Source organism: Macaca nemestrina, chromosome 10, assembly GCF_043159975.1.
Source record: "Macaca nemestrina isolate mMacNem1 chromosome 10, mMacNem.hap1, whole genome shotgun sequence".
Lineage (NCBI taxonomy): Eukaryota > Metazoa > Chordata > Mammalia > Primates > Cercopithecidae > Macaca > Macaca nemestrina.
The window spans coordinates 24,981,203-25,052,567 of NC_092134.1; the positions used below are offsets into that span (position 1 = coordinate 24,981,203).

General features: G+C 48.8%; 1 protein-coding gene across 6 annotated transcripts; it reads left to right on the plus strand.

The window, feature by feature from the left end:
* Positions 1-5,221: 5,221 nt before the first annotated feature.
* On the plus strand, positions 5,222-59,159 carry LOC105468311 (chemerin chemokine-like receptor 1). 6 transcript variants are annotated; one of them, XM_011718388.3, is made up of 4 exons: positions 5,789-6,088; positions 7,480-7,613; positions 53,530-53,605; positions 54,246-59,159. In XM_011718388.3, exons 3-4 carry the CDS (start codon positions 53,603-53,605, stop codon positions 55,362-55,364), a joined length of 1,122 nt encoding a protein of 373 aa, XP_011716690.2. In that variant the 5' UTR covers positions 5,789-6,088; positions 7,480-7,613; positions 53,530-53,602; the 3' UTR covers positions 55,365-59,159. The 6 variants fall into 6 exon arrangements, with proteins under 6 accessions (XP_011716693.2, XP_011716690.2, XP_011716689.2 ...); XM_011718391.3 differs by lacking the exons at positions 5,789-6,088; positions 7,480-7,613 and adding an exon at positions 5,222-5,297; XM_011718387.3 differs by lacking the exon at positions 7,480-7,613.
* Positions 59,160-71,365: the final 12,206 nt, after the last annotated feature.

Genomic DNA, 71,365 nt, shown 5'->3' on the forward strand with positions numbered 1-71,365 from the left:
CTTCGCCTCTTCTGGCGTCTGCGGGCTGCCCACACTCCTTGGCTTGTGGCCACATCACTAAATCTCTGCTTCCTTCATCACCCCACTGCCTTCTCCCTGCTCTGATCTCCTGCCTTACTCTTATTAGGACTCGCGTTAGGATACTGGGCTTGCCTGGATGATCCAGGCTAATCTCCCCATCTCAAGATCTGTAATTTAATCACATTGCAAAATCCCTTCCCTTTTACCACCTAAGGTAACATAGGTAACATATTCTCAGGTTCTGGGGATTGGGATGTGGGTATCTTGGCGGATCATTATTCTGCCTGTCACAGACTTCCAGCCTATTTTGCCCTCTGCTCCTTTAAAGGCTGCTTCCATCTTCAGGACATGTTAATTGCCTGAGAATCTTTTATTTTTATTTTTATTTTTATTTTTTAAGGCAGAGTCTTGCGTGGTGGCCCAGGCTGGAGTGCAATGGTGCCATCTTGTCTCCCTGCAACCTCCACCTCCTGGGTTCAAGCAATTCTTGTGCCCCAGCCTCCCAAGAAGCTGGGATTACAGGCATGTGCTGCCATGCCCTGCTAATTATTTTTTTTAGTAGAGATAGGGTTTCACCATGTTGGCCAGGCTGGTCTTGAACTCCTAGTCTCAAGCAATTGTCTTGCCTTGGCCTCCCAAAATGCTGGGATTATAAGCATGAGCACCATGCCTAGCCTGCCTGAGAATCTTTCCTGGTAATTAAGGGGTTCTTAGAAATCACCATATCTCATTTAAAATGGGGAGTTTCACTGGGCATGGTGGCTCACCCCTGTGTCCCAGCACTTTGGGAGGCCAAGGCCAAGGATCGCTTGAGGTCAGGAGTTCGAGACCAGCCTGGCCAACATGGCGAAGCCCCGTCTGTACTAAAAATACAAAACTTACCAGGTATGATGGTGCACACCTATAGTCCCAGTCACTTGGGAGGCTGAGGTGAGAGAATCACTTGAACCCAGGAGGCTGAGCTTGCAGTGATCCCAGATCTTGCTACTGCAAGATCTTGCTACAGCCTGGGCAACAGAGTGAGGGGGATTCTGTCTCAAAAGAATTCTTTAAAAAAGTAAATAAATAAATAAAATGAATTCTCCAGCAGGCCAGCTTTCTGAGCATGGGGTATGGCTGTCTTGTTCACCAGCCTGTGCCTGCCACAGCGATGGGGTCCGGTGACTATCTACTGACCACTGAATGAACCAGAGAAGGTACATGACTTGCCCAAGGCCACATGGCCTATCTTTGGCTGAAATAGAGGAGCTCTCATTCCCATGTGGCCTGTCTATGCCTTAAAGAAAGTCAAAAGTCGGCAGAGTTTGAACTTCAGAGAGGATCCTTCATGTGGCAGGAAGCATCTTTGAAGGCCTCCTTTGGTTGGGAGCCTCTCTGGTGGACCTGGTTTAACCACTGGTGATCAGGGAGGCTGGGGAAACCGTTCAGCTTTAAGTAGAGTATTAGGAATCTGTGAACACTAAAGATCTGTTGGAAGGAGCTACCCAGTGGCTTGGGAATGAGACATAAGCTCCATTACGCCAGGCACAGCCAGTACCGGGAGAGGGAGTGGTAGGGGTGGAACCAGTCCCTGCTGAACCAGTCCACCCTGCGCCAATGGGACGGACTCTAGTTGGAGGACAGCATGGGATGAGAAAGGCAACCCTCCTCCCAACCCCAGGTCCAGGGCAGGCATTGTTCACAGATCACTGTGCTCCCTCCAGCCAGGCCAGGACATGGCCTCAGATTCCCTTTAACACAGAGCTCCAGGAATCAAGAACCAGTCAACCTGAGCTGGACCCCAAAAAGAAGCTTGACCCTCCATCTTGATTCTATGTGGAGCTGCCAGGGGTGTACACAGATTTCTTTGGGGGTTCTGGAGGAGACTGCTTCTCTCTCAAGTCCCAGTATCCCCAGCTCAGCCCTTAGATTTCAAAATCCTATTTCAAACAAAAGCAGAAAACCCCCCACAACCAACAACAACCACTTTTTGCTCCAAGAAAGAAAAGCCAAACTGTCTAGCCCTGTTCAAAAGGGTGACCAAAGGCCTGTGGCTTCAGATTGTCCCACAGCCACCAGGTGGAGAGTCATGAGCCAGGCAGCCCCACGCCTTCTTCACTGGCCCAGTGGGGCTGTGGGTTCCCACCTCCTCTGCCAACTGCCAAGGGGCCCAGCTGGTTGGGGGACCAGTGTCCTTGCTCTGCCAGTTGTGGCTCCTAGCTGATGAGACCCGAGCCTAGGGTTGGCTGGGAGGCCAGAGGCAGAGGGAGGCCTGCCATAGCCACAGCCACCTCCAGGGAGGAAGAGGCATGTCCAGGAGTCCATCCCGGGCTGGATTTACCCAGTTCCTCTTCCATAGCTCCCATGTGCTTGATCTTCCTGGAAGGCTGCCTTCTGGCCTCCTTCTCCTCTCTCCCACTCTCCCTCCTCTCCCCAACTCCTTCTTTTCCCCTCTCCTTTATCTCCCTTTCCTCCCCTTCTTCTCTTTTCCTCCTCCTCCTTCCTCTTCCCTCCTCCTCTCCTCTTCCCTCTTCTTCCTCTTTTCATCTCCCTCCTCCCTTTCTCTTCTTCTCCTTAACCCCTCCCCCTCTTCTCCTCCTCCCTCTCCCCTCTCCTTCTCTTGGCCCCTCCTCTTCCCTCCTCCTCCTTCTCCTCCTCTCTTCCTCCTTCCTCCTCCTCTTTTCATCTCCTTCCTCCCTTTCCTTCCTCCTCCTTACTCCCTCCTCCTCATCTCCTCCTCCCTCTGCCCTCTCCTCCTCCCCTTTCTTTCTCTTCCCTCCTCCTCCTCTCCTCTCCCCTTGTCCTCCTCTTTTCATATCCCTCCTCCTTTTTCCTTCTCCTTCTTACCCCTTCTCTTTTTATCCTCCCCCCTCTCCCTTCTCTTCCACTTGGCCCTTCTTTTTCCTCCTCCTCCTCTCCTTTTTCCCTCCTCCTCTTTTCCTCTCCCTCCTCTCCTTCCCTCTTCCTCCTCCTCCTCTTCCATGGTCCACAGCATATGAGGAAACTGAGACTCCAGAGGTGAAAGGCCTTGCCCAAGTCACACAGCTTACAGTGACAGAGATAGGAATTCAAACCAGGTCCGTCTGCTATCAAAGCCTCTGTTCTTAGCCACTATTCTGTGCATTGGCAAGGTGACTTGTTCCAGGACCCATTTCAATGGATTCCTAATTGAAATGCCTATATCAGTGGATCTCAAACTTTAGCAAGCATCGGAATCCCCTGGAGGGCTTCTTAAAACCCAGATGGCTTCCTGGAGTCTCTGATTGCCTAGGTCTGCAGTGAGGCCCAAGGGTTTGTGTTTCTTTTTTCTTTTTTTTTTTTTTTTTTTTGAGACGGAGTCTCGCTCTGTCCCCCAGGCTGGAGTGCAGTGGCCGGATCTTAGCTCACTGCAAGCTCCGCCTCCTGGGTTTACTCCATTCTCCTGCCTCAGCCTCCCGAGTAGCTGGGACTACAGGCGCCCGCCACCTCACCTGGCTAGTTTTTTGTATTTTTTAGTAGAGACGGGGTTTCACCGTGTTAGCCAGGATGGTCTCCATCTCCTGACCTCGTGATCCGCCTGTCTCGGCCTCCCAAAGTGCTGGGATTACAGGCTTGAGCCACCGCGCCCGGCCAAGGGTTTGTGTTTCTAACAAACTTCCGGGTGAGGCTGCTGGGGCTGGTCTGGAAATTAGGCTTTAGGAATCTCTGGTCTCTATTAGATGGTGATATACAGGATCCCTGCCACGTTATGGAAATATCCTCTCCTTTTACCAGGAGAACTTGGGGAATGACGTGATTTGGCTCTGTGTCCTGACCCAAATCTCATCTTGAATTGGAATTCCATAATCCCCATGAGTCATGGGAGGGACCAGGTGGGAGGGAATTGAACATGGGGGTGGTTTTCTCCCCATCCTGTTCTCATGACAGTGAGTGAATTCTCATGAAATCTGATGGTTTTCTAAGGGGCTTCCCCCTTTGCTTGGCACTCATTGTCTCTCCTGCCACCCTGTGAAGAGGTACCTTCCACCATGATTGTAAGTTTCCTGAGGCCTCCCCCGCCATGTAAAACTGTGAGTCAATTAAACCTTTTTTCTTTATAAATTACCCAGTCTTGGGTATTTCTTCACAGTAGTGTGAGAATGGACTAATACAATTACTAACTTCTGGTGACCTTGGGTGAGTCCCTTGCCTCCTCTGGGTTCAGCGTTCTCATCTGTACAGTAAGTGTTTCGATAAGATGTTTTGTACCCTAGATAAGCCCAAAGAAGAAGAGAGGAAAGAAGAGAGTTGGGTAGACTGGGCTAGACTTCTGACTGTAGAGATCTGTATGACCTTGGGCAAGACACTCAATCTCTCTGGGCTTCAAATTATCTGTACAATGGAAGAATGAAATTAGATGGTTTCTAAGTGTAAAGCTCACTGAATTAAAGGATTGAGGATGGTGGGGAGAGATCAGTGGGGTTCTAAGGCCGATCAGACGATGAGGACATATTCTCCACCTGCCCAAGACTTTGAGGCCCAAAAGACAGGTTTCTCTCCTTCTCTCCCTCCCTACCCATCTCCCTCTCCCTTCACCTTCCCCTCCTCCCCATTACCTTCCTCCCTGCCCTCCCTTTTCTTCCTTTCTTTCTTCTCCTCCCTTCCCCTCTCTTCCCCTCCCCTGCCCTGCCCTTTTCTTTTCCTTTCTAAAAATATTATTTTAGGCAGTCGTAGGCAGTCTTGGCTTTGGAATCAGACAGACTCAGATCCAGCCATGGCTCCGTCAGCATGAGCTGGGTGCCTTGGACAAAACGACTTCTGCTCTGTGGCTCCAGCATCCTCACGTGTAGGATGGGCAAGTGATGCCTCCCTGATGTTGGTGGTGGTTCACACGGCTTACTCCACGGAAGCACTTGGCACAGGGGCCCACAGTGGGCACTTCTGTTATTTCTTCTGTCTGGGGCCAAGGGTGGGCCTTGGAGCCAGACAGCATAGTTGGAATCCCAGCTCTGTCAACTGCTGGTGGTGTGGTCTTGGGCAAGTGACTTAATCTCTCTGTGCCCCAGTTTCCTTACTGGTAAGACTGGGGTAGTAATAATTCCTGCTATCCAGGGTTGCTGTGAAGTGTAAGTACGCATTGCCTAGCAGGCTGCCTGGCTCTCAGTTGTTTTGATTATTCCACTAACGATGGTGACCACACAGTTGATGAACCAGCACTTAGTGCCTGGCTAGGGCAGGGAACAAATACAGTTATTTCCCTACAGAGTTCCTGGTGTAAGCAGTTCTTGGTGCAAGGAGAGAGACACCGTAACAGGCAAGGACAGCACTGCATCAATGAGGTGATGGGGTGACCCTGAGGGGCAGAGCAGCCCCTGAGGGTTGGGGAAGGCTTCCCTGGGAGGTGATCGTCAATCTGAGACCTGAAGAGGCAGTAGGAGACATCGGGCCACGAATTAGGGCAGGAATAGCATCCAGGTGGGAGGAACAGCGTTGCAAAGGCCCAGGGTGAGAGGCAGCCAGTCTGTCGGTCAGCGTGGAGCTTGAGCCCCTCACCGGGAGCAGAGGCGCTTGCATTTCCCCCAGCAGCCGGGGGTCGCATGTGCTCCGGTTTGCGCTCAGTAGGCTCAGCTTCCCAGCTGCAAGAGGCTGCCTGAGGGGCGGGTCGTCTCCAGCGGGCCCCCGCCGCCACCCACGAGCCCAGTCCCCGGCTGGTAAGGGCACCCTCCCCTCGCAGCCCCTTCTCCACGCAGCTAGCCGCCCCCGCCCTCGGTCAGCCCAGTTTCCTGCCCCTCCCTCTTGCTCTCCTCCCTCCAGCTGTTTCTCTGGCTGAGTTCTGTCCCAGTACCATTCAGGGAAGCAGCCCGGCGGCCAGGAGGGAGCTCAGCACAGAGCGGGCTCCCTGGGAAGCCTCCGGGTGATAGGGGTGCTCCAGCCGCAGCGCTCTGGGGGTTCGGAGGGGGATCTTGAGTGAACAAATGAATGAACTGCTTTGCGGGCAAACAGCCACAGCCAAAGGAACCTGTGATTTGGAGAAAGAAGCCAGGGTGTGCAAGTCTCCCCAACAGCCTCCAGTGGCCTGCAGTCACAGGGAACCCTCAGGAAGACCTTCCGGGCAGAGACCAGAGGGAAGGTATCTTCACACACTTGCCTTGGGTGTCTTCTGAGAGGGGCCAGGGAAGGGGAATGAATACTAACAGAGAGAAAAGTTTGTTTCCTTTTATAATTTCATATTTGTCAAAAGGAAGAGTTTTGTTATTATCTTCAGATGTCAAAAGTAATGCATGCTCACTGTTTAAAGAAATAGCAAGGACACACATGTAAATATGTGAATGTGCATTTCCACATCTAGTTTGGTAACCTGCTTAACCACAGATTGTAAACTTTCTTCCATATCACCTATATTCTTCCAATATACATTTTTCATGGCTGCATAGAAAGGATATCTTAAGATTATTTGACTTTTCCATAATCGACTTGCTTCTCCTTTTTTTTTTTTTTTCTATTAGAACAGTGCTGCAATGAACACTTTATTTAGTATGACATCTTTGTGTGTGTGTCTTATGAATACCTTTTAGAAACTGCTAGATTTAAGGTTTGCCTATTTTTGAGACTTTTTTAAGCTTTTGGTCACACTGTATCCTGGAAGGCTGTGACAGCTTGACCGCTGTATGATGTTATACCAGGGCACAGTATTCTCATGTCCTAAACCCACCTTGTTGCTACCCATCCCTTAAAACTTCCCTGATGTGAAGTTGAGAATACTATCCAGATGCTTCAATAGGCATTTCATTTATTTATTAGTGTTGATTCTCTTTTATAAACTTATTTTCCACATTTCTAGTGTGACTCTCCTGCTCAAGTCTGTTCCCATTTTTTTTTCTCCTCTGGGGACATGTTTATCTTTTTCTTATTGATCTCTAAGAGTTCTTTGTATATGAGGGACACAAACCCTTTGCAAGCACTCTCTGTTGAAAATATTCCACTCCCTACTCTGTTTTCAGAATAGCTTATTTTATTTTATTTTATTTATTTATTTTTTTTTTGAGACGGAGTCTCGCTCTGCCGCCCAGGCTGGAGTGCAGTGGCTGGATCTCAGCTCACTGCAAGCTCCGCCTCCCGGGTTTACGCCATTCTCCTGCCTCAGCCTCCCGAGTAGCTGGGACTACAGGCGCCCGCCACCTTGCCCGGCTAGTTTTTTGTATTTTTTTTTTAGTAGAGACGGGGTTTCACCATGTTAGCCAGGATGGTCTCGATCTCCCGACCTCGTGATCCGCCCGTCTCGGCCTCCCAAAGTGCTGGGATTACAGGCTTGAGCCACCGCGCCCGGCCTCAGAATAGCTCATTTTAAATGGGCAAGACAACTTTGGCAAAATTATAAATAAACAACACACTGCAATATCAGGGAACTACTACTTGGTATAAACCCAATCACTCAGACCTGTGCGGTTCAGAGATGCCAGATCACTGGTCTGAGGTCATACACCTGAACATCTAGGTTCTGAGTCTTTCTTTTTCTATTAGGGAAAGCCCTCAACTTCCCTTTTGCATCCCTCCCTCCTTCTCAAGATCAGTCTTCTCTGTGGTTCCTGCCGTCTCTCCTGCCTCTTCCAAACTGGTTTGAAGGAAAGATTCCTCTAAATGCCTTGGCTGCTGAGGTGAGTGTGACTGGGTAATTCAGGTGCAGGAGGAGGCAGCTTGGCCTTTTCTTTAACCTAAACCAGTGACCCTCAAATGATGATTGTCAGACACTTGGGAAGTCCACAAGAGAGTTATCTCTTGATGCACAGGGGCCTTCTTTGGACTCCCCCAAAACTTCAGGGAATATATAACCTTAACTTTGGGCAAGTCATGCCCTTCTCTGGCTTGACTTGTTCTGAGAAGTCCCCTACCCACACTGGGTCAGGGCTTGTCTGCTAGGCTCTCCCAGGGCCTGTCTCTCCCTTATCACGGCTCCTACCACACCGTGTTCTAATGACCAGTCATCTGGTCTGTCTCTCTGGGAGGCTCCTAGAGGCCAGATCTGGGATATTACTTTTTCTTTCTGCATCCTCAGTCCCCTGCACAAGAGCTAGCATATATTAGGGTCATTGAATAGTGTTCATTGAATAAATAAAGTAACCAGGTCTCAGTTTCACCGTCTATAAAATGGGGTGGGCGAAGCTGGGCTGAAGTCCCATCTCTTAGATGTTTACCTAATAACTCCTCTCAGTTTGCAAACCACTTTCTTGAGATGATTTTATCAAATCCTCACCATGGCCATATGATGAAGGTACTATTAACATGCTCATTTTACAGATTAGGAAACTGAAGCCTGAAGAGTTCTGATGCTAGACCTCCTCACAAGAGGGAATAGAACATTGTGCAAGAAGGGGCAGCTTGGTCTTAGGCAAGGTACTCCCACTCTCTGGCCACAATAATATCATCTGTAAATAAGGATGATATTATTTGATATTGTTATCATTCCGGGGGTGGGTTTGAATCGGTCTGCCACTGGCCAACTGAGTGACATGGAATCAGTTATTCCTTATCTTTGTGTCTGAGTTTCCTCATCTATAAAACGGGAATATGATCAGTAACTGCCTCATAAGATTATTCTAAAGAGTAAATGAGATCATACATGTAAAGCAGTAAGCAGAGGATTTGTTGTAAAATAAGGTCTCTATAAACATTAGCTATTGTTCTGATGATCATTTCTATTCCACTCTGCCTGTCTATACCTGTGACACTCATCTGAGCCAAATGGAAATTATTACTAATTTCTTTAGTGGATTATTAATGCTGTTATTCCCACTGATGTACAAGAAAACCAAAAGCCTATTTCATTCTCTTTGATCTACACCACACAGATGCAGTCATTACCACCAGTTGCGAGGCTATGAAGGAGACTCAGAGCTTTTCAAAGTGCAATCTCTAGATCACCTGCATTAGAATAATTGCGAGTGTTTCTTTTTCTTTCTTTCTTTTTTTTCCAAGATGGAGTCTCGCTCCGCCGCCCAGGCTGGAGAACAGTGGTGCAATCTCAGCTCACTGCAAGCTCCACCTCCTGGGTTCTCACCATTCTCCTGCTTCAGCCTCCCAAGTAGCTAGGACTACAGGGCTCCACCACCATACCCGGCTAATTTTTTGTATTTTTAGTAGAGATGGGGTTTCACCGTGTTAGCCAGGATGGTCTCCATCTCCTGACCTCATGATCCGCCCTCCTCGGCCTCCCAGAGTGCTGGGATTACAGGCATGAGCCACCACGCCCGGCCAATTGCAAGTGTCTCTTAAAGCTTCAGTTAGGAAATCAGAATCTCTGTGGATGAGACTTCAGTGTCTGCATGTTGAACCAGCACTCCAAGTCATTCAGATGTACCCCAAAACTTGAGAACCATCAAACTTGAGTGCTTAAAAGTCTTTGCTTTTTGCCCTTTGTTCACACTGAGGTCTTGGGTTCTTTGCTGCACAATGAGGTTTCTTTTTTCCTTTCTAAGCAAATATTCATGTACGTCTGTGAATCCACATGTTCTGTGTCAGCAGCTGAGGCCAGAAGGTTTGGCAGAGAAGAAGCGAAACTTTGTCTTATAGTACCACAGAAAGTCAGATCGTGTTAGCAATCCCCCAGCATGGGGGCTTTGAAATTATTTTCAGTTGCAGAATCCTTTCCACAAATGAAAGTCTTATGGGGAAGTGCAATTTGAAAACAGATAAAAGCGGTGTTATTCTCGTTGAAACAGAAGTGGAAGACTCCAGGCTGCCACTAAATCTCACTCTTGTTGCTGAAGGGCCTCTAAGAATCTTTGTAGCTCCATGGGGCAGGCAGGAAACTGCAACTCCTCTGCTCCAAGGAGTTAAGAGACCAAAGTTCTAGACATCTGTTGAGCTTACTGTGTGACCTTGGCAAGGCACTCTCACTCTCTAGCCACAATAATTTCATTTGTAAATAAGGAGGTTGAATGGAGTATCAGCTAGGGTAGTAGCTGCAGTAACAAATAGGCCCCCAAAGGCATAAGGGCTAAAGCAAAACAGCTTTATTATAAGGCAGGTATTTCTGAATGGAGGGTGGTCCTCTTCTTCATGGTACTTCAGTGACTCATCTGGTGGTCCCACTCTCTCCTCGGATATCCTCATTGTCTGCAGTCAGGTGCAGAAGACAAAAGAAAGTATGGAGGTGGCATATTTGGCCTGGAAGCAGCAGACATCACTTCCACTCACACATGAGAACTATCATGTGGCCAATCTAGTTGCAAAGGAGGCCAGGACATGGAGTTACAAGGATATGAGGTTCTTGGCAAAGAGCAGCTCTTTCCCAGCCACAGTCGTGTATTGTGGACAGAGAGAATGAATTTTTGTGGACAGCTACCTGTCTCTGTCACAAATATGGTGACCTCTTGGGTTGCTTTCATTCTTCCATTCTAAGTCTACATTTTCATTAGTCAATCTTAGTTAACATGGTGATGTTGGACTCACAACATCACCTGTCCTCAAGGTAATTCCCATCAAATATACTAAGTAAATTTCCAGACTCCAGGCCCCTAAACATGGATTTTTCTGAAACATAGGCAACTGCCATTCTCTTTCCCTCCTGGAAAAAGGAAATAAGAAAAATGATTTGATAAGAGCATGCTGCGGGTTATTAAGCCAAAGGTATATATATCCATTATCTACTTGAATCTCCCTACAAGCCTACATGGAAAGGCCTCAGGACTATCATCCCCTTTTTATAGGTGAATACAATGAGGCTCAGAGAGGTAAAGGGACTTGCCTAAGGTCACACAGCTCATAGCAAAAGAATGGTATTTGAACTAAAAACACCTTATTCCTGTCCTAGGGCCCCACTGCACATTTGAATGTTGGTGTGCATGTATGTGTACGTGGTGTGGTTAGAGTCGGGATTTTCCTTGGGCTGGGCATGAGGGAAGTGAAAACTCAGGAATCATGTTCAAACTCCCCAGAATGGGCCAAGGCTGCTGACTGTAAGGCAGCTGGGTGGTTGTCCTAGGTCTTGGGGTGCAGAAGTACAGTGTGACCAAGTATTACAGTCACTGGCTGTGTAAAAGAGAAGGGACAGTGCATGAGGGTATTGTGTGGTCCATGGAAGACACTGAGGCTTCAACTGGGCTGGCCACATAGTGGGTACTTGGGAGCAATTTCCTGTGTGAATAAATTCATGTGGGAGTAACAGCTGCAGCACTGTGAGAAAATGAGATGAATCAGACCTGCTTCCTGTCTTTGAGGCCCTCAGGGGAGGAGAAACAAACTTGTAACATATACTTTTGTTCATTCACTCAACAAACATTTATTAGCATCTACTACGTGTCTGGCTCTCCACAGGGCAAGAACAATGGAAAGACAGGATTCCTATCCTTGTGGAACCCATTTGAGAGATGAGGAAAGTGAGACCCTGATTGGTTACATGACATTCCCAAGATCATTTGGCCAGATTAGGACTTGAAACACCCGGTTTCCAGCCCAGGACTTTTTCCATACCCCCTGCTGAAGAGGTGGCCCCAGGCCAGGACTGACACGCAGTGAAGAGCCCTTGTTATTGGCAGCCACTCTGTGCTGCTGCTGGACTCAGGACATGCTGGTTTCAGACAATAGCAGGAAACCAGTTATTTCTCTTTAGAACCTCTAGATTTTTGCAGCAATGGACACAGGTATGATTGAAAAAAAGTAGAAATCCTTGCACTGTCAGATGGAATCAAGACGCAGTAATTCTACATGGTGCTATCAAAGAAAGAAATGTTGATGTTTGGGTGGTGTTGGCTGGCAGCACACTGTAGTGATGATAGATCCCAGATCCAAGTGCTCCAGGGTTGAGATCCCAGCTCTGAACTTTAACCTCCTGAGCCCCTCAGCTTCCTCACTCATAAGGGGGGCATGCTATGAATGCATGCCTGGCAGGGTTATGGTGAGATTAAATGAGTCCATATCCACCAAGCACTGAGTACAGCACGTGGTCAGTTCAATGAAGGCATTTCTATTTTTATTTTTGGGACAGTGAGCTTTGAAATTGGTCTTTGCACATCTGGGTGTCTGGTGCTTTGTGATCTTGGGTTCCCAGACTGGAAATGTCATTTGGGCCAGTCTCTTCTCTCCATGTCTGTCCCCAAAGAGAAGTCTTGGGCTCTGCTGGTAGAGAGAGCCTTGGGTCTCGCTATCTCCACCATAGACAGTCTCTGCCATTGTTGGAAGTACCAGCAGCTGACTCAGCAGGGAGGTCAGCTGCTATCCAGGCAGAATGTCGGAATCGGTTCTGCTTTCTTGGGGTATAGAACTTGGGTCTTCAGATTCCAGCCCTGGGTTCCTGCTGAGGGTAGCTCTTGTGCAAGCAGGTGGGTGGGTCGGGAGATGGGTACAAAAAACAACAGTGAGCACACTTGGTTTTTCCTCCTGGAAATCAGGGGTCAGAGAAACAGGAAGTCAATGGGGAGAGAGTGTGGTGTAGTGAGAAGAGGGCAGGGCCTGTGGTCAGGCAGATGTGAGTTCTAATCCTGGGTTTGACACCTATTGATTTAATTTTTATTTTTTATTTTTTGAGACAAAATCTCTTTCTGTCACCCAGGCTGGAGTGTAGTGACATGATCACAGCTCACTGCAGCCTTGACCTCCTGGGCTTAAGTAATCCTTCCACTTCCTGAGTAGGTGGGACTATAGGCATGCCTTACCATGCCTGGCTGATTTTTGTATTTTTTGTAGAGATCGGATGTATTAGTTGGGTTCTCTTAGAGGGTTCTCTTAGGGTTCTCTCTCTACATATATAAAGGGGAGTTTATCAAGTATTAATTTACATGATCGCAAGGTCCCACAATAGGCCATCTGCAAGGAGACTCAGTCTGAGTCCCAGAACTGGAGAACTTGGAATCTGATGTTCAAGGGCAAGAAGCATCCAGCATGGGAGAAAGACGCAGGCTGGGAGGCTAGGCCTGTCTCTTCTTTTCAGGTTTTTCTATCTGCTTTATATTCTCTGGAAGCTAATTAGACTGTGCCCACTGGATTAAGGGTGGATCTGCCTTCCCCGGCCCACTGACTCAAATGTTAATCTCTTTTGGCAACACCCACACGGACACACGCAGGATTAATACTTATTATCTTTTAATCCAATCAAGTTGACACTCAGTATTAACCATCACAAAGGGTCTCACCATGTTGCCCAAGCTGGTATCGAACTCCTGGACTCAAGTGATTCACCTGCCTTGGCCTCCCAAAGTGCTAGGATTGCAGGTGTGAGCCACCTCACCTGGCCACCTGTTGTTTTTGTGAGCACGTGCAAGTCACATACATGTAACCTCTTTAGGCCTCAGTTTCCTCCTGTCCAGGGTTGTTGAGAAAGCATCTGCTATGTTCTTTGGCCTGGAGTAAGTGCTCAATAAATGACTTGGGGTGGGGAATAAAGGCAGGGGATGCTCAAATGCCCATCCTTTGTTACCTGAATTGGTTTGAACAGTTATCAGAATCTATGAATTCCTGAGTGTTAGATGAAGTAAGAGTTCAGGTAGCAAGTGTATACGTTTCCTGTTACTGCTGTAACAATAACCATAAACCGAGTGGCTTAAAACAACACAAACCTGTTATCTCATTATTCTGGAGGTCAGAAGTCCCAAAGGGGTTTCACTGGGCTAAAATCAAGGATTGCATCTCTTCTGGAGCCCATAGGGGAGAATCTGTTTGCCCTCCTTTTCCAGCTTCTAGAGGCTGCCACATTCCTTGACTCATGGTCCCCTTCCCCAGCCTTCAAAGCCAGCAACTGCAGGTTGAATCCTTGTCACATCAAATCACTTTGGCCCCCCTGCCTCCCTGTCTCATTTTTAAAGACCCTGGGCTCACCTGGGTAATCCAGCATAATCCCCCCATCTCAAGATTCTTAATGACATCTGCAAAGTGTCAAAGTGTCTTTTGCCATGTAGGATAACATATATACAGTTCTGGGGTTAGGATGTGGACATCTTTAGGGATCTGTTATTCTGTCTACCAGTGACATTGGTCTGCATCTGATTGTTTCTTGAATTTGGAATTTGGATATTGGGAGTTCAGGTGGCCATCTATTGACAATTGGTTCAGCAGAGTATTGACAAATTAGAATGGATGCAAGTGTTAGCGACCAGTGAGGCTTTACCCGGGAGTATTCAGTGATTATCAGGACCAACCCAGGAACCAGGCTTTGGCATCATTTAGACTGCGTTCAAGTCCCTGCACTTATGAACCTACTGACTCTGTGAAATGGGGATGGCAGCATGTAGTACATAGGGTAGTTGTTAGGATGGAAGGAGATAGCAAAAGTTAAGTGCCTGGCAGCTGGTAGGAGGCTCAACATGAATGAATGATCCCCCAGCAGTTTAACTTCCCAGCTAGAGTCTCTCCATCCCAGGTACTGGTGATTTCTAGTTATGAGAACCTTTCTGTCTCTGCCCCATGCTAGAGAGACATGCTTGTCTGGCTCATGGGCTTCAAGGAGCACGAGGGCTCCTTCTCTTCCCCCCATAAGAAGGAAGGTTCGTTTTTGAGGATGTGGATGTTAACTAGGAGGGGAGAAGGTGCCAGCTGCCCAGCCAGGCTTGTGTTTGATCTGGAAGGTTCTTGGGATATGAATTGGCTTGAGGGATGGATTATCTTTGTCCCCTAGACTGCAAGAGCCTGCAGCCCCCAGTCAGCTGTTCTACTATCAGTGGGGCTCAGTGTCTCCCATTTCTACTTCTTTCTGCTTCCAGTCCTGCTACCAACTGCTCTACTTTCTTTCCCCTGTTTATATGCCCCAAGAGGGACTACCTCATGGGTTCATTTAATCCTTCCAGGGTCCCCACTGGATCCCTGCTGGGGTTCTCTCTGATGGTGGATGAATTCCCTCTGAATCTGGAACTTGAATTTCTAGAAGGCCCCAGAAGAATAATGAATTGACACTGAATTGAATTGGCATTGACCTTGACATGACCTAGTCCAGGGATGGAAGTCCACACGCCTCACCATGTGTTGTGGCAGACATCACACATCAGTCATGACTTTTCCTCTAGTTGAGCCCAGATGCCTTTGTTGTTTATCTTTGTGGATCAAACCATCCCCAAATTTAGTGGCTTGAACTGACTTATTCATTTATAATTATGCAACTTAGTAGAGTTCTGCAGGGACAGTGCATCTCTGCTCCATATAGTGTTGGCTGCATTACTCGTGGGCTGCATTCAGCTGGGAGCTTGACCGAGGCTGGGATATATAAGATGATCTCACATCCCAGAACTTGTGCGCACGCTCTCTCTCTCTCTCTCTCTTTCTCTGTAGCCCATCTCTCTAGCAGAACTGCTTGGATTTTTCTACCAGGAGGCTCAGGGCTCTGCAACAGTGATAGCAGAAGCTGCTGGCATCGAGAGATCTAGGCTGGGACTAGCACAGCATGACTTCTACCACTTTCTGTTGGTCACAGCAACTCACCATGCCAGTGCAGATTCAAGGGGAGGAGAAATAAAGTCCACTTCTTGATGGGAGGAGTGACATGTGAGTATTGGGGCAGGGTGGGATGTTACAGTCTATCTTTAAAGACAATCTACCATCTTCATCTTAAAACAACGAATGACAGGGGCCCTCTGGAGATAATCATTTGTCACCCTAAGTTAGTCTACACTCCCATTTTTCAGATGGGGAAACTGAAACTCAGAAAGGATTTGTCTAAAGGAGCCTCCGTTCACTTCACAAGCATTTACTGAGCACCAACTGTGTGCTAGGGGCATGGGATACAGGGAGCTCCCCTTTGAGTGGGAGACAGGTGAGTAAACAGAGTGGAGGCCCATCTAGCCAGAAGGTTGACTTTAATGTCGGTGCTTGGGGCAAATTTCAGGTTGCAGTCACCCATGATGATTCAATTCATCATCCATTCAGAACGATAAGTGACTACTGGGCCATTTTTACTGAGTGCTTATTGTTAAATACCTTCCCATTTATGCCTGCTCGATACATTTAGTGTGCAAAGTACTGCAGGAGTGGAGTGGAGGTAGCTTTCACTGGAGAAGCCAGGAAATAGTGCTTCAAGAAGGAAGCATGTATTCGAGCTGGGTTCAAAGGGTGAGTTGGCCTTGAGTTGCCTATAGGAGCAGTTGGCTAGACATGAGAGAGATTTTAGGCAGGGAGAGCTGCATCAACACAGATCCAGAGACTTGATGACTGCAGGGAGTCTGGCACAGTGGGCAGGAAGCAGGGACGGCAGGAGGAGATCGGAATGCTACTCATGGCCTTGAAGGCCCTACCCAATTTTCCAGGTGGTCCACATTGTGCTTCATTTCATGGGAACAGCATCCTGCTGCCTCCAACCCTTGCCTTCTCCAAACCCAGTTGATTAAATTTGAACATTTGGGCAATGGAAGATTCCAGACAACCCAAAGCTAATTAAGTTTGAAATTCCAGTGGGCATGCTGGTTTGTGGCTTTATCTCATGGGTTGTCTGGCCCATCAACCAGCTTGGAGAAGAGAATCTTTCTCTCCACTGGTGACTTCCTTGATTGAATGGTGGATGCCCCTCCCACCACTCCCAGGACTTGCTGAGGGACCTAGGCATAGAGGCTGGGAGGAAACAAGGTGTTTCCTTCAGGTTTAACGCTAAAGGAGAGTTGATTTAAGATGGCAACTTTGGGTTGCCCAAGGCAATTTGGTGACGTCTTTACTGGAGAAAGGCAGACTTGGCCACCAGCTGCGGCAGCCAGACCAATCCAGGCTGGGCACTAAAGGGTCCCCTGGCCTCCTAGCCGTGGGGAGGTACGGCTGACTGACGTCAAGAACAGGTCTTCAGGGAGTGCAGGCAATTTGCAGTCTCTTTTATGACAGACTCAACTCACAGGGGGCCTCTTCAACTGTCAGGGATTTAGGTCATGAAGAAAAAGGGTTTCCCTTGAGTCAGATGGGATGGCCACCGGGTGGATAGAGGCAGCTGCTCTGCTTTTCTCACAGACCTCTTTTGAAACCCATTTCAGCCGCGTGCTGGCTGGGAGGCCTCAGAAGGGTTGCTTAACTGCTCTGAGCCTCAGTTTCCTCAACTTTACGAAGAGGATCATAAAAGGGCTTTCCTCACTGGGGTGTTGTGGGGCTTACACGAGATCACGTGTGGCCCAGAGTTGGGGTCTCAGTGTCAGGGGGCTGGCCTGGTGGGGAGGGGACGAGGGAGACCAGCACTCTTGAACCATGAAAGGCTAAGAAATGCTCGTTGTAGGCAATGCCAAAGTCCTAGTTTCATTCCAAGCTTTTCCCTTTGGACTGCCTGCCTTGGTTAAAAGACACGGTACGGACTGGGTGGAGACCTTGACTTGCTGGCCTCACTTCTCCTGGGGGCAGCTGGCCCTGTCTGGCCTAAACAGGCCTTTCTTTTACTGTTTTTCCCTCTCCTCCCATGAAAAGTCTCAGATGTGAAGGAAATCAGGAAATTAGAAACATGACTCGGGGGAGAGGAGAGAACTGCTGTGAGCAGCCTGTGAGGCCAGCTGGTGGGGAGACACCCTCCCCTCCCCATCACAGGGTTTCTGACCTCCACGTCCTGGAAGGCTGGCCTCTGATCCACACTTTCTCAGCCCCGTCCCACCCCGTCCGGTGTTTCACATTTTCCTGGGACCCAGGAAGCCCACTGCACCTCCTCATTCTTCCTTCCAAGAGCCTTTTGTGTTGGTTCCACCGCCTGAAGGGACAGGTAGCCTTCATCCGTGGAGTTCAGGCTGGGCTGCTGCCCAGTCCTGCTTCCCTCCTCCGAGATTGTCCTCTGGGACCAGTCCTACCTCTTGGCTGATCACAACAGGCTGTTTATAAGCCAAGCACCCACCCGCTGGCTTCACAGACACTCATCAGATGTGTGGGCGGTGGGAAAAACAGTCCTGTTTTATAGCCAGGAAACGGAGACCTAGAGAGATGATATGTGTTCACTCACTCCTTCGTTCTCTAATTCACAACATCTCTCTCTCTTTTAAGAGACAGGGTCTCACTCTGTTGCTCAGGCTGGAGTGCAGTGGTGCAATCATAGCTTACTGTAGCCTTGAACTCCCGGGCTCAAGCCATCCTCCTGCTTCAGCCTCCCAAGTTAGCTAGGACTACAGGCATGTGCCACCATGCCCAGCTAATTTTAAAAATGTTTTATAGAGATAGGGTCTCACCATGTTGCCCAGGCTGGTCTCAAACTCCTGGCTTCAACGGATCCTCCTGCCTTGGCCTCCAAAAGTGAAGGAGTTAAGGCATGAGCCACCGTGCCCGGCCTCAGGTCATCTTTATTAGCCAATCCCCCTCTCTGTCTTTGAAAGGCACCCACCCTCTAGCAGCTGTAGCTCTTTGCTCTTTGATGAGTTCTATCGTGTTACAGTTCCACGTTAGGAGTTAGACCTGAGTTCAAATCCTGAGTCCCTTGATTACCAGCTGGGTGATCTTGGATCAGTTTCTCTCTGTCTCTCTCTCTCTCTCAGCCTCAGTTTTTTCACTTGTAAATTAGAGTTGATGACAGGATCTGCCATGAGTTGTGTGGTGAGGATTAAATCAGCGAATCCATGAAAAAACACATAGCAGTGGGACCAATGCTTAGTAGAGCCCTTGTAAAAGAAGCATGCTGAAGACTTCCTTGCACTTAAAATAAGGCACGGTGCATGCGAGGTCATTGGGAAATACTTTCTGAAATGCGATTGAATTCTGCAATCACCTCCTCTGCTCTAGCCCCCAGTCCCTTAGCAGCCAGCTTTCCCTGTCCTTGATGAGGCTCAGAGACTGAGGCTCAAAGACAGCAGCTGAGTGCCCAAGGCCACATTGCCCAGGCTGCCCCTGTTCTCCCAGCCCCCTTCTCCAGAGTCCATGAATTCTTCTCCCCTGTGATTTCCAGGCCTTTCCCCCTTTCCTGTGCTGCAGGCCCCTTCTATACTGATTATAGACTTTATGATGGGACTGTCTCTTCGTCTTCCATGGCTTGACTCATCAGTGTCATGGCCCATTGCCTCAGAAGCCTGTTCTCATCCAGATGGCCAGTTGGAAACTAAAGGGATGAACTCACTCACACTGAGGTGTTTGCAACTGATGATAGCTTGCCGGAGTGGAAGGTTTGCAAGTAGGATGCCTTAAGCCAGCAGAGAGTGCTCAGGATGGGGGACATTCAGAAGCTGTGGACATAAGCACAGGGAAGGGGCAGCTTTTGGTTGGGGATCTTCCCAGAGACAAGCAAACCACAGCCTCCTCTGCTGCAAGGACCTGAGGACAGAAAACTACTGAGTCAATTTCATAGGAGAAATTTGTAGTTCCAACTTCCTGGCACCTCTACTGGGGCCTCTTTGTTCCTCCCTTTTCTTGTAGACAGAATGGCCAGAATTGGGTTGCCTTAAAAAAAATGACAGAGCTCCACATTAGCAGAGTTCAGAGAAATCGGGCAGGCCTGGGAGGTCACAAAGGTGAGTGTCCCAATCTTAGCACACTCGTCTACACTGCTCGCCCACCCTCCAGCATTTCTGACAGAGCCTGGGGGTAGGAGTGGTTACCCCAACATGTCCCGTGCCCTGGATGAGGAGCCTGGGGTCCTTGACACTCTGTGGAACTGGTAAAACTGTCTTTCAACTGACTTTCCTTCCCTCCTTGTGCAGGGAGTGGAAGCAGGAACTGGGATAGGATATGGTGTTGGTGGCTGGGTTGGTGTGGGTAGAAGTGCATTTTATCCAGGTGTGTTTAGAGAGGCAGGATGGCAAGATGGTCAAAGCTTCTGGAATTTGGTGGCTTGGCTTCAAATTTCTTGACTTCCTTGCTTGATTGCCTCAGTTTCCTCATCTGTGAAATGGGTGTAAGGATGATGTTGCCTCATAGGGTTGTCTGGGTGGGGCAGGGGGAGATGGATCTGTGGGAGGGTATGTTTTATTTCTTTACTTGTTTTTGGTATTTGCAATAGCCAGCTATTTAAATATTTGTGGTATTTGCCACAGCCAGCTATTTACCCATTGGGGAAATTGGAATTGGGCTGATAACAGTAGGGGGTGCAAGTTGCCTTGCACCTGCCAGGAGCACCCACAATGTGGACAATCCCCAGTCATGATGTGGATTTAGTAAGAAGCTCTGTGGTTCTGATCTTCATCCTCTCAGGTGATTGAGAGCAGACAGGAGTGAAATGAAAGAAGCCACAGTCCAAGGCAGGCCCCCGGGACAAATTTTCAGAACGACCCATAAGGCTTGTCTGGGTGTCTTCCGGCTCCCTGAAGGGTGGTGGTGCCTGGGAGCTCTCTGGAAATGCTGGGGGCATCTCCAGGCTGCCTGATCCCTGTCCTCCCAGTGCACCTCCCACTGCCCCTACTCCACTGCCTTGTCTCCGCTGCCCCGTCTCCCTCTCTCTCCTTCTTTTCCTCTTGCCCTCTTTCTTCTGTAGCAAGTGCTCTGAACCAGCTGTGGTCTTCCAGAGGTTGGGTGCAGCAACTTTGGGCAAAACCAAGCACTCACCTATTCCCAGTGGGAGGGTTCGTGAGGCCCTGGGTGTTGACAGGGTTGTTGTTGGTTTCTTCCCTCTGGGAACTGGCTGTGGTCAGACTGGAGGCTGTGGGAGGAAGCATGCTCAGGCCACCCACCACCCCTGCACCCAGCACATTGGTGGGTGCTCAGTAAACACTTGCAAGGAAATGAACACGCGAGCTCCAACAGCAGAAGGGTACACCCTCAGCCCTTAGGGAAAACCAAACCCTCACTAAAATTATTTCAAGGCCATGTGTTTTATTTTTAAACTGCATACAATTATTTTGAGGGCACTTGCTTTAAGAAAATAGCTTGGGAACTTTGCATTCAGTGCCATAATAGGCCCATGCATTTAAAGATGAAAATGGAGCCCCTTGGAAGTCTTTGGGTCGGCTTCATGGAGAGGCGCCTCGTCTGTGCTCTGGCTTCCTGTCTGGGTGACTTGTTTGGAGAAACTTGGAGTAGAGAACTCATGGATTGTCAGGTCTGAGGGGAGTGCTCACATATGATGGGATCCTCTTCCCCTCACCTCTCCATTGTATATTGGAGGGAATAGGGACACAGAGAGGTTAAGTGACTTGCCCAAGGTCACACAGCTGGTAAGCGGCAGAGCCAGGGCTTGAACCCAGGCAGCCTCAGTACAGCACTTAAAAAGATGCCCCTTTGGTGAGCCCTGTTCCCATCTGCCCCCCTACATCTGTGTCTGGGCAGCCAGGACACGTTTCCTGGACAGCTGAGATGTGCTTCCTTCTACAACAAGTGTGATCACATCCAACTCCCAGAAAAAAGAGACCACCAAGAACCCAGTTGGCACCAGGCACCCCAAGCACCTTTCCACTGGGGACAGGTAAATGCCTGGCTTTGCCCAGAGATGTAAACTCTGGGGGTTCCCAGCTGGAGCCCTAGACCTCTGGCCTGGGCTGGGTCTCTGACAGGGAGGGGACCTGCCAGGCCTGGACTGTAGACCCCTGGTCTCTCTGGAGCTGGAAGAAGTCCTGTGTATCAGAGGCCCTTGGCTGTGGGGCCAGCCTCTTCCTCCAGGTGGCTTAGCTGTTCCCAATTCTCTCCCCTTGGCCCCTATGCCACTGTCTGTGTGGCAATCTGGAGTTGGCAATGGTCAAAGAACTCATTTCCAGAAGAGGAAACTGAGGCGCTAGTTTGGATATCAGAGAAAGAGGACTGGCATCCAGTCCTTTTTCTCCAGCCAAGCTTGTTTGTGAGCTCAGGCAGGGACTGCACCCCAAGTCCTACATGTTGGACCAGATGGCAACTTCCAGCTCAGTGTCATCTGAAAGATTTGCAGCCTTGTGGTTCAGAGAGGGGCAGAAACTTGTGCAGGTTCACAGAAAATCTGAAGCAGAGTCAGGACTGAAACCCAGGTTTCCTGTCTCCACTGCACCTTGTTCATTCCTCAGTTTTCCTCAGGGAAACATTCAAGGACTAGGGTTTGAATGGGGAAGACAAGCTGTCCTTTGGTCTTAGTTTCCCTGAATGTCAAACAGAAGGGTTGAAAACCCCAGCCCGGCCGGGCGCGGTGGCTCAACCCTGTAATCCCAGCACTTTGGGAGGCCGAGACGGGCGGATCACGAGGTCAGGAGATCAAGACCATCCGGGCTAACACGGTGAAACCCCGTCTCTACTAAAAATACAAAAAATTAGCCGGGCGAGGTGGCGGGCGCCTGTAGTCCCAGCTACTCGGGAGGCTGAGGCAGGAGAATGGCGTAAACCCGGGAGGCGGAGCTTGCAGTGAGCTGAGATCCGGCCACTGCACTCCAGCCTGGGTGACAGAGCGAGACTCCGTCTCAAAAAAAAAAAAAAAAAAAAAAAAGAAAACCCCAGCCCACCAGAGCCTATCTGTGTCCACATTTTTACCAGTCTGCAGATAAGCAAAAAAAAAATAAAATAAAATAAAAAAAATAATAATAATAATAAAATAAAAAAATAAATAATAATAATAGTAGTAAATAAAATAAAAAGGAAAAATGACAGCAGAGTAAGCTTTTCATAAAGTGAAATATTTTCAACAGAAAAAGATGAGTCTATGTCTCACCTATTTTCCTGGGTATGTTTCTTTTCTGAAGTGGTGGTGATGGTAAGGGATGGTTTTAGTTTTGCAGTGTCCTTACTTGGCAAATGTAGATAGGTGGCAACTCTGTGACAGTCTCAAAAATTTCTGGGAAATGTAACCAGTTCATGAAATCCCAAGGCGTGATGTTGACTGAGCTAAGCTGGTCTCTTGGGCTTCTTTGAGCTGAGTGGGGGATGCAGGTGGGCACTGTCTGGCTGAAGGGGGGATCTGAGAGAATGAGGTATGGAGGGGAAGGTATCTGCTGCCAGATCCAAGGCTAGATTGCAGGGGGAGAATGCACCTGGCACACAGTAGGTGCCCAGATGTGGCAACTGGATGAAATGATTACCATGTGTCTTAGTTCATTTTGTGTTGCTATAAAAGAATACCCAAGGCTGGGTAATTTACAAAGAAAAGAGGTTTATTTCGCTCATGGTTCTGCAGGCTGCACAAATAGCATAGAACCAGCATCTGCTTCTGGTGATGGCTTCAGGGAGCATCCATTCATGGTGGAAGGGGAAGGAGAGCCAGCATCACATGAGGAAAGAAGGAGGGAGAGAGCAAAGGAAGGTGCCAGGCTCTTTTAAACAATCAGTTCTTGTGGGAACTAATAGAGTAAGCCCAAGGTGCTAGGGGGACCCGTTGGCATAGTATCAACTCCGGTTGTGAAGTCAGGGAAGGCTGTCTGGACAAAGTGAAACTTGAAGGACAAGCAGGAGTTGGCCACTGGGCAACCCAGGCTGGAGTAACTTCAGAGGCACAAAAGCATTGCACTGTCATGTGATACAACTGGAGAAGAAAGCTGTGAACTGAGTTGGGATTTAAAGCTGTGATGGTGGAAACTCAGGCACTGTGTGGAGCAGAGTTAGAGTTTCAGCCGGAACATCTGGAGCCCGGTGTCTCCCTAAAATCCCAAAGGGGTGGCATGAATAGGGGACAAAACCCCCAGCTTCCCTCCCCAAGCCCTGGGAGGTATGCGCCAGGTAAGGGGTACTTTCTCCTGAGCTCCAGCAGGAATCCCAACCCGCTCCAGGGATCCGGGACTCAGAATTAACATCCCAGCCCTCAGACTGTGAACACTTCTCCCCCACATTTAGAAAGAGCCAAAGTGCCAGCCCACCTCCCAAGCCCCTCATGTAACATATGCCTGATTTCCCAAAAGCAAAGATTTCTCCTTTCTCCCCTCCCTCCTTCTTCCACCTTCCCCTCGACCTCTTCCTTTTAAACAATCAGTTATTGTGGGAACTAATAGACAACTCACTCATTACTTGGAGGATAGCACCAAGACAGTCAGGAGGGATCCACCCCTATGACCCAGACACTGCCCTTAGGCCCTACCTCCAACACTGGAGATCAGATTTCAACATGAGATTTGGAGGGGACAGATATTCAAACTGCATCACCATGTGTGCTCAATTCCCAGTTCAGTCAGGGCAGTGAGCAGAGACAGAGCCTTGGCTGGAATGGGGCTGTGTGGGGAGGAGCTAGGGAAGGACATCAGGGTCTCTTAGATGTGGAAATACAGAGGAGAGGAATGAGTCAGAGTATGTTCTAAGAACCCCTGCAGTGGGTTCTGATCTGGATCCCGGTCTCAGATCAGGTTTCCCTGAAGCAGAGCCTGAGATAGGGATTTGGGTGCACATTCTGTGTTAGGGTGTGCTCTCCGGCAGAGTCAGGATTAGGGGGTGGTGAGTGACACAGGCGCACGAAACTGCAGGATGGAATCCCATTTTTATTTTGATGTTTTGCTCATCATGCGATTTTTTACATTAATTTTGATTATTTATTTATTTATTATTATTATTATTTTTTGGAGACAGGGTCTCACCGTCATCTAGGCTGGAGTACAGTGGCATGATCATAGCTCACTGCAGCCTTGACCTCCTGGGCTCAATTGATCTGCCCGCCTTAGCCTCCTGAATAGCTGTCACTTTGATTTTGAAAAAATGTTACATTACATTATTATTTTTTGGATGAGTGAGGTTTTTGGCAACCCTCCTCCCTAAGTTTGCACTCAAGGCAGGTGCCTCACTCTGCTCTCAGGAGAAGGGGAATGAGGGAAGGGGTTATTGAGGATATGGCCTCAGCTGAGACTAGCTTCAGTCTGATGCCCCGGGGAGCCCTGGAGCGAGCATTGTGCCCTGTGGCAGCCAGGCAGAGGCAGCTCCTGCTCTGCTGAGGGCAATTCTTAGGAGGAGAGGGCAGCCGTGAGCTGTTAGCATCTAACATTCCCTGCAGCTGGCAGATGATGGGGGACCCTGCTAGTGAAAAGGACCCTGACTGGGTGCGAAAAACATCCACTACAATACCCTTCTATTGTTCTTTGAGAGGTGGCAGTAAACATTTCAAAGGTCTACAGGGACTTTTGGCTGCTGGACTGTGTTTCTTCAAATATGGCTGTGCTGGAGTTTCTGGGGTCCAGTTTCTAATCCTCTTGTAGGACGAATGAATGAGCAGGAGGGTGGGTGGAGCCAGTGTGGATGTGTGTGTGACCTGATGAGCTGGTTTGTCCTAAGCTGCTGGCTCAGGTTCCTGGAGGGTGGGAGCTGGGGAGAGGAAGGCCAAAGTGGAACAGGTGTCTGTGAGTCTGCCCATGGAAGGGGACATGGAGGAGGAAGAGGCTGAGGGGAAGATGGAAGAAGCAGGGAAGGAAGGAGAAATCTTTGCTTTTGGGAAATCAGGCATATGTTATATGAAGGGCTTGGGAGGTGGGCTGGCACTTTAGCTCTTTCTAAATGTGGGGGAGAAGTATTCACAGTCTGAGGGCTGGGATGTTAATTCTGAGTCCCAGATCCCTGGAGCGGGTTGGAACTCCTGCTGGAGCTCAGGAGAAAGCACCCCTTACCTGACGCATACCTCCCAGGGCTTGGGGAGGGAAGCTTGGGGCTTCGTCCCCTATTCATGCCACCCCTTTGGGATTTTAGAGACACCAGGGGCCATATGTTCTGGCTGAAACTCTACTTCTACTCCACACGGTGCCTGAGTTTCCTTCCACCATCACAGCTTTAAATCCCAACTCAGTTCACAACCTTCTTCTCCAGCTATATCACGTGAAAGTGCAATGCTTTTGTGCCTCTGAAGTTACTTCAGCCTGGGTTGCCCACTGGCCAACTCCTGCTTGTCCTTCAAGTTTCACTTTGTCCAGGCAGCCTTCCCTGACTTGGCAGCTGGAGTTGATACTATGCCGACAGGTCCCCCTAGCCCTGGGCTTACTCTGTCATGATTCACTCATTGTCTGTCACCCTTACCTGGCTTTGGGTTTCTTGGGAGTGGGAGCTATATCTTTGTATTGTCTCTCCCAGCCTGACACGTGGCAGGTAATTTGTGCTCAATAAAGTTTATTGAAAGTAAGAATGAGAAATACGTAATAGGTCATCAGATATTTATACCTCAGTGTGAAAGAAATTCTGAGAGGAGGTTTTTGTTTTGATTTGTTTTTAAATCATACTCCCTTACAATCATGCCACATTTATGTCTGAGGCCATGTCATATAATGGTAAGATTCATAATTATACTCAACAACAGCAACAATAATAACAATGGATAATATACTGAGAACTTACCATGGGCCAGGTATTATTGTTCTAGTTGTTTATATTCCTTCTCTTATATCCTAACACCAACTTTAGAAGGTATATACTATTTATGAGGTATGTACTTTGTGTGGTATGTATTGCCCCATTTTACAGATTGGGAAACTGAGGAAAGAATTTAAGCAGCAAAGAGGTCTTACAGGTGGTAAATGACAGAACTGGCTTTTGAACTCAGGTGGTCTGGCTTCAGAATCTATACCCTTAACCATCACACACTGAACATGGCTTTTGGGTTCAAGTCCTAGCTCCTTCATTTTCTAGCTGTGTGATCTTGGGCAAGTTGCTTGACCTCTCTGAGTTTCTGTTTACTTACCTGTGAGGTAGGGGTGGTCCTCAACGTTGTTGGGAGGCTGGGGCAAAGTAAGGGATGGAGAGGACCCTGAGGGTTGGCAGTGATGGTTCTCATGGCTCAGCGAGGTGGCGGTTTCAAAGATCTCTGCTCGTGGTTACAAAATGAGCCTTGGAAACCCGCATCAGCAGAGACATCATGGCCAGGGTTCTTGGCAAAGGGCATGGAGGCCAGGAAGAGGGAGACAAAGGCTCCTCTGTCAGCACCTTGGGGTCCCAGGGGAGGCAAGTTGGGAAGATGTGAGTGCTGCAAAGCAGGAGGTGAGGACTCCTGCCTGGAAGTGGGGCAGGCACCCTGTTGCCCGCCAGGATTTGCTCTGCATAAGCCATGGGTGGAAAATTCCTTTGGATCCTTTCCTGAGTGGCTGGGAAAGCTGAAACTAATTCATGGAGGGGAGGGGTGTCTCCACACCCTGGGAATGTGATCACTGTTTTATTTTAAAACAGAATAAAAGCAGCTTCAACTTGGCAGTTCTCAGGGCTGCTTGGGGCCACCGAAGCCACCTCCAGAACACGGCTCCTTGTGGGCTCAGGCTCTGGCTGCTATGGGATCAGGGATCACACTGGAAACTCGCCACTGGCGGGTGGCTGCTGTGTTTTCTGCAGAGACTCCCTCCTCCAGCCTGACTGGCATTTTCTCTGGGAACCCACAGAGTACAGATCTGCCCTCTGGGGTAACAAGGAGGCCTCAGGTAGAAATCTCCCTCTCACTGTGGATACTGTCATATATCCACAGAATTCTCTCCTGATCCCTGCTCCCCACGGTGACCCTGCAAACAATTGTCATTTCCCTTTGATAAATGCGGAAACTGAGGACAGGGAGTTGGAACAGCCAGTACAGCTGAAATAAGAACCAAGGTTCTCTGACTTCCCATGAGACAGACCTTGTGCTAAAGACATGGCCCAGGTTCTATGGGGACTGAAGGTCTAAGTGGCTCTGAAGGATATTCTTGATGGATCAAAACACAGCACAATCAGTGCAAAGGGAGTGCTCAAAGCCCATTTGCTCATTATGAAAGACCAGGGCTTGAGAACTCCAGACTCTATTAAGAATATGTGGGAAATGATACACATTTGTAGTTAATTGTAACATTGTAACACACATAATGATTTATTATAACATTGTAACAACGAAAAACTGGAAACAACTCAAGTGCCCATCCCTGGGACTAGTTAATTAAATGCTAGCAAATCTAACAATGGAATACTATGCAACTATCAAAAAGGGTAAGATTCTTTGTACATATGAATATACTAATAAGAAATCATCACCAAGATATATTGTTAGGTAAGAAAGGCCAGTTGCAAAATAGTGTGTTCAGTATACTACCTTTTATGCAAAATGAGAGAAATGAAATGAAAAGAGAATGTATTTCCCCAAAGAAACTCTGGAAGGAGACATAAGGAGCTAACATAGGAAGGTGCGTACAGTGGAAACTGGATCAATGGTGGCAGGTAGCAGCAAGATTTTTCATTATAATCTTTCTATAGTTTTAGATGGTTTGAACATCACCAGTTAGATGGAGTTGTGATGCCTGGTCAGCAATTTAAATTCAAAAAGCCTATTAAAATTGTGGATGGATGACCATTAGGCTAAGAGTGTTATTATGTGAATAGCATATGTGTTGTAAACTCTAAGGCCCATGGTTTTCATTCCTATTTTCTCCTTGACTGTGACATAACCACATTTGGGGTTTTCAAACTAGCTGGATTTATTGTCCAGCTGACTACATCTTTCCTTGATGTCAGAATGAGGCCACCTTTGGCCCACTTTGAACCAGCTGAGAGAGTCCTGTGGGGTGTACACAGAGCCCACCTCTCCCTCCAGTGTCCACATCATCCTTGTGACTGTGATGCATTCCTGGTGGCCTCCTGAGGCCATGGGTAGTCAGTCAATACCTATGTCTCATAGTGGACCTTCCGTCTCATTCCAAGAATACCCTTGAGCTCTTGGTGAGATGTTTGTAGGGAAAACAATGTGTTCTTGTGGGCTCTCCTTGACGCTAATACCCATGGATGAAGAGAACCTCTAGAGCAGACAATGACTGAAACCCATGCTCAATGAAGAGAACTGCCTGGAATAGCTTTTAGCTCATCTTGTGTCTGCCAGACCTTCCCAAACATTGCCTCAAGCCCACCACCAAACAGGCTGTGTCTTAAATCACACCTTTTCCTGTTAAAATCAACCCGTGACATTGAGGCTGGGTGCAGTGGCTTATGCCTATAATCCCAGCCCTTTAGGCCGAGGTGGGGGGATCACTTGAGTCCAGGAGTTGGAGACTAGTCTGGTCAACATGACGAAACCCCATCTCTATAAAGTACAAAAAAAATTAGTGGGGTGTGGTGGTAGTCCTATAGTAGTCCTAGCTACTCAGGAGGCTGAAGTGGGAGGATCACTTGAGCCCAGGGAGGTTGAGGCTGCAGTAAGTTGTGATTGAGCTGCCATTGGCAATTCCAACCAGTGCGTGGTCTAACCCATTGCCAGGGGGCTCTGGCTTTCCATCCCAAAGCAAAAGCCCCACCCATTTCTGCTATGGGGTTGACACCTTGCCCATAGCTCCCTGATCTTTGGGAATTTTGGAAATCCCCAGCACTGCCTTTCCTGTGCTTTTAAATGTATGCAAATGCAACAGCAAATGACCCCCACCCCAGGAGGACAGCTATTCCTGGGGCCCTCCCTGCCCACACTAGGTGGCTCCGTGGGGTCTTGTTAAACCTTCTCAGAAGTTGGCAGAAGACTCCTTTTAGCCTTGCCCTTTCCTCTTCCCTCTGGGTCTCTCTTCCTGGGGACTTTCTTCACTCTGCCTTCGTCTTTCTTCTGCCACTTTGCAGCTTTGCCCTGGCCGCTCTGTCTTCCTCTTTCCAGTCCTGCATCTCTCCTCTTCCTGCTGGCTTTCCTCTCCCTGCCCCTCCTCCCCATCTCTTTCTGTCTACGTTGAGGAGGTGTTATCCTCTGTTCTCTCTGCTCTTTCTTGGCTGTGCTGCTCCTTCCTCCCTCCTAAGATCACCCACCCTGCCAAGCCCCTGCCCTGTTGGGGCCTGAAGTGAAGAGGGCTCTTCCCTCCAATTCCCCAGAGCTGAGGGGCAGGGCCAGCATCTCGGGCTGGTGACCAGTGCAGCCACACAGGGCTCAGAAGGCCTGCGCTTGGTTTAACACTTGGCTGTTGCCGTCCTGAATTCTCAGTAATTTTTGAATAAGGGGCTGCCTTTCATTTTGCAGTGACTCCATGAAGTATGCACTGGTTCCGCTGAGGACTGTGAGCTTCCTGGGGGAACACATCCCCTCCTGGTAGAGCTGTAAGAGCTGGGCTGAGGCGCAGGGTCCAGGTGCCGGTCCTGCGTTTACTCCTCATTCACCCAATAGTGAGTTGCAAGATTCATCCTCATTTTACCGATGAGATAAATCAAGGCTCAGAGAGGCCATGTCACTTGCCCAAGGACCCACAGCTCATGAGCCTGGATTGAAGGAAGCTGACTCTGAAATTTGGACATTCTGTGGTCCTTTCCTGGCTGAAACCATAGGGGCTTTGGTAAGGGCCTTAGTTCACCCTTTTACTGGTGAACTAAGGCTCAGTCTTTGCATCTGAAAAATAGAGGTAGTGAAAGTAGCCGCCTGTGCAGAAACAACTGGTGTTTAAATCCTGGAACGTTCCTGGCACATGGCTACCTCCTGAGACAGCAGCTGCAGCCTTTCTGAGCCTCCATTTTCTCATCTGTTAAATGGGGATCATGGTGGTACCTGCCTCACCGGACCCTTATGGAAATTTAATGACACAGGACGTGTGCTTAGCTTAGGGCCTGGCACAAGTAGGTGGGCAAGGCCAGGGCACAGGAGCTTCTGGGCCAGAGGAGGGAGTGATCTATGAGTAGGGAAACTAGGATTTATTGTCCAGACTGGGACACTTTGAGAATGAAAGGAGCTTGACAAAAAGCATAAACAGGGATTGTCGTGGGCAAGCCAGGATGGAGGGTCACTCCACCTGTGTGTCAAGTGTGTCCTTGTCAGGATTGTCTGTTTCATAAAACCTGTTCACAGATAAGTGAGCGTAAGGATGCCCCAGGCCCACCCCCAGCTGGTGTGGAGAAAGACTGTGTTTGGGTTGGGTGCAGTGGCTCATGTCTGTCATCCCAGCACTTTGGGAGGCTGAGGCAGGTGGATCACCTGAGACCAGCCTGACCAACATGGAGAAACCCCATCTCTACTAAAAATACAAAATTAGCCGGATGTGGTGAAGCATGCCTGTAATCTCAGCTATTTGGGAGGCTGAGGCAGGAGAATCAATTGAACCTGGGACATGGACGTTGCGGTGAGCCGAGATTGTGTCATTGCACTCTAGCTTGGGCAAAAAGAGCAAAACTCCGTCTCAAAAAAAAAAAGATTGTGTTCAAGCCTGGGCCATAGAGAATGATGTCCCTTGGGCTGGGCATGATGGATCATGCTGGTGAGCCTAGCACTTTGGGAAGCAAAGCGAGAGGATAACTTGAGGCCAGGAGTTCAAGACCAGCTTAGGCAATATAGCAAAACCTTATCTCCAAAAATTAAAATAAAATAAAATTTAAAAAGGGGAGGGGGAGAAAAAGAAAGAGTAGTGTCCCGCTTACCACTGCTACTGCTAACAAGGCTTCAGTTCTGAGAAAACAACGTCAGGGAGAATGACTTAAAGGCCACGGTTCAGGCCCCTTCTCAGATATTCTAGAAAATTCTTTGGATTACACCAGCAATGCATGTAATCCAAAGAATTTGGATTCTTTGGTTGTGTAGACTGAAACTCACAGTCACATCTAGGAAAAGCGGCTTTTACTGAATTGCAGTTTGGGGCAGTGCTGTCCGTCAGTGAGTGTTTGGTGCCTCCCTTAAAACATTCAGGAACTGGAGGCCCCGTTCCGTGATCAGATCCCCCATGTCTTCTCTCCACAGGCTTCTGGAGACAGTCGTCCTGCTCCTAGCATCAGGAGGCCTTGCCATTCCCCCTGAGTGGGTTTGCTTTTTCACAAGGAGCGTGTGACTCATGTAACTGGGTCCACCTTTCAGGAAGCTGGGGGTCCAGTGTGTGGTCCAGCCACTGTCAGCGTTTAGGACATTTTTTGTCCCCTGCATTTCACCCTTAGCCGTGGCTCCATTTTCTGTCTCTACCCATGTTTCCCTTCCTTCTTTTACTTTACTTTATGTTCCCTGTATAAGTGAGCCTCTTTTGAACCTCCCACCATCCACAGCTGCATCACGCCAATATATAAGTGAACAAAAATAAAAAATCAACAAACCTGCAAGCAAAAACGTATTGTGGCACCCCTCCCCAACCCAGGAGAGCAGCTCGGATGGCCTGGTGGGGGTCGGCTGGCAAGGGGTTAAGAATGATGCAGAGGAAGTGCTGGCCAAGATTAAAGGGAGGAAGTGGCTGCTGCCTGGGGAGGGAGGTGGCTGGCTCGTCCTGTGTGACTCCAGGGGCCTAAACCAACACTGACATGAATGTGGCAGGTTGCTCAAGGTCAGTTTAGCGAAAAAAAGGAAGAGCTTTCTAAAGACTTGACAAGTCTTTCTAGAAGTTCTTCTGGTGGGGGTTTCAAACTCACTGATAGCTGACTCCAGACATAGCTCTCTTTAAACATAATAGCCAAAGGGCAGGTTTGTTGGAGCCAGTGTCTTCATGTTCATAGAGTGACCGGCGGGCCCTGATTTGCTGGGACATTCCAGTTTGAGCACTTTACAGTCTGCATCCCAGGACACCCCTTGGTTTCTGGCAAACAAGGACAACTGGTCGGTCACCCTATGCACCCTACATACGTGATCTCATGAAATCTTTACATTGACCCCCCCTTACAGACGAGGAGTCTGTGATTTGGTAACCCAAGATTACATAGCATGGGAAGGGCCGAGCTGGGATTCATGTGTGGATTTGCTGTAACTGAGTGAGGCTTAAGCTCTCAGCTGCACTGACCCACTTCCCTTTTCCTGTAAGATGAGGGTACAAGACCCCTTGATCCTAAAGCCTCTCCAGCAATGACTTTTAGGATTCTGGAATTTCCTCTGGACTTCAAGCAGCTTTTTGTTTTCCACGGAGGTGGGGTGGGGTAGGGTGGGGGGCAATGTTTCCAGCAAGACCCCTCCTAGGTCAAGGCTTGGGCTTTGCCTTGGGAGAAGTGACAGCCTGGTGACGGGGTCAAAAGGAAGGGCAGCCTGCCCCTCCTTCCCTGTGCCTGGGAACAGGGTAGGATCTCATACTCCACCGTCCTGATTGCTGGCAGTGGTGCCAGTCCATTTGTCAGCTGCCTGGGCTGGAGCCAGGGAATTCCAAGGGGCCAGAGCCTGCCTGAGCGCTCCAAGGCCTCTGTGCTCGGGGCTAGCAGCCTAGGCAGGAGGACTCTGGGGCAGCTCAGGGCTCTGGGATGTTTCAAAGCTCCATGTGGCTGGACAGGCCTCTGCAGCGCCCCCTGCCTTGGGAGTCTGGCCAGCCTGTGGAGACTGTGCAGAGGGGGAGTGATTTGGAGTCTCTGAGTACCCCAAGTCAATGAGGTAGGGTTGTGAATGTGCAAGGTGGGGACAGATGCACAGGTGGGGACAGCTGATACAAGATCGCAGGGCCCCACGTGCAGCAGGCAAGCCACAGAACATGAAGGACAGTGACCGTCACTGAAGACGTGGACTCCGGAGTCAGGACAGCGCAGATTCAAACCTCCCCTCTGCCCCTTCCTACTGTGGGATCTTGGGCCAGTGCCCTTGCTTCTCTATGCCTCAATTTCCACATCTGAAAAATGGGAATGAAAATATCTACCTTGAAGGTTTGTTGTGAGTGAAGGCACTGAGTATGCCATCGGTGCCTCATAAGCAGGGGGTGGATTCCATCAGCCCCAGACTCTCAGTTTTGGTTCCTCTCACCCCAGAGCTGCACCCGAGGACCCCGTGACAGTCAGCGGGTGAGGGCTGTTCCCCGTGGAGAAGCTGTGCTGGTGGGATGTAAGGGAAGTCCTAGGGAGGAAGGAGTGCTTTGTGGCGAAAGGGGCCCGTCAGCCCATCCATGATGCTTGGAAGTGCTGTGATAAGGGTATAGATGCCTTGGGTTCCCACAGGTCTGAGTTCAAGTCCTGGCTCCACCAGGCACTGGGTGGTGATCCTGATCTCGTTCCTTTCAGAGCCTCAGTTTCAATATCTGTGGAATGGGGTAATGTTCTTCCGCTCCTCAGACCAGGGGGAAGATGGGTTGTCAGGACACAAGGAGATGAGGGGAAGTCAAATTCACAGCTAGGTGCCTGGCACGTAGCAGGATGGCTCTCTTTCCTCCTGTCACCTTGCTGCCTGCTCTGCCTGGATTTGTGCACGTGAGGCTGGGAGGAGCAAGGGGATGCTTGTGAAAAGCACACCCCAGGCAGAGGGACCTGCAAGAGCAGAGGCCCAGGTACTTTGAACCATGCTCAGGGGTACTGGGCTCCTTGAGCACAGGGAGTAGGTTGGTTTGGAAGGACTTGGCCTCGGAGGTCCCCCCAGCAGTCCTTCCCTGCCCCTAGCCTGGGACTTCCCATGAGTCCTGCAGCCCTGTCCTGGGCCTTGGGTTACTGACCTCATTTGGGCTGTCCAAGGGGAAGGGAGGCTAATGCCCATGCTCAGTGGCCCACGCTTCCTCCTGTTGCCTCTTGTCTCCACCAGCTCTCCCTCTCTGTGCTGCCTTTTCCCCTTAGCATCCTTTCCCTGGCACTTTATTTCTTTTTAGGAGGCAGGGTCTTGCTCTGTTACCCAAGCTGGAGTACAGTGGTGCAATCATAGCTCACTGTAGCCTCGACTTCCTGTGCTCAAGCAATCCTCCCACCTTAGCCTCCTGAGTAGCTGGGACTACAAGGTGTGTGTCACCACACCTGGCTAATTTTTAAAATTATTATTATTTTTTTCCTACAGACATGGTCTCTTTGTAATGCCCAAGCTGGTGTTGAACTCCTAGCTACAAGTGACCCTCTTGCCTCAGCCTCCCAAAGTGCTGGGATTACAGGCATGAGCCACCCTGCCCAGTCTCCCTAGCACTTTTAAGCGTTAATATCTCACACGCACACATACACACATTCACGTCAACCACTAACTGGATGTGACATATTTGGAATGGTTTTGGCATCTGAGTCCCAGTCCTGCTGCATTCTGCTGTATAACTGTGTCCAAAAGCTCCTTCCTCTTTGTGTGTGGGCCTCTGCTTCTCCACCGTCATCACGACATTGACTTCAGTTCACTGGGGGAGAGTTGAAAGCAGGACCCTGATGGTGGAATTGAAGGCATAGCAGCAGCGTGTATCTGGCATCAATTTGCAGTGGGGGTTGCCTTTCCAGAACCCCAACACCAGACCCCAGAGACTGCTCCTTCATCTGCACCCTGCTTATCTCCTGGGCGGGGGGTGGGGAGGCGGTCTTCAAACTTACCTGCCTCACACACATGTCCTGGGATGTGCCTGGTAAGCTACAGGTTCTGGCTGCCCCTCAGCACTGCCTCCCTCCTATCTCTGCCTACTCCCCTGCTGAAAGGCCCTGGGTCCATGAGGCCCAGGGATGGGGGACTCAGTGTTACCATGGCAACCATAGCTTATCTGTGGCATCACGGACTCCAGGGGAAGATGGCTCCCAGCCCCCAGGACTGGATAGTATGAGCCCCTCTCTGTGACCTGGCTTCTCCCGTGAAGACCCATCCGAGTATCTCTGGTCCTCACTCCTCTGCTCACTCAAGACCTTTCTTGGAGCATTGGTGGTTGCCATGGAAATGGCTCTGGAAACAAACCAGTCCTTGTGGGCTGAGGAAAAATCCTCAAGAAAAATAGAGATTGCTGGGCTTCCCGGCTCTCTGATGGGATATCCTGACGCCTGGAGCCTCCAAAAACTGCACTTTCTGGGTCAGCCTGGAACTGGCAGAAGGGCCCTCAGTTCACCAGGCCTCTGGCTATTCTCCTGCCTCCAGCCTCTCCTCTTCAATACAGCCCTCACATTAGGGCTAGAAGCTGGAATCTTTTTAGAAAGATGGCACCCTCTGCTTAAAACCATCCATGGCTCCCTATTGCCCATAGGATGAAATTGATGGCTTGCAGGGATCTCACAATCTGAAACTCTGTTCTTTCCTTAGCCACATCTCCTGCCTTCTCCCCTCCCCTAAGACAAACACACACACACGCACACACACACAGCCCCTATCCACATTTTATCAAGCCTCTGTGCCTCTGCAGGTATGTATATCATTTCCCTCGGCTGCTCCATCTGGCAAAGGCTTTATCCTCTCCAAGGCTCAGCTTAAATGCCACCTCCTCCAGGAAGCATCCCCTGATTCCCCCAGCCCTTTCCCTTTACTTTGTGCAGAGCCAGGGCCACACACTCAGTGACCAACAGGGCCAGGCAGGAGACCCAAATGACCCATTTATGAACATTTTTCATGTCCACAAAGAAATATGTGCTCTCCTATGAAAGCTGAAAGTGAGAATGCCTTGGTTCCTCTTTCTCTCACTGGATTGCACTTATTTCTGCCACAGCAGAGGCCCTGGAAAAACTCAATGGCAAATTGCAACTGGCTTATTACCCCAGGGGAAAATAGGGAGGGGTGGGGACTGTGGATAACACTGTTCTGTAATGCAAGCCCAGCATGGCCAGTTTGCTGGAAGCCTGGCATTTAGGTGACGTCTCAGAATACTGACTGTGCCATGATCTGTTCCTGCACCCACTTTCTCTACATGAAGGTAGTGGCTGGGCCATCTTACTCCCACAGCATCTGGCAAGGAGTGTGACCCTTAGATGTTGCCCACTACTGGCTTTTTTTTGGAGATGGAGGTCTCACCCTGTCACCCAGGCTGGAGTGTAGTGGTGCAATCATAGCTCACTGCAGCCCTGAGCTGCTGGGCTCAAGTGATCCTCCTGCCTTTGCATCTGCTCTTCCCACTGGCTACCATGCTCTTCCGCATCACCAGCCCATGTCTCCCTCTCTGTGTATTCAGGTCTCCATTCAGAGGTGGAACAGGGCATAAATGCTGGCAGAGGGGAATTCTATTTTAGAGAGAGCACTCCAAGAAGCCTCTCTGAAAAGATGACCCTCTTTATATTTTATTCACAGCACAAATCACTGCCTGCTATTATATTCATTTTATTTTTTCAGCATTTACATAGAGCTTCAGATGAACCAAGCATGCTTCTAAAACATTACCAACATAAACCCATTACCAACATTTAATCCTTGTAACAACTCTGTGAGGGAGGAGCAATGATGACTCCTATTTTCCAGATGAGGAAACTGAGGCACAGAGAGGTGTAGTGACTTGCCCATGGTCACACACCAGAGCTGGGATTCAAACTCAGGCAGTCTGGCTCCAGATGTGTTTGCTTTCCTTATTATCTGTTTGTTTACTTGACTGTTTAGCATCTGTCACCCCTGACAACCCCCCCACCCCAACTCCAAGGTCAGGGATGTGTCTGGTTTGTTCCCTGCTGCAACCCCAGTACTCAGATCCAGGCCTGGCTCATAATAGGAATTTAATGACTATTTCTTGGAAGGATGGAGGAAGGGAAACAGGAGGATTAGAGGACTGGAAGGAAGAATCTTTGGCCTTCAGAGCTGAGCCCAACGTCAAGATTGTCTTGTCGGAAGCTTCTCAGCCTCCTGAGGGATTTGAGTCAGCCTGTCTGGAGGGGCCCCTGCCCTACCCGTCCTCACCCTCCAGTAGAACCTCTATTTTCTGACCTCTTCCAAGAAGAGGTGCCAAACCTCATTCCCAGCTCCCTGGGCCCACGCTGAGCACACTTCCTACAGTGACAGGAGCCCTGGAGGGGAACAGTCAAGACGGGGCAGGAAGTCTCCAGAACAAGGTGGCCTGCTGTTGAGGGAACAGGCTGTTGAGCGGCCAGCGAGAGGTCCGGGCGGGGCTACGCTGGACCAGATGTGCTCAGGGAATGAGCAGAGGAGAGAGCTGGGAAGGGGCTTGTGCCCTGCCAAATTCTCCTGGGACCCTAAAACAGTGGGCTTCACTGTGGGAGCGGTAGAAACACATCTCAGTTTCACCCTGTGAAAGAAATTGCCTTTCCCTATTAACGCAGTGGCTGTGGTGGTGACAAGCACTTCACCAGCCTTGTTTCACTGAATCCTCACAACTCCTTGAGACAGATGCTACACAGGAGGCTCCTGAGGCTGAGAGAGGTAAGTAACCTATATGACGTCACACAGCCAGGAAGTGCTGGAGCTAGATCCGAAACCTAGTTCCAGACGATATGTAACATGACTCCATGGAAAACCAAGGGAGGAGAAGCTGGAAGCCCAGCCTGGGGCTCCGGGTTCTACCCACGTGCTCACTTGCTCACTTCAGTGACTCTGAATCTCAGTTTTGTCATCTGTGAAATGAGAATGACGGGAAAGTGCCATTGTGTGTGACCTGACGAAGGGCTGGCTGTTTTTCTAGGTGTGCCACAGAGGTTATTTTCCTTCACCATCGTGGTATGTTGGGTGGTCCACATGCCCCAGAAGTGGAAAGAGAGACTTGGAGGTGTGGAGAGCGGGTCTAGGTCACCCAGCCATGGCCACCTCCTTGTTAGGTGTTAATGCCCTGTCCCGACTGAGGCCAGACAATAGCTTGGTTTCAACTGAGGGACTTGAGTAAAGTGAAACATGCTTTGCAGAGTCTCTTGCAGAGGATGTAGGGATGCCGGGGAGGTGGGAGGCCGAGCTGAGGATGGGAATGGCAGAAGCCATGGCTTCCTCATCCAGCCCGGGGCAGAAGGGGCCTGGGAGGAGGCCGAGAGGCATCTCTGTCCTGCGGCTTGGCTCTCCTCCCGAGGCTTCTAGACATTATCCAGGCTACTCTCTGAGCTCTGTTAATTTCTGGAAACAAAGCCCTTTCCTTTGGGCAGAACCAGCCAGCTGGACTCAGCCTTGTCCTCTCTATTGTGGGACAGGGGCTCACGGAACATCACAAGCTGGTTTTTCTATGCAGACATTTGCTGAGCTCCTGCTGTGTACCAGGTGCCATGTCCACATCACTGTGTCACGACACGCTCATGCTCACCCCAGGAAGGAAGTACTAATAGCCCATTTTACAGATGGGGCTCAGGGAGGAGAAGCAATTTGTCCACTGTCACTGAGCTAGGAAAGGTCTTTGAACCTGGTCTAGCTGACTCTCAAGAGTGGGCTCTTAGCTGCCGTGCAGCTTGGAATGAGAGATGCATCACACAACCTTGTTGCAGGCAGCCAGGACCCCAGTCTTGCTCTTGGAGTGGCGGGACAGATGGAACGTAAATCAGTCTTGAACCTCTGGCCCAGAGATCTTAGAGCTGTCAGGATCCCAGAAGATCCCATTATCCAGACCCTCCCGCTGACCCGATTTCCTGAAAGGAAGATTTTATTATTGCCATTTCGTAGGTGACTCCAGTGCAGCTCAGAGAGGTAAAGCAACTTGCCCAGGATAACACAGCATGGAGCAGAGTCGTGCCGTGTTTTTATATTGGCCCCATGGCTGGAAATAGACACTTGGTTCATTCAGTTATGGTGTCTTTTCAAAGCTGAGAGGGAACTTTGAGATAACTCCAACCCTCCTTGTTTCGTAGATGGGGAAATTGAGGGACCAAAGAGTCAGGGATATATTTAAGGACATTTGCTAAGTAGAGCCTGTGTGTTACAAAAGAAAGAGCATGAGATTCTTCATCTGGGTTCAAATTCCACCTCTGCCCTTCACCAGCCACATAACCTTGGTAAGACTTTTTTTTTTTTTTTTGAGATGGAGTCTTGCTCTGTCGCCGAGGCTGGTGCAGTGGTGGGATCTCAGCTAACTGCAAGTTCCGCCTCCCAGGTTCACACCATTCTCCCACCTCAGCCTACAGAGTAGCTGGGATTACAGGCGCCCGCCACCACGCCTGGCTAATTTTGTTTGTGTATTTTTAATAGAGACGGGGTTTCACCGTGTTAGCCAGGATGGTCTCGATCTCCTGACCTCGTGAGGCAAGACTTTTAACCTCCCTGGGGCTCAGTTTCTCAGCTCTAAAATGGACATTGTAAGGGTCACTGTCTCATGGGGTTGGGTGAGATGATGCTCAAAAAGGGCTTCTCAATGTCCTAGCACACATAGTGGGTGTTCACTAGAATGTAGTTACTACGGTGGTTATTATTGATGTTATTTAACGCAGACACGCTAGGGTCTAGTGCTCCTTCACAGCATGGCCTGCTGCATCTAGTATACCTGGCCAGGGCTCTTGTGTGAGTCTGGGGGGCCTGGTGCAATGTTCTTCTCATTCATCTGCCAGAGCAACAGAGAAGGAAGGAGAGAGGCATGGGACTTAAACACAAGGGCTGCCGAGCGGATGAGTCTGGGTTCTCCACCTCCGCGCCCTTCTCCCTGCCCCCTGGCAGATTGGGACCCTGTGGCTGGGGAAGTTGCTTGAGTTGCCACTTTCTAGGTATCTCAGGGTGCCAGAGAAGAGAAGCAAGGGCAGAGGGTGAGCTGTGCTGTCCTGGTTGTAAGGCATGTGGGGCCTCCGCCACCTCCCAGAGTTGAGACTCCAAGCCCACACTCAGAACAGCACACCAAGTGCGCACCACAGGCTGGCCCCCAGCATGGGCAGAAGTCACTCACCCCAGCTGCCTTCTCGACCACATCCTGAGCAAGCCGTGAGCAGCCCCAGCACCAGCTGCCCTGTAGCTACAATGTGTTCATAGCTTGGGGATTATTTGCATGAGTGGACCCAAGGCTGACGTCAGGGGATTAACAGAATATGGTGCTGGGCCTCCCAGTCCAGTGGGATATGCGCAGGGGAGAAAATTTGTTTATAGGGCAGCTTCAGGGGCTGGGGCAGTGTTTATGGGGAGAGGCACAAGCTGGGTGGCTGGGAAGATACTTAGGGCTTGTGCACAGGACCCATTACTGGGGGCTACAGGGGCTTCCCGGCCTGGAAGGACAGATGTCCATCAAATGCTCTTGTTGGGGACCTTCTGTGGCTAGGAATGGCTGCTGGGGAGATGGTAAAAGGGCAGCTAGGTGTCCAATAAGATAATGAGGCTGAGTTTGCAACGGCGTGTTCTCATGGAACTTGGTCAGAGTTCAGTCTGGGTCTGGGGTTGAGCCTCAGCGCAGTCCTCAGGTAGGCAGGGTCTAGATTGCTCCGGCCATAGTAAGGCATTGGTCTTGATTCTAAGAACAAGGAGGTGCTAAGAGGTTTTCAGCAAGGAGTGACATGATGTGGTTTGCTTCTTGAAAAGATTTGTCTACTAGGAATAAAATTGTCTATGTACTAGGTAGATAGGTTTCTAACCAGTTAGGAGTCCCAGGTAGCCACATAGGTAAGCAGAGGTGATGCTCAGATTTGTGAGTTGTTGGGAAGACAAAATGGGAAGAACTTGTTGATAGATGTGGGGGTAGGTAGGGAGGGGGAGGCGTGGAGAGTCTGGTTTCTGAGTCAGAGTGTTGGCAGGAGACAGACGACCCACTCAAATGAGGCGATTAATGAGAACTTAGTCAGGGGAGGACTGACAAAAGGGTAGACAGTACAAGGGATCCCTACCACGCTCCGGGTCCAGTGAAGGCGAGAACTCACTGCCCCTAGACCGAGGCGCTAGAGCAGGAAGTAGTTATGGCACCCAAGGAGCGTGACTGTGGCCGCACACCCCTGACAGGGAGGGAGCTGGAGGGTTTGCACCAACCGCACGTTCCACGCCTGCAGTTGTAGATCAAACCAGAGGTCAGAGGGCAAACAGCCTATTGAGCTTTCAAGCAGGTCAGCCTGTAGGGCACAGAACAGACAGGGATCTGGAGACAGAGATCCCTGGGGAGGAAGGAAATGCTTTTAAGGCTCAAGGAGTAGTGTTCTAATGGGAGGATGCTAGGCAGTGGCGTGAATATTTTGGGGGGTCTTCCTGTGTCCGTGTGCTCATCTGCTGCTCTTCCTGGCCTCTAAGCAGGTGGGCTGTCTGGGTTCAGGGGCATAAGCTCCTTGTTTTTGCCCATTCTTATGGAGTCCTAAGCTCCGTCGTGGCCCCTTCCAAATCCTAAAGAAAATGGGATAGTCTGTTAGGCAGCCCGTGCCACTGTGCTCTGCTGCGGTGACTCAGTGCGAGCTCCCGCATGTGGGCGTGGGACCAGGCAGGAAATTCTGTCCTGACACGGAGCTAATTCTGTCCTGGGGCTGGCAGCCAGGCCTGTGGTTGGAACATCTGCAGGCACTGTGTGGTTTCCAGGTTCCCGAGTCACTCAGAGCCTGCGGATACAGGGATGTGGAGGTGTCTCTGGAGCCATCCTTGGGAGATGAGTTGCCCCTTCTCTCTGCCCTGGAGGGTAGGAGATCTGGTGAACGGGACGAGCCCAGAAACTCTGGCAGCAGGCGAAGACATCAGCACCTACAGTCGTCCAGGCCTGGGGGAGGCTGGTATGCTGCTCAGAGGAGACATGTTTGAGGGCAAGAGTGGTGACTGGCAGGCCTCATTATATTTCAGCTGCTGGCTAAGGCTGTGATCTTATGCTCTGGGGTCAAAAAGTCCTTGGTTCAAATCCTGAGCTGATGCTTAAAGGCTGTGTGAATCTGCACTAGTCACTTCACTTCTCTGATTCCCTATTTGCAAATCTATGCAACAGTCTATGTGGACCACACTGAGGCACAAGTTACGGAAGTGCCAGGCACAGTTCTGGGCTCTGGGGATACAACATAAGCAAGAGACCAAGTCCCTCCTGTCTATGATTTAGAGAGGGTCATGCACTCTCTGGGTCTTGGTTTCTCTTCTGCAAGAGATGTCCTCTGAGGGGCCTCCCAGCAACTTTTGGAGGCTGACAGAACTGGAGGAGAGGTGTCTGAGCCATCTGGCTGGACGGTCAGGGTGGGGCATGTGGGGAGAAGATGGGGACAGGAGCCAGGCCAAACATGGTCATTTGCAGAGCGAGGAATGTTTCCAGTTTCCCTGATGGGCTCTTACGCCCACAGGCCCTGATAAAGCCCCCGCATTTGGCCTGTGGCCTGCTTTCAGGAAGAGGTTAGTGGTAGGCTGCGATGAAAGAGACAGCAGATTGACAGAGCGGCTGCTGGAAGCTTGGGCTGGCTGGGAGCACAGGTGAGGAATGTTGCAGGTGAGGGGCAGCTGAGCCTGTCAGAGGGGGAGGGCTGACCGATGACCGGCCTGCAGGAGATGGAGGCAACATGGGAAGAGAAAGAGGAGGAGGTGGAGACGGGGAAGACAGGGAGACTGCAGAGAGATGGAATAGATGGAGAGGGCCAGGAACAAAGAGAGGCAAACACAGAGACCAGGGGAGAGAGAGAGGCAGAAAGAACAAGTCAGATATGAGACAGAAGAGAGTAAGAACAGGACAGAGGTGGAAGTAGGGAAAGAGACAAAGGACAGACAGACCAGGGCAGAAAAGCAGCCAGTGCTTTGCGACGTAAGGAACCCACTGGGCAAAGGGGTTTAATCAAGGAAGCAGAAGGCAAATATCTGCTGCCCACATGGCCCCCGGCCCTGCTGTACACTGAGCCCCGAGGACACACTCCGGCAAGGGAACAGCCAGAGGAGGTGGGGCCCTGGATCCATATGAACTCGGTTTTTGAATCCCAGTCCTGGTAATGGCAAGGAGAACTCACTGCCCCTAGGCGGAGGGGCAAGAGGGAGCAGTGGTTCTTGGCGCCTGGAGAGTGTAGCTGTGGCCAAGTCGACCCATGGAGACCCTACAGGGAAGGAGCTGGAGGGCAAACACCCAGCCTTGCTCTCCTCCAGCCCTGCAATCCCTGCTTGACACTGTTATCGATCAACCAACCAGGCAGGTGTGAGGCAAGCTACTCGCTCCCCTGCCTCGGCTTCAGACATCCCCGTTGGTAAAGTGGGACTGATACCAAGACCTTGCAGGGTTAGGGGGAGGCTGCAGAGAGAAAAGGTGTGCTCTCACCCATGGTGTGCTGCATCCCAGCAGCCATGCCAGCACTGGGGCGCAGAAGGCTCCACATATCCTTGGAGGATGGATGAATAAATGAATGACTCCCGCCTCCAAAGGGCTTCTCCTGTAACCGAGATTGGAGGCGTTTCGCATTCAGGCTATTTACCAGAGGCAGAGGGACCTGGGGGAGAAAATGGCAGAGGACCCGGAGCCTTGCCTTGCTCCGTCTGTAAAATGCACACCCCGAATCTTGCCAGATTGATGTTTTGGGGGCCCTTGGGAGGTTCCACTGGGGCAAAAGCTAGAGTTTTCTGGAATGTTCCAAGGAGGCGAGGCAGTGGACAGAGTGAGCTTGTCAATTCAGCAGGCTTTGGGTTTGAAGCCTGTCTCTGAGCATTCTTTCAGCATGGTTAATTGGACCTACCTTACTTACCTGAGCCCTCTATGTGACCTTGGGCACGTTAGTTACCTTCTCTATGCCTGTTTTCTCATTAGTAGCTGTGTTTAGAATAGTGGTTGAACCATACAGAGGACTGTATATGTATTTGTTTAATAAAACTTAAGCCAATAATGTCCATTCGAGGCTTTTGTTCTGCATGGCAGGAGGAGCCAGATGCGACCTTGAGGCCCTGTCCCTTTCCCAGCGAGGGTCCAGCAGTGGGGGTGTGGGCAGGACACGATCATCTGCCTGGTGACCATCCCACCCTCTGCAGGGGCTGGGCTTGGCAAGGAAGGACTGGGGCTCAGGACTCTGCACAGCCGCTCCTGGCTGGGCTGACGTTACTTCCGTTGGCTGGTCCAAGTTCATTCCCGCCTAACGGGGAACATGGGTGGGGTTCTGAGGGTTGAGTGTTTGGCCCCCTGCCTGGCCTCTGTGGCTTGGTCAGGGATTCAGTAACCAAGACTCTGAGTTGGGCACCACCCAAGCATGAGCCCTAGGCAGGGATTGGAGTGTTTGTTTGATTGTTTTGGGGTTTTCTGGACCTCAGGAGAGGAGGGAGGGTTGACATAATTATACCCCTCCATCCCTCCGCTTCTCCATCAGGGGCCCCCAGAAGCCTCTGCACTTGTATTTTCTTTCTTCACAATGCTCATTTCCCAGTAGCCCTATTTCCTAGTCCCGTGACCCCTCCCACCCTCTCTCCCATGGAGCCATTCTAATGTGTTCAATGTGCATCTTGCTATTTGGCTGGATTCTTGCAAAACATGTGTTGCTGCTTTGCAGACATGTTCTCAATGTAGGGCAGCACTATTAGGGTCCCAAAAGCCAGCACCTGTGGCTCTTTGTTGGCGAACTGACCTCAGAGGCTGGGAGCGGCTGGGAGTGCGCACTCCAGGACAGGGTGGAGGCATGCAAATACTCTTGGAATGTGACCTGCACTGTTCCCAGGGTCCTCGATGGGCGTGAGCCAAGGCCACCCTCTGTAGGACTCTGTGGGATGCTGCACCCCTGCCTGGCCTCCTCCTACTTCCTCACTCCCTCACCAGTTTTTCCTGAAATGCTTCCTTAATAAACCACTTTTGCCAGAATCGTCAGTTGAGAATTTGCTTCTAGGGAAAGAAGACATATCTGAAAACAATGCACATGGACACCTCCCTGGGTACTTCCTTGCAGGGAGGTGGGGCATTGCCTGGGTATTCACTCAGGAGCCATCACAGGGGGTTGGCAGGTACCTGCAGCATGGCATGAGGTGCCTGTGCTCCCACCTGGCCAACCTGGGAAGCGTGCAGCTTTCTAGTTCTTGCCACAGTCTAGAAGGTGTAGAATGTCATCTGGTTGTGGTTTTCATGTGCATTTCTTTGATCTTCAATTTGTCATATGCCTGGGTTTGGGGATTTCCCTCCTGTCAATTGCCTGTTCCTATCGTTTGCCCATTGTCCTGTTAGGGTCGCTGTTTTTTGGATTTGCAGGAAGGGGCCCCTTGAGTATGCTAGATAGCAATCCTTTTTGGGTTTGGAGATTGTAAATATCTTCCTACATTGGAGGCAGGAAGTGTGTGTGTGTGTGTGCATTTGAAGTGTGTGTGTCTGTGTGAGCACGCATGCCTGTGTATGTGTGTGTAGCCCATTATAAGGGTGGGATCTGGGCCCCCGCGTGGGCTAAGCTTCAGGGCAGAGAGGTGGAGTTCGGATTCGCAAACACAAGATGAGCAATCGAGTGGAGCCACAAATAGTAACACTAACAACAACAACAACAGCAACAACATGGGCATTAAGCTGTATATGTTTCCAAAACCTCAGTCTCCTCATCTGTAAAATGGGGAAGAATACTGTCCCCTTTGCAAGGTTGTTTGGGAACATTCTGTGACAACATTTCTAATGGGCTTGGCTCCTGCCACATAGTAGGTGTTTAATAAATTATGATGCCAGCAATAGTAAAGCATGTGCTTATTATGTGCCTACTATGTGCCAGGCACTGAGCTGGGGGCTGGTGGAGGATGAGCACATGTTACATAGTAGGGCTTTTTTGTGTGGGTGGCCTGGGTGGCATTGTCAGGTAAGACATGGTCTGCAGCAGAGGGAGAGGCCTGGGGAACTGGACAGAGTGAGAGTCAGAACCAGGTGCTGATAGAAAACTTGGGTGGACATGGATGGGCGCGGTGGCTTATGCCTGTAATCCCAGCACTTTGGGAGCCCAAAGTGGGCGGATCTACGAGTTCAGGAGATCGAGACCATCCTGGCTAACATGGTGAAACTCCATCTCTAGTAAAAATACAAAAATTTAGCTGGGTGTGGTGGTTTGCACCTGTAGTCCCAGCTACTTGGGAGGCTGAGGCAGGAGAATCACTTGAACCCCAGAGGTTGCAGTGAGCCGAGGTTGCGCCATTGCATTCCAGCCTGGGTGACAGAGTGAGACTTCGTCTCAAAAAAAAAAAAAAGACTTGGGTGGACGCTGATTGTGGTCAGAGCCACCGCTGATAACAAAAATAACAACATTGACTTTCTGCTCTACGGTGCAACGTGCTTCACGGGGCTTATTTCACCCCCCTGAGCCTCTGTGTCCCTCCCTGTCTGAAAATGCATACAATTGTGTCCTAACCCTGTAGGGTGGTCATGAGGCTTGGGTGAGATGGGATAAACTCCTTGGCTCATTGTCCAGCACAAAGGAAGTACTTTATTAATGATTAATGTTGAACTTCCTTATGCTAGGCAGTGCTGCAAATGCTTCACCAATACCACTTCTTCAATTCTCACAATAGCCATAGGAGGTGGGTCCTTGGATTATCCCCATTGCACCAATATTGAAATGGAGGCTTTAGAGAGGGCTAAGTAATGTGCCTAGGGTCGCACAGCTCACAGGTCATGGAGCAAGAGTCCAGCCCTGATGGATGGGAAGCCGTATTCTGGGCCCTTAATCCCTTTGTTGTGTTGTTTTATGTTCTATGGCGTCAACAATGTCACTGTTATTATTTGTAATATCCAGACAGACCTAGTGAGATAGAAAAAAAAAGCATTCATTCATTCGTTCATTCATTCATCAAACAATATTCTGGGTAATGCACTAGAGTTACATAAGATATTACTATTGGGGAAATTAGGTGATAGGTACATGGAACTTCTCTGTACTACTTCTGCAATTGCTTGTGAGTCTGTAATTATTTCAAAATAGTTATAAAAGGAGTATGAACGAAGTGACCCCTATGTGATTTCCAAGCACTGACCCGCAAGGATAGGTTATAAAAGGCCATGTTCCCTGGCACACTTGCTCCTGGAGCTCAGGGCTGCCAGGCAACAAGCCCACTCCCCTGAAGCTGCCATGCTGTGAGTAAGCTCAAGCCACATGGCGCCCTGGTCCGTAGTGTCAGAGAAACAAAACGAAACCGAACAAAGCCCAGTATCCAGAGGAACTGTCTGGTGCCTGGATTCTGCTCCAGTCTGAGGAAATGGAGCTGAATAAGACCCAGGTCTTGTCCTCAGATAACTTGTTATCTAATCAGATGCATAAGCCAGCAATAATCACATAAATGCCATGTGCCCCACCTGGGTGAGCAGGACCCTGTAGGAGCCAGAATGGGGCGTGTATTTGTTTTCCAGCATGGTCATACCAAACAGTCACAAACTGAGTGGCTTAAAACAACAGGAATTTATTCTCTCATGGTTCTGGAGGCCAGAACTCTGAAATCAAGGGCCATGCTCCCTCTGAAGGCTCCAGGGGAGGATCCTTCCTCGCCTCTTCCAGCTTCTAGTGGCTCCAGATGTTCTTTGGCTTGGGGCAGCATCCCTCCCATCTCTGCCTCCGTCTCCACATGGCCTTCTGTTCTCTGTCCATGTGAAATCTTCCCTCTGCTTTTCCTCTTGTACGGTGACTGTCATTTGGGGCCCACTGTAACCCCAAATGACCTCTTCATGAGATCCTTACCTTAATCTCAGCTGCAAAGACCCTTTTCCCAAACAAAGTCGCACTGACAACTTCTAGTGGATGCACCATTTTGCAGGGGTGGGGAGTGCAGAGTGCATCCTTCCACTTACTACAGGAGGGAGAGGGGATGCTTCCTAGAGAGGATTCCTGAACCTGGTTGCTAGGGATGAGGCTGAGCTTAGAGAAGGAATTTAAAAGCGAGTGGAAACTCCTACACTGAAAAAAAAAAGGTGATTTTGATTTTTAGAGACTGCCACCTAGTAAATGTGTTGGTCAAGAAAAATTTCAGTTGTTCCAGTTCATGCCTCTCCCACAAAGCACAGCTCTCAGACCTCTGGGGCCTTGACCTTCCCGGGTCTTTCTCTGACATTCTTGGCAAGACTGATGAGCTGGGAGGAGCACCTGGTGCAGGCATATGCAGGGCATCCCAGATCTGAAAGTGTTCTCGAGATCGTCTGCTGCCCAGTCCTGACTCCAAAAACAAATTCCTGTCACCTTAGCTCATTCTAGTCCCGCACAGCAGGTGGGGTGGGTATTGTTATCATCCCCATTTTGCAGATTGCACATCTGAGGCCCTGAGAGGAGAAGCAACTTGCTCAGGTGACACAGCAAGTCTCCTGCCGCCCACACGTGGGCCTTGTGCTGCCACCTTCTCCCTGGCATTCCCTTCTGGATCCCTCCTGGGACTGTCCCAGGGAATGGACCAGTACGACTGGCTTAGGGAGTCCTAACTCAGGAGGCTAAGGGCGGGGTGGCTTTTGCCCTGGGGCCAAATCCAGTATGAGTTCAGGGTCTCAGACAGAATCTTGGTGCTGGGCCTGGAGAATGGGCTTCCCCTGGGTTCTCTGGGCAGCTGAGGGTGGAAAGGGAGGCAGACTAACTGCTGTCAGGCCAGCCTGCCTGCCTGGGCTGTGATGAATGATGTGGTCTCTGGGGAGTAACCCCCGTGTGTGTGTGTGTGTGTGTGTGTGTGTGTGTGTGTGTGTGTGCACCCCAGACCTCAGCTAGATTATCCTGAAAACTGGGAGGGTGAATTCCCTGAGGGGCTAGGAAAAGTGGAGCAAGAAGGAGGGTGTCCCTGTAGGGTGGAGCTGGAGGGCCTGGTGCATCAGGAAAGGTGTGAACAGACATCGGTAAATGTGTTCTCCTTTCCAGTAAGCAGTGTGGTGAAGAGCAAGGCTCGTAGTCAGAGTGAACCCAGATGTGGGTCTGTCACTGGCTGAAGTCTGTGACACTAGCATCACTTCCTCCCTTTACAATGGGAGTGATAGCAGTACCACTCCTGGAGGTTGTTGGAGATGCATGAGCTGATGCAGTGCAAGTGCTCGATACAGTGTTTGGGCTCTTATGTACACCCAGTCAATTATTACTTATTACAAGGAAGTAAAACCAATATAAAGTATAATGGGATGTAGACATAAGGACCAACCAAAACCAGTGCAGAAACCTGCAGCCTAGAGGTTTCTGTGCCTTTGGCCAACAAACATGACTCTGAGCTTCCTTGTGGTCACATTGAAAAGGGAAATGTGATCAGCTGTAGACCATGGATGATCAAGAGCGAGAAAGCAACCCAGTTCCTCAAGAGAAGCAACACTGTTCCTTACCCTGAATCCTCCGGAGTATTTCTCATATTTCTCACTGGGCAGAGAGCTTCATAAAGGGTACCCCAAGGGAGTCAGTGAGCAACATCATTGACTAGGAATTACACAGCACTGCAGGTGTGATTTCATGTGGTAACTGACTGCAGAGGCCTTGAGGAGGAGATGAAGGGAAATCTGTGAAGGTGGCTCAGAGAAGGCAGCTCTGTGGCAGGATCAGGAGTGTGACAAAGGTTTGGGCTATCAGGATTGAAGGTTGAGGGTTACAGAGGTCAGAGTGGTTGGGATGAGAGCTGATAATCCCTCAGGGAAACAGGAGGAGCCTAAGAGCCTTTTCACTTGGGATCCTTGGAAGTCAGATTCTGGAGTCAGAGCTCCCTGCTGTGTGGCCCCAGGCAAGTGTATTCACCTCTCTGAACCTCAGTTTTCTTATCTGCAAATAGGAGTTATTTTTACAGGGCTATTATGGAGTCTTGCAAAGCACATACAGTGAGAGAGCAAGCATATGTTAACTGTATGTATGTACATATTATGTACACTGGACCCTTGAACAAGTCAGGGGCTAGGGGAGCCAACTCACTTTACAGTCAATAATCCACATATAATTTTTGACTCTCCCAAAACTTAACTACTGATAACCTCCTGTTAACCAGAAGTATTGTTACTAACATACACAACCAATTGACACATATTTTTATGTCATATGTATTACATACCATACTCATACCATCAAGTAAGCTAGAGAAAAAGAAAATGTGATTAAGAAAATCATGAGGAAGAGAGAATATATTTATTATTTATTGAGTGGAAGTGGGTCACCACAAAGGTCTTCATCCTCATTGTGTTCACATTGAGTAGGCTGAGGAACAGGAAGAGGAGAGATTGGTTTTGCTGTCTCAGGGGTGGCAGAGGCAGAAGAAAATTCACAGATAAGTGGATCCATGCAGTTCAAACCTGTTTTGTTCAAGGGTCAGCGGTATATATAGTGACACATACTTTTTTCATAAGCTTCCTGGTTGTGAAGAATTTAAGGAATTTGGGTAACTAGTATTTGACAGCTCTTTACAATTCACAATTGGCAAAGGCTTCATTGTCTTCACACGATTCTCCCAACAGCATGAGGGAGGTGTTCTTACCCCCACTTGAGACATTAGAGTTTAGAGAAGCAAAATCTTTACCTGTGTCCCTCTTTTTTTTTTTTTTGAGACAGTCTCAGTCTCACTCTGTCGCCCAGGCTGGAGTGCAATGGTGTGATCTTGGCTCACCACAACCTCCACTCCTGTGTTCAAGCAATTCACTTGCCTCAGCCTCCTGAATAGCTGGGATTACAGGAACATGTCACCATGCCCGGCTAATTTTTGTGTTTTTAGTAGAGACGAGGTTTCACCATGTTGCCCAGGCTGGTCTCAAACTCCTGGCCTCAAGTGATCCTCCCGCCTGAGCCACCCAAAGTGCTGGGATTACAGGCATGAGCCACCGTGCCCGGCCTCTATGTCCCTTTCTGACCTGCCCTTGATCCCACAACTGGAGAGACAAGTGGGCAGGAACTCACTGGTCCTCTGGCTTCCTAGCCTCGTCCCAGCATCCCAGGCAAAGACCATTTTAGAAGGGAGTTAAAAGTGGAAGCCTGAGAAATAATAACAATGACAATAACAACGATATAGTGCTTACCCCATAAGGGGACCTGTTCCAAGCACTTAATCCTCACAACCATCTTCTTATGAGATAGGAGCTATTATTATCAAGCCCATTTTATAGATAAGACAACTGAGCTGCAAAGAAGGTAACTGACTTGTCCAAGGTCACAGGGGAGTTCCTACAGATCCAGGATGTGGATGCAGGCAGTCTGACTGGGCCCCAGAGTCTGCTATTCCGCTTGGTTTGGGAGGAGAAATGTGCTCAGGACAGGAGGGATGTGTGTTAGGACAGAGCAGAGGCTCAAAGCAAACCCGTGACTTGTGCCTTCCTTACACTTCCAGAGACAGAGGGGGGTCTTCGGGTGGAGGGGAGTGCACCAACAGGGGACACGAATCCACTCAATTCCTGGAAGGATGAGGAGTCAGGGGTGGAAGGACAGACATGCCCGGAGGATGTCAGCGCCATTCTGTGCCAGCCCAGCCTGGCCCCAGGTCTAAGATGAAAAAACATGGCCTCTGACCCCAAGCTGCTCCCAGCCCAGCCAGAGAGCCCGACATGATGTCATCTGCTTCAGGCTGTATCTCTGCAGATGCTGTGCAAAGCACTCAGTCCTGAGTCTCAGACCCTCCTCGACCTCCTCTCGGGACTCACACACCCAGCCCACTGTCAGTGAGGGAGGGGAAGGTCAGAGACGGGGAGATGCCTGGCATGCCCTTCCTCCTTTCTGTGCCTTCCACCTTCTTAACTCATACTTGTCCTTAAAACTCAGCTCAGATGCCATTGGCCCCAGGAAGCTTCAGACTCCCAGGCTGGGTAACAGCCCCTCCTCTGGGCTTCTGGGGGGGCATTCTAGTCTTGCCCCAGCCTCAACACTGTCTCTTTGCTTGTACCTGTGAGCTCCTTTTGGGAAGGGACCCTAGTAAGGCCATGTCCTCATCCCTGGTGCCTGCACAGTCTGGCACAGGGAATGTCAACTTCGTCATTTCTTCCAAAAGGAAGGTTGGTGATGGTCATCAATTTGAGCAGATCATGGTCTCAGGGGCAGTGTGGAGTGATGGTTAAGAGCCCAGACTTTGCAGATGTGGTTCATATCCCAGCTCTTCCAGCCCCTGCCTGCATGCTTGGGCATGGGTCCTGATCTCTCTGAGCCCTGCTGTAGCCCCTCATGGGGTTAAAGTGAGACCATCTGGACTGAGGGCTCAGCATGGTCCCTGGCATACACAAGAGCTCAATATGCGTTCCCCACTACGGTCATACACACCCGTCAGGTTTCCTCCAGTCATGGGAGGCCAGCTCCAGTGTCCCCATCTTCTCTCTGCACTCCAGTGCCACAGGAAACCCTTGGGGACCCCGTGGTGGGCACTACTGAAATATTGTCCCAGCATAGAGTGGGATGACACCCAAGCTTTGATTGTGAGCCCTTTGAGTGCAAAGCCCTCAATGGAATTTTCCAAGTGGCTTTTATTTAATAAAAGTAAAAGATGACTTTTATGTAATAAAATATAACCTTAAGCCCGGAAGGATCAGTAATGAATTTGTGTGCAGGAAGGGTGGAGTTATTTATAATGAAGCATCGATTGGCAGTCTCGCCAAGCTGAAATATCTGGTTTGGAGCCCATTTGACAAGATGGGGAGATCTTGAGCGGCAGAAAAAAGTGCATGGGCTCTGGGGTATCAGAGCCCTGATTTTAAATCCTTCTCATCAGTTGTGCACCTCTAGGCAATAATGCAGTCACTAGTATTTATTGAGGGCTTACTATGTGCCAATACCAAGCTAAACGCTCCACATTCCTGATGCTTCTAGTTCTTATATCCACTCTGTGAAGTGAGAATTCCCATTTACTGACAAGAAAACTGAGATTCAGGGAAGAGAAATCACTTGCGCAAAGCCACACAGCTCGTAAGGGTCTGGGGTTAGGTATGAACCCTGCATGCAATCCCTGCCTCTAAGATCTTGCAAACTTGCAAACTCCTCAGAATATGTTTGTTCTTCTGTAGATTGGAAAAATACTCAGCAAGATTGTTATGGGGCTTGCTTGAAGTGCCACTTAAGTTGTCTGTGCAGCGGAGGCTTGGTGGATATATTTGTGTCTGTCTTCACACCAGACTGCTGTGGCCTCAGAGCCTGCATCTCATTCATGGTTCCCATCGGGCCCAGAGAAAGTCCAGCAAGAATGATGCTTCTTTCTCTGAGCCTCAGTCTCCCTAATTCTTAACACAAAAGTCATAACACCTGCCTGGAAAAGTCCCCAGGAAGACTAAATAACAAGAAGGAATAAAAGTTCTTGGCACATAGGAGGTACTCTGTGCGGATCTTCTCTTTTCTCTGTGCTCACACTGCCTGAAACAGTATTTTTTGGGTCCTGCCCTGGTAGTGGATTTGGGTCCCAACCTGGTAGTGGATTGAGCCATCCATGCTCTTCCTCTGTGTCTTCCTTTACTCATGCCTGACTCCGGCTGTCAGCTAGGGATGTGCTGGGGGAGGGGAGTGGTTAGAATGAAGGGTCCAGCACTTGACCTGGGTAGTCAGTTGACCTAGGTTCAAGGGGCTCCATCCCTTTCTCGCTGCATAACCTTGGCTGAGTAACAGCCTTTCTGAACTTCTGCTTCCTTCTCTGTAAAATGGGAATAAGAATAAACAGATCTTATTTCTGGCTGGGTCCACTCAACCCTCTGGTTCTTAGACCCGGATCCAATTGCTGCTTTTTTTGTGTTTTCTTCCCTGCAGGTGTTTCTAGCTGTGTACTGGGACTGATTGGCTGATGACTCACATTGGAGAGCTGTAGACAACACAACAGTGAATGGTGAGGAAACCTTGTGGTCTGAACTCCAAAGGGGACCAGTGATCACTGACAGGTTGGGTGCACAGAGGGATCACAACGAGGCTGTCCACTCGGTTTTAGAAGCATGTTGGAATCAAGTTCACAGCACCACGTACCTCTTCTTCATTGCACTTAGCATTATTGCAATGTTTCCATTATTTGAGGGACTTTTTGGTGAAAAATTGTCTCCCCCACTAAGCTCTAGAGGAAGAGAGGGCCCCAGGCAGGCAGAAAACATGGTTGTCAAAAGGATAGACTCTGAAGCTTGGATTCAAGTCACAGGTCTGCCTTTTCCTAGCTGTAGGACTTCAGGCAAGTGACATAAGCTCTCTGTGCCTCAGTTTCCTCACTTGTAAGATGAGGCTCATAACCTACTTACCTCACTGAGTTGTTGTGAAGATTAAGAGAGTATAGGATGCAATGCCCTTAGAATAGTGCCTGGCATGTAGGAGGTACCGGAGAGGCATTTGTTCAACAAATAAAATAGCAAAGAAGGAAATGGTTAAATCACAAAACTGGACTTGCTCAGAGTCAGGGAGAACATTGTTGTTCTTGCTGGTGTTGGTCAACCTCTTAAAGCCAGCTCTAGGGTTCCTCTAATGGTCCCTGTCTTCTCTTGCAGAGAATGGAGGATGAAGATTACAACACTTCCATCAGTTATGGTGATGAATACCCTGATTATTTAGACTCCATTGTGGTTTTGGAGGAGTTATCCCCCTTGGAAGCCAGGGTGACCAGGATCTTCCTGGTGGTGGTCTACAGCATTGTCTGCTTCCTCGGGATTCTGGGCAATGGTCTGGTGATCATCATTGCCACCTTCAAGATGAAGAAGACAGTGAACACAGTCTGGTTCCTCAACCTGGCAGTGGCAGATTTCCTGTTCAATGTCTTCCTCCCAATCCATATCACCTATGCTGCCATGGACTACCACTGGGTGTTTGGGACTGCCATGTGCAAGATCAGCAACTTCCTTCTTATCCACAACATGTTCACCAGTGTCTTCCTGCTGACTGTCATCAGCTTCGACCGCTGCATCTCTGTGCTCCTCCCTGTCTGGTCCCAGAATCACCGCAGCGTTCGCCTGGCTTACATGGCTTGCATGGTCATCTGGGTCCTGGCTTTCTTCTTGAGTTCCCCATCTCTCGTCTTCCGGGACACAGCCAACCTGCATGGGAAAATATCCTGCTTCAACAACTTCAGCCTGTCCACACCTGGGTCTTCCTCGTGGCCCGCTCACTCCCAAATGGACCCTGTGGGGTATAGCCGGCACATGGTGGTGACTGTCACCCGCTTCCTCTGCGGCTTCCTGGTCCCAGTCCTTATCATCACAGCTTGCTACCTCACCATCGTCTGCAAACTGCAGCGCAACCGCCTGGCCAAGACCAAGAAGCCCTTCAAGATTATCGTGACCATCATCATTACCTTCTTCTTCTGCTGGTGCCCCTACCACACACTCAACCTCCTAGAGCTCCACCACACTGCCATGCCTGGCTCCGTCTTCAGCCTGGGTTTGCCGCTGGCCACTGCCCTCGCCATTGCCAATAGCTGCATGAACCCCATTCTGTATGTTTTCATGGGTCAGGACTTCAAGAAGTTCAAGGTGGCCCTCTTCTCCCGCCTGGTCAATGCTCTAAGTGAAGACACAGGCCACTCTTCCTACCCCAGCCATAGAAGCTTTACCAAGATGTCATCAATGAATGAGAGGACTTCGATGAATGAGAGGGAGACCAGCATGCTTTGAGCCTCACCGGGGAACCCCTCAATGGGCCCTCTCAACCCAGGGACACCCAAGGATATGTCTTCTGAAGATCAAGGCAAGAACCTCTTTAGCATCCGCCAATTCCCACTGCATTTTGCATGGGGATGAACAGTGTTTTATGCTGGGACTCGAGGGCCTGGAACCCCTTTCTCTTAGTGGACAGAACATGCTGTGTTCCACACAGCCTTGGACTAGCAATTTATGCTTCTTGGGAGACCAGCCTTGACTGACTCAAAGCAAAAAAGGAAGAACTCTCAAAAGCACTGCCATGAACTGGGATTGGCATAGGGCAGTGGGATTAAGCTGCCTACTGTGCACACCCCAGAAATGACACTCTCCAAGGTCCATTCCTGGTGTGAGCAGTGGGGAGGTCAGAGCAAACCCGGTGTGATGCAGATCACACCTGGCCCTTGTATACCTATTATCAGTAGCTGGCCAGAAAACCCTACCTTCAAGTCACTGCCCTGTGTTAAAGTGTGTGGAAATGCATAGGTGACCTGGGAGAGGAAGGTGACATATCAGCCCATGAACTCCATAGGCCATGAATTTAGCTTTCGGATCAGCTAGGAAGACAGATAACCCGTTCTGAGAGGTCATGTGGGCTCTCTGCAAGGGCAAGACAAGTGAGGGATGCAATGAGGACTTGAGATTTGGCAAAGGAGTGAGAAAGGAGAAAAGAACCTTCAAAGGATGCAGGCATGGAGCAGCTCACCCTAGAACATCACAGGCTGATGGTGCTTTAGGCTGGAGCTATTTGGGGGGTCAGGGTGGTGCCAGCCCCTGATCTCGCCTTGCCCCTCTTACCTGGGGGTGGGGTTGTGGCAGGCATCTTCACCAGCTGCTCTCACCCCATCACAGGGATTTTTTCTGCCTTTCCTAATCCACTCAGCTCTGGCTGGAGGTGCTTAGAATAAAACACTGGTGGTGGGGCTTCTTATTCTGGTTAATTTCCTCAATGCCTTTGGAGACGGGTCCAAAATGCAGTTTGGGAAGCAACTCCGGAGAGTCCCCTGGGAAGAAGAGTATTTCCGAGGACTTAGTCACTTGAAACAGAGTCTGGAGCTGGACTCCTTGAACTGTGTTTCCGAGCTGCAGACACCAAATACCTCCTGGATACGGGTGCCTGGCATGGCTTTTCTCATCTAATACTGACACGTCCCTGTGAAACAGAGTGTCATTGCCCCATTTACAAATGACATAGCTGAGGCCCAGAGGGGGAAAGTAACTTGCCCAACATCACACAGCTAATCAGTGGCAGAGTTAAGATCTGAACCTGGCTCTGTCTGGCTCCAGAAACTGTTCTTCGAGTTGGAATTTATCTGTGGAGATTATTCTAGTATATTGATAACCTACATTTATTTAGCACTTTTCATATTATGCACTTTATGTATGTTTTCTCATTTAATCATTACAGCAGCCCTAAGTTAGGTACGGTTATAACTTCCCTTTTACATAGGAGGAATCTGAGGCTAAGAGAGGTTAAGTAACTTGCCCAAAGGTACCCAGCTAGTCTCTGCCAGAGCTGGGATTTGAACTTCAGTTTGCCTGACTCAAATGAAGCTGCAGAGTTGGGAAGGACCTAAAAAGTTTGGAGATTTTTACCATAAATATTGATTCTTCTGCAAATGAATATGAACATCTTAATGGCCTTTAAGAAACTTTGCAAATAGTTTTCAAAAATGATGCAACATGGCAGAGAAAATGCACTTGGCTTCCAGCTCCTTCAATGGCAATTAACAGCCTCCTACCATGGCTCCCACCTCCTGTGTCTCCGGAGAGCAAGGCAATGGGGAGGGAAGGCTGGCAGGAGGCAGTCTCTTGTGGGCCCGAGGCCCTTTGGCTCCTAAGTGTCCACATTCTGTTCTCTTCCAAGTCCCTTCATTGTTAAGTTGATTCTCCAACAAGATGCAACGAACAGATGCAATGTCTACCCCGCGCTGGGCGAGTTCCCGAGGCCGCAGGCTGTTTGGAATCACACTTCATTAAGAGACAAACTGTTCCTTTTCTTATTGTGCCTTAATGCCTATGACAAGGAAGCTCTGAATTGACCCCAAGCTGGAGTCTCTGAATGCTTTCAAGAGTTTGAACATAGACGGTTTGAGAGCAAAAAGGGAGCTTTAAATATTGCTCAGTGGCCCCCATTTCCCCCCTTTCCACATTTACTGAGGCACGAGATGGGACGGGCTCTGTCCCAGGTCACAGCAGCAGTCATCAGTGACTTGGGCCTCCTGGCTCCTAGGATGCTGCTTTTCCTGGGCTTCTGGCAGTTCAGGCCAGGCTGGGGGAGCCAGGAATTCATGTTGTCATTGGAAAAGCTGATAAACAGAAGCACAATTCATACCAGCTGTTTTCCTCCTTAGAGTCTGGCCTCCCTCTTTCTGGCTGCTCTGCTGGTCTTCCTGTTCTGACTTAGGTTCCTGTCAAGTACTTAAATGCAGCCTTAACGTCCCATACAGTCTTGTCCCCACAGCTTCACGTGAGCATCTCCATGGGTCATGCATATATCATCCCTGCAGTGTGCAAAGTGTGCTCACCTGCATTGCTGCACAGGCAACCAACACACTTAGTGCCCAGAGCCTTCTCTCTGGGCCCAGGACTCAGCCATGGGGCCTTACTTAGCCCTGCCTCCTGAGTGGGGTGGGTGGGCTGAGGGATTGTGAGGACAAGAGGTAGAGGGAAAAGAAAAGAAGACAGTGTTTGAGGTTAGGGGAGGGACAGAAGAGGGGACAGAAATGTACCGGAGCATGATGATGAAGGAAAGGGATCTGGCATTCATGAAGTACCTCTGATAGTTCAGGCACAAACATCGAAACCTCAAATTGGCCCTGGCAGATGGGGACGTCATAGCAAGGTGGGGGCGGGGGTGCAGAAAGTGAGTTTCTGTTTCAAGGGCAGATTTCAGTAGTTCAGAGTTGCACAGTTAGTGAGGTATGGAGCTGGGCTTTGAATCAGGTCAGCTGCCTGCATGCCCAACTTCTTCAGCCCTTGAAAGGAGAGGTTGGGGGGAAGAAGAAGGAAGAGGAGGAGGAGGAAGAAAGAAAGAGAGAAGAGGAGAGGAATGGAAGTCAAAAGAGAGGGAGGAATTGGATTTCAGAACCATCTCCAGCTGACCCTTGAGCCAGCAAGGACAGGGAGCAGGGAAGAGCAAGAACACGAAGGGCCTGAGGCACCAGGATGCCTTTGCCAGCCTTAGATAATTCCCAGGTCACACAGAGCCCTGCAGGTTCTTGGGGTCCCCCTCCAGAAAAGAGGCACAGATATTCTGGCAGCGAGGTTCAGAAGGGGTGAGGAAAGTGGGCACTGACAAAGGGAAGGGATTGGCTCAAATTGGAACCCCGAGTCAGCTCTGGTGGGATTGGGAGCCTGGATGGGTGGGAGAAGATAGAATCCAATCGTGAGACCCGTAAGGGACCTTCAAACTCATCTTGCCCAGATATCTCCCATTTCACAGATGAGGGAACTGAGGTTTTGAGAGCTTCCCTTGAGGACTCTGCAAAACGAGGTGGTGTTTGGTTTGGATGGAAGTGGTTGGTGATTCCTCAACTCCTGCCCTGCCACGATCTCTTGTTCCTCCTTAACATGTTATGCTCTTGCTGGGGCTGGGATGCCCCAGGCCCATGGTTACCAAATCCTGGGTTTGGAAAATTGCTGCTGGGTTTGGTATCTAGGACCACAGAGGAATCTACTATTTCTACTGTGAAATAATTCAGCATGGGGTCTGCTTACTTCCTCCCTTTGAGGACACAGTTTCTCTCGAATAAAGAGACTGAAGCGAGAGTGTGTGACTCAGTTCTGGAGGGTCCTGCCTTCACTTCCCTATTGCCTTCCCCACTTACTTCACAGAGCAGCAGCTGAGGCTCAGAGAGGTGACGCGGCCAGTGCAAAGTCACAGAGCTATGTTGTGGGCAGCAGGAGAAGCCCTGAAGTCCCCCACCTGCCATTCCCAAACCTTTGAGCTCCAAGAAATTTGCATTTCGAAAAAAGTTATTTTCACTTATTTTACTTTTCTAGCAACTGAGGATGTGAAAGTGGTAGTTACTCACCCAAGATAATATAGCAAACCATAGCAGATAAGGGACACAAACCAGGCCTCCTCATGGCCAGGTCTAGACTCTTTGGCACTGCATCAAGTGACCCAAGGACAGATGCTCCTGTGATACATTCATCCATTCATCTTTTCACCAACCCATTCACCCTAACATCCACCCACCTGTCCACCCACCCATTCACTCCATTCACCTATCCACCCATTCATCTACCCATCCACCCATTCACCCCAAGATCCACCAACCCATCCACTCACCCATTCATCCCAATATCCACTCACACATCTACCATCCATTCACTTTAATATCCACCACCCATCCACCCACCCATTCATCCCAATATCCACTCACACATCTACCATCCATTCACTTTAATATCTGCCACACATCCACCCACCCATTCACCCACTCATTCACCCCAATATCCACTCACACATCCACCCACCCATTATCCCAAGATCAGCTCACCCATCCACCCCAACGTCCACTCATCCACCCACTTACCCACTGACTCCGACATCCACTCACCCAGCCATTCATCTCAACATCCACCTAGCCATCCATCCACTCACCCATTCACTTACATAACCATCTATCCACCCATTCATCCATTCCATTAAAATACATTTAACACCTCCTTTTTGCCTAATTCTGTGGTAGGCACTGAATATAGACAGATGATCAAGACATACACAGTTCCTGTCCTCCTGAGCTCATTCATTGACTTATGGAACAGACAGCCAATGATCAAAGTTATACACTTCCCCCAATGGAAAACAACCCCAGTAAATGTTACACGCACACACACACACACGCGCACACACACACACATTAGAGAGAGAGAGTCTCACTCTGTTGCCCAGGCTGGAGTGCTATGGCACGATCGCAGCTCACTTTAGCCTTGACCTCAGATCTGCATGCTGGAACAATGCCCCTAGCTGCTCTGGTGAGGACAGGTTGGAGAGGGGCAGCGGGGGAAGCCTGGAGGCTGCTGAAGCCTCAGATGAGCCATGGTGGAATCTGGACTGAGTAACCAGAGGTGATGGTGGAGAGAAACGGACTATTGGAAAGATATTTAAAAGCTACCCAAGTTTTCTCAGGGGAGTGGTTAGTGGGAAACCAACCCAGGGCCCATTTCTGCTGCACAGAGGCCTCTGCGCATTGCTTTATTGTCAGAAATTAATTGTAAATATTATTCAAATGTACCTCCCAATGCACAATTACATTTCTCAGGGGAGCCCTCTGAGCACATAATAAAGCCCTATAAATAATACATATATTAACCTAAAAGGAACAGAGGCGTATTAAGCTGCAATTGCAGGTTGTGCTGTGGGGACTTTATACAGATGAGATGCCAAGCACTTGGACTTGAGGTTGAATCTTGGAGGTCACCTGAGTTCTGTCCTGGGGAATCTTCCAGAAGTCTCTCCCCCTGGGATATGCGGATACCCCCAGACAAGTCAGGCAGCTACTGCTCTAGATATCTAGACAATAGACAGGCGGGGGCAAGATGACAGTTGGTAAGGGAGGAAGAAGCACAAGTCTATACAACACTTCCCTTGTGCTCAAAGATGAAGAAACAGCAACAGCAGTAATAATAGCAAATATTAACTGAGCCTTGTCTAAGTTTTGGGCAAGCTCTCCAGTTTCATTATCTCATTGAATCCTTGAAACAAGGATTCCATGGTAGGGGCTATTGCTATCTCCATACACAAGTGAAGAGATTGAGGTTCAGAGAGGTGAAGTGACTTTGCCCGATGCCACACAGCTGGTAAGTGACAGAGCTGGGATTGGAATCCCAGTATGTTTATCTCGAAAGCTCCTGCTGTTTTCCCCAGAAAAGTGCAAATGCAAAATGTCCTCTGTAGAGACCCTTCCCTGGAGAGAGGAGGAGGACAAGCACATATTCTCTCTCCCATGTCAAATTTTGAGGATGTGGGAGTGGGGGAATCTGAGGAATTGCTTTTACCTTGAGAGGAGGAAATTGCATTTGAATGGGCTTGTCACTTTCTCACAACCCTGAGACTCTTAGGGTTTTTGAGTTTGGAAAAGACTCTACTTCCTCAAGTTTGTCCCTTCCCATTCCTCCATTTCACAGATGGTGAAACTGAGACCTGTTTGCAAATACGATGGAGACCACCTGCCTCACTGACTGCCGGGAGATGAGAGGTGTGTGAAAATGCTCATCTGAGTCACTCTTAAAACACCATCACCCCAGAGACCAGAGCATTCACCAAGCCACCCTGCTTCACTTCTTAGTTTATTGACAAGGGCTTTGGTGCTAATCTGCTGTAAAAGATTTCTGCCCAGGGTCTGGGCTCCCCTGAGGAGTTTCCAGCAGAATCCTGGCTGAAGGGGAGGCGGGAGATCTTGGCAAAAACTGCTGCAGGGCAGACATGCTTTGTTTGGGGGCATAAATGTTACTTTTAAAGGTTGTGCTGAATATGAGTGAGGGATGCTCCCCATCTTGACCTAGATAGTGGTTACACAGGGTAAGAGGTGGGGAGTGGGGGTTCATCTGTAAAAACCCAATTATCTGTACATTGAAGATAAATGCATTTTACTGTAGTAAGTTATGCCTCAGCAAAAGTCTTTTTAAAAATAAAATAATTCATGATGTCTGCAGAAATGAGTTCCCACCTCCACTGGTACAGGTAGTGGCAGGACAGAACCAGGTCTGAGGGTTTGTCCCTGATTCAAGAGAGCGTTTTAGAGGGCAGTGGCTCCTGCAGCGTCCATCCAAAGTGGCAGAGTTTCAGGAAGGACTAAGCCCTCCTGGGGGCCTCCCCGGCCTCACCACCTGACTCAAAGGGCCTTTGATGATTATGACATGGGGTCAGGTAGGCTCAGGAATCAGACTGCAAGGGTTTGAATCCAAGCTCTACTATCTACGTCAGCTAAAGGCAGGGTTAGAGTTAGGCTCTGTGACCTTGGGCAAGCTATTCAATGCCTCTGAAGCCTCAGTTTTCTCCTCTGTATGATAAAGGGCATGAAAGGTTTGCAGCTCTCAGGGTTGCTGTGAGGATTCGATGAGACCGCCGCACTTTAGCGTTTATCAGGTGCCAGGCTCTTTCATCTGAACATGCACTGGCCTCCTCTCTGGCCTCCCCACTTCTGTCTTTGCTCCCTCAACCCACACTGTAGGAAGCAGCCAGAGTGAGCTTTTATCACAGAATACAGTCATCCAGAGCCCTTACTATGGCATCAAAACCCCTATGGGATCGGCTACCGCCTCCTTCTCTCAGTTCATCTCATGCTGCTTTCCAGCTAGGTGATCCTTTCCGCCTCTCACAAGCAAAACAAAACAAACAGATCAACAGCAACAACACACCAAGATTGGTCCCACCTCAGGCCCTTGCACTTGCTGTTCCTGCTGCTCCTGGACCCACTTGCCTCTTCCTTTTGCATAACTGATTTGTCTGCCTCCTTCTGGTCTCAGTCCAGATGCCATCTCCTTAGACAAGCCATGCTAAGGTAGCCTCCATCCCCGCTTGCTGCCTATCAGATCCCTTTTTTTGTATTAGTGTTTTCTTTATATTAGTTACTGCCATCTGAAATCATGTCATCATGTGTGTATTTAGTGGCCTTAAGTCTGGCCCCTACTCGGATACAGCAAGATGGCAATGACTTTGGCTATCTTATTGTATCCCCAGCAGTGCTTAGCCCAGAAAAGCTGCTCATAACTTCTGGTTGAATGAATGAAGACATAACCATAAGCTGACATTATTTTTGCCATTATCATCATCACTGAGTTTCACGACAATCACTTTTATAACACACCATTTCCAAAGTATTTTCACATTTTTTTCCTGTCTCAATGAAACTTGGGGAGAGTGGGATTTTTCCTCATTTCACCAACGTGGAAACTGAGGTCACAGGTTACTTAGTTCAGAAGTGGAGGAGCCACAGTTCTTTACTTGTGCTATTAAGAGTAATCACAGGCTGGTCGCGGTGGCTCACGCCTGCAATCCCAGTACTTTGGGAGGCCGAGACTGGCAGATCGTCTGAGGCCAGGAGTTCGAGAGCAACCTGGGCAACATGGAGAAACCCTGTCTCTATTAAAAATACAAAAAAAATTAGCGGAGCATGGTGGCACATGCCTGTAATCCCAGCTACTCAGGAGGCTGAGACACAAGAATCGCTTGAACTTGGGAGGCATAGGTTATAGTGAGCCAAGATTGCATTACTGTACTCCAGCCTGGGCAGCAGAGTGAGATCATGTCTCAAAAAAGAAAAAAAAAAAAACCATATATATATATAGAAAAAAAGAGTAATCACGGACAAAGGAGGTTTCCATTAAGTGCTTCCACCTCCCTTGGCCTTTTCTTTTCCCTGTTGTCTGAATTATTACAGTCCGAAAATAAGGAACCAGATGCCTCCCTCCTCCTCATATTGTTTTGTAGTTCTTTTCCGGACCAGGGTTCTGTTAAGGGTTTGGCTGGTACCACTGTGACCACAAATTTCCTGTGTTTATCCCTTCACTTAGAAATCATAGAGTAATCAACTGGGTGTTAAGGTCTGTGCTGGGCACTGGATGACGCTAAGACACCAATGCACGGCCAAATCCCTGGGGCCCCCGTGGGACCCAGATGCCTGACACAGAAAGAGGCAGATCCAGGATATCTTTGCCTGGTTTCCACTTTTGCAGATGTTTGCCACCTTCAGAGCAATATGCGGATGACTGAACAAGTCTCCAGTTTGCCTCCAGATGTTGGGACTGGTTGTGGAGCCAGAGCACACAGAGGGAGGTGGAATGGAGGCTCTCAGCCTTGTCTGGTGGCAGATGATGGCCTGGTTGATGGCAGGCAGTTTACAATGCCCAGCCCACTGCCTGGGCACCAGAGCCTGACTGGGAAGGATTGACTTGTGATGGGATTTTAGGGATGGTGACAGGCAGCCAGAGGGAACTCCACAGTGGTCAACCTATTTCACCCTCATCAGAAGCTTGAATGGTAAAACCACCTTGTCTTCAGAAACGAAGAAATGCTGGGTCAGCTGAAATTCGAGGCCTCACTGTCAGAGAAGCTAAGCAGAAACATCTCTGAGGTGGGGGCGGGGTACAAACTTCAGACAAAGATCACGGTCAGGACAACCCTGCCAAGAAGGCTGCGCGTGAAGCCTCAGATCAGAAACCCGATGGAGTGGATGTGCCCAGGCACATTCTACTACAACTTTGAAAACAGATCCATCCTCAGGTTGGAACACCACCTGGCTGTGCCACAAAGTGAAAACCAAGAAGGACACAAGGATCTTTGGAGGCCAGGTCTATCAAACTTAACACCACCCAGAGATGAGATTCCTAGATTGGTTCTGCAACTGAAGGCTGCATCGTGATCAGGACTACCTGGTCATCTGATACGTCTCTCGGAGTCCCTGCCCAGAGTATGCAGAGAAAGTGGCAGAGTTCCTGGTCAAGAATGGCAAAGTCACCCTGACCATCTTTGTTGCCCACCTCTACTACTTCTGGGAACCAGATTACCAAGAGGAGCTTCACAGATGGTGTCAGAAAAAACAGTCCACATGCCAGCATGACGATCATGAACTATGATGAATTTCAACACTGTTGGGACAAATTTGTGTACAACCAAAGGATGCTATTTGATCCTTGGAAGCAACTGAATACAAATTATGCATTACTGCACAGTATGCTGGGGGAGATTCCCAGACACCTGATGGATCCTGGCACATTCACTTACAACTTTACCAATGACCCTTCAGTCTCTGGGCAGCATCAGACCTACCTGTGCTACAAGGTGGAGTGCCATGACAATGACACCTGGGTCCCTCTGGACCAGCACAAGGGCATCCTACCTAACCAGGCTTTGAATAATCTCAGTTGCTATTAAGATTTCCATGCAGAGCAGTACTTCCTGTACCTGATTTCCTTTTGGAAGCTGGACCGGGCTCAGTGCTACAGGGTCACCTGGTTCATCTCCTGGAGTACCTGCTTCAGCTGTGCCCAGCAAGTGACTACATTTCATTGGGAGAACAGATGTGTGAGCCTGCACATCTTCGTTGCCCGCATCTATAATTACCTCCCAGGATATGAGGGGCTGTGCATGCTGCAGAGGGCTGGGACCCAAATCTCCATCATGACCTCTGGAAGTTTAGGCACTGCTGGGTCACCTTTGTGGACCACGAGGGACATCCCTTCCAGCCCTGGGATGGACTAGATGAACACAGTCAAGCCCTAAGTGGGAGGCTGCAGGCCATTCTCCAGAATCAGGAAAACCATAGGATGGACCTCAGTCTCTAAAGAAGGCAGAAAACTTGTGTTGAGCAGCAGAATGGAAATCTTCTTTCAAGAAATGCAAACAGGCCATTCATCACTATCTCCGGCTGATCAGTGGACACTAGCAAAGCAATGAGCTCCTGACAAGTAGTTTTTTTTTTTTTTTTGAGGTGGAGTCTCGCACTATCATCTGGGCTGGAGTGCAGTGGCACGATCTTCGCTCACTGCAACCTCTGCCTCCCAGGTTCAAGCAATTCTCCTGCCTCAGCCTCCCGAGTAGCTGGTATTACAGGCGCCCACCACCATGCCTGGCTAATTTTACATATTTTTTGTAGAGACAGGGTTTCACTACGTTGGCCAGGCTTGTCTGGAATGCTTGACCTCATGATCCACCCACCTCAGCCTCCCAAAGGGCTGGGATTACAGGCTTGGGCCACTGCGCCCAGTTGACAAGTAGATTTAATAAAAATTAGAGTGAATTACTTTTAATAAAAAATTTATACCATATTTCAAGGATACAGTAGTTAAGATTATGGTCAATACACACAGAAGGTTTTCAAGTTTACTAATCCAGTGACCATTTGATTTTATATGTAGAAGAATAAAATAAATACTAAATAAAAAAAAAAAAAAACGTCTAAAATTTGGTGAAGACAGGGCTTGGCAATGCCAAAGAAACTTTTTTCCCCCTTGAAACAGGGTCTTGCTCTTGAGCCCAGGCTGGAGTGCAGTGGTGTAATCATGGCTCACTACAGCCTCGAGCTCCTGGGCTCAAGTGCTCTCCCCACCTCAAACTCCTAAGTAGCTGGGACTACACATGTGCACCACCATGGCTAGCTAACCACAGAAACTTTCATCTGTTTATTCTTTCTTTAGGCACCATTAATACCCAAGGCAGGGAGAATGGGTCCCAGAAAGACACAATTAGTAATGGCTGATTGTTGGCTTCAGTCATTGCCTGCAGATCAGGTGGTACAGGATGTCTTAAGGTGATAAGAGGTGAGGGTGCATGAAGAATAATAGGCACAGGGAAGAAAGAAGCAGAGCAAAGTGCCAGATAAAATACCGGCCAAGCACAGATGAATGTCTTCAAGGAGCTCTTATATTTATCTGCACAATGTAAATACCCTTGCTATTTCAGGATGGCGGCTGGTCTGCTCAGTAACACACATATTCCAAATAAAGATTTTGCATAAAAGTTAAAAAAAAAAAAAAGAAAGAAACGAAGAAGAGAAGAAGTGAAGTTCAGTGGGAACAAGTAAGCTTCCCAGAACCACACAGAATCTACACATTGATTTGTATCGAGCATTTACTATACAGCAGGCAATATGCTAGGCTCTGGGGATACAGCTGCAGATGCCATCCTGACCTTCATGAATCTTATAATGTATTGGCATGCAGCAGAGCTGGGATTTGAACCCATGGCTGTATAACTGTGTGGTTTATACTCTTTTACTACATATCCTTGCTGAGTTAAATAAATTAGATACAGAGGAATTAGGACAGAACAAAGAGAAAGACTTTGTGTTATAAAGTCTTGAATCTGTCAGGAGTTAGAGAAGACTCACATTTTGGCTAGGGATTGCTGAGTCGAGATTGATTCTGGGTTTTATGATGCACCTGTCAGTAATTGCTCCCCCATCCCTGAATTCTCAAAACAGAAAAGTGATCTAATCCAATAGCTTTTCCCTCCTTTGAAAAAGCAGCAAAAGATTATGCTGCTTAACCCAAGTGAATGGCATGCCAAAGGTGAAATTGCAGGAACCGAGGCAGGTTAAAGGATAAAGAAACAGAGAATGGGTGGAGGCTCCCTAGCTTCTTCCATTCTCCCCATAGGGATGATTGGCTTTGCAGTTTATTAGAATCTGAAATGTCACCACTTTCTGATTCCTGAATTCCTTGGGCATACCATCCTTTCATAAACCTCATCTCGGTCTCCTGGCCACAGAATCCTCACAGATGTAGATAGATCTATGGAAACAGCTGGTTCAATCTTAACATGTCAGAGATAAAAAGCCCTATAATCAGTATTGTCAAGCCCATCCCAGGATCTCTGATGAAAAATTAGTCTTACAATACATTAGTGGTGAGACATGGCAAAAACTTGGATGTGGCCATGCCCCTGTTTCCCACTCCATGATGTGATTCTCCATTTCATTCAACTGCTCAGTCATCTTCTTACATTTTGGTTTAGACACATTAATCTCTGTAAACTTGAGAAGCAGAGAAACAGAAAATTAGTATATCTTTAAAGGCTAGGAATATACATTACACAAATAAAACTCTTGATACCCTATGCTAGTTAACATTTATCTTAGGAATCACAGTTTGACATAAACCAAGAAAAATTTGGAAGAAATAAGATTATCTCAGTTAGAACGCATTGGACTGCAAGTAAGAGGGACCTCATTCAACATGGTAGAATCTATAGGAAAAGTGCATTAATTTGCATACTAAGAATGCCTGGAGGTTGAGAACTTAGCAGCTGAATATTGGCATGAACCTAGAGTGTTTCCTTCTGTTTGCTCTGTCTTCAGAGGATTGGCTTTGTCCCCAAAATGACATATCTCCTGGTCAAAAGATGGCATTCACAGTATCAGATATTGCAGCTGCCCATGGCATCAAGCAGAAGAGCCATTATTTCAGAATGTTGCAAGGAAACCTGCCCCCCCGCCCACCCCCCTAGCAGAACTCCCCTCACACCTCTTTGGCCAGAACTGGGTCACATGGTTACTGGCAAACCAGTTGCTGATAAGGAAAGAAGATTGGCTTAGACCAATCAGGATCCCCCCCAGGGGACACATGAGAAAGAAGTGGACTTTCAGACAAGATCAGGGTTTCATTTACGTGGAAGAAGGGGAATGGGTTAGGGATAGGCACTGAGTGGTGTCTCCTACAGAGGAGACAGGAGACACTTAAAAAAATAATGACCAACCTGTTCAGGCCAGGGATTCACATTTTTGTTAGGAGAAAACATAAATTATTGGATCTGAGCAAAATTATGGTATTTGGTGGGGTGGGCTCTCCTAAAAAGTAAGAACTTATTTCTCAGAAAATCAGAATGCCTTACCCCCTGAGAGTAATAATTTTTCTCTTTTCTTTATATTAGCTCATCATATTTGGCAAAAAATTTAGTATATATAAACCAGCAAAAAGAGAAACAAAGAGAGAAAGAGAAGAAAGAAAGAAAGAAAGAAAGAAAGAGAAAGAAAGAAAGAAGAGAAAGAAGGGAGGAAGGGAGGGAGAGAGAAAAGGAAGGAACGAAGGAAGGAAAAGAAAGAGAAAGAGATAAAAGGGTAAGAAAGAAAGAAAGAGAATGTGAAAGAAAGAAAGAAAGAGAGAAAGAAAGATTAAAGGAAAACTAACTATGAACCCAGGAATAAGTGCTATTATCATTTTAGTTTATAATCTAAAGTCTAGTTTATATGTCTATATCTTTTAATATCTATCTGTCTAGTAAAAAAGATACTCTGTTTTATAACATTTTTATTCATTTGAAAAAATCAATTCACTAAATGTTCCTCTATGCAGGTTTGGTTATTCAAGTGATTGCCTAATAGACATAGTAGGAGTTTTGCAATTTATCTGGCCAATCCCCTATTGATAGACACTTAGGTTAGTTCCTTTTGATTGTTTTTGTTGTTGTAATTCCTTGATGGATTCTTGCTCCAGTACAGCTGAGTTTCTGAGGCCCCACGCTTCAGCCCTGGGAAGCCAGCACATTTAACTAACCCAGGCTTTCTGCACACTAGCCCAGCCTCTGGGTCCCTCCCTCCCTCTTAGAGCAGAGGGAAGAGCTCTCTGGACCTTTAAGAAGAGGTCAGCCAGCTTGGAAAAGAGAGGATGGTAGGCAGGCAGTGATCACATGCACAGGCTCTGGAATCAAGCTACTATAATTGGGTAAATAATTCTCCCTCTTTGAACCTCAGTTTTCCCATTTGTAAGATTGGGAGTGTAATACAAACATTTCGTGGGGTTGCATGAGGATTCTGCAAAATAATCCATTTATAGAGTCTATCATGCGGTCGGGAAAACTATATGATTAAAAAGTTGCTAACTCTATGGGAGGCCAAGGTGGGAGGATCACTTAAGCCCAGGAGTTTCAGACCAGCCTGGGCAATATAGCGATACCTTGTCTCCACAAAAAAAGAAAAAAAAAAAAAAAAAAAAAAAAGAAAAAGAAAAAAAAAAAGAAATAAATTGCTAGCTCTTGCTGTTGTAATGTTTTATTCCTTTTTTTTTTTTTTCAAAAACTGAAGCTACAGGATTGCATTTGCTTTGTTATCTCTGGGGGGCCATATCTAATCCAGGCCATTGATTCAGGAGACTGCACAAATCTGCCTAAATTATGTATTTGGGTTGCATGTTTAATGCTTGCTTCAATTTGGTTGTGTGAAGAAAATGTATTTTATTTGTCTGTAGCTGATCTGGTCTTCTCTTCCCTCTCTGACACACACTCTACACTGGCAAAAAAAAAAAAAAAAAAAAAAAAAAGAAAGTTTTAAAAATTAAGCTATACCCCTGTTATGAGTTGAATTGTATCCCCTGTCCCCCAGTTTATATGTTAATAGCCTAACTCTCAATACATCACAGTGTGACTTTCTTTGGAGATAGGGTCTTTACAGAAGGAATCAACTTAAAATGAGGCCATGGAGGTGAGCCCTGATTCCACTATGACCGATGGTTTTATAAGAAGAAGATATTTTGGGCACAGTCACGTACAGAGAGAAGATGGCATGACAAGACACAGAGAGAAGATGGCCACTTACAACCCAAGGAGAGAGGTCTGGGACAAATCTCTTATAGTCCTCAGAAGGAACCAGTCCTGCTAACAACAGCTTGATCTCAGACTTGCAGCCTGCAGAACTGTAACAATAAATTTCCATTGTTTAAGCCACCCAGTTTGTGGCACTTTGGTATAGCAGCCCTAGCAAACTGATACAAACCAGTTTTAAAATACTTGTCCTAATGATAGTTTTACAAGTTCCTGAGGCAAATCTCCTATGGATAAACATATGACTCATCTCTGAAACTCTGCCCTCCTCAATTTTCTCCTGAGGAGGCTTTGGGCATATGGAAGGTAGGCATGGTTTGATGGTCCTAGGAGAGTATGGAGGAGTGAGGAGCACCTAGGGTCCTCTGTTCTCCCCTGTGCTGCTTGCCATGCCACGGGTGGTAGAACACAATGGATGGAGGGAGCTTACTCTGGGCTTGGCCAACAAGCTTCCATTGGGCTCCCCTATGTGTAAACCCTGTCATTCAAGGCTCCCCTGCCTTGTCGTTTGTCTTAGTCCTTTTTCTGTTGCTATAACGGAATACCCAAGACTGGACAATTTATAATGAACAAAAATTTATTTAGCTCATGATTCTGGAGGCTGGGAAGTTGAAGAGCATGGCATTGGCATCTGGCATGGGTCATCCCATGGTGGAAGGGCAGAAGGAAGAAGTGAACACAAAAGACAGAGAGGCACCAGGGGCTGAACTGGCTTTATAATAACACTGCCTCTATAACTTATCTGCTCCATCAATAAAGGCATGAATCCATTCACGAAAGCTCTACTCTCATGTCCCAATCATCTTTTATTAGATCCCATTCCCCAACACTGTTGGATTAAGTTTCCCACATATACACTTTTGGGGGACACACTGAAGCCATAGCACCCTCCATCCAGCTTTGATTGAGATGATGCATCCCAGGAGGGTGG